Genomic DNA, 52,457 nt, shown 5'->3' on the forward strand with positions numbered 1-52,457 from the left:
AAACGATTGCATTTATTCGAGTAGAAAAGTATCCCGTGTATAGTCTAGACCAGTGGTTCTCAGGCGAAATTTTACCGTGGCCGCACAGGTGATAATAGTGGTCCCATGGAAATGTCTGGTGGCCGCACCAAATTTAATCAAATAAATTGAAGTTACAAAAAAAGTGGATCAATTTATTCATAAAATAAAAGAAATTTTAACATTTTGGTATCTACTTATTTAATAATAATGCAAATGGAAATTGCTCAATACTCCTTTCTTCCAATGCAAGCCGCATTGCTGCTTCTAAGTTTGCGTCTGTCAGCTGGTTTCCAAATTTGTTTTTAATAAAGTGCATTACACTGAATGATCTTTCGCAATATATGGTAGTGGGAAAAATAGACAATATTAATAAAGCAATTGTTGCCAAATCTTTATATTGGTTTGTTTCATTGTCAACGTATATTTCCGAACAAAATTTTTGAACCGAAATATTATTAAAATGGTTATTAAGAGGGCTGGACAGCAGCACCTTGTCCATACAAACGTACTATACTTCTCCCTTCCTCAATTATGGCACTAGAGAAATTATTTTTTAATATGCTATGCATATCCACCATTGGGGTGCATCTATCGTTTTATTTTTTTGATTAATTATTTTTTATAGGAGCTAAGAGCCGCCAAACATCAATAAAATCGCCTCTTTTTTACACCCACGAAACGGGTCCAGCGTGCTTATTTAACGGTCGATTTAAAAAAAAAATACGTCGATAGATAAACAGAAAGTATCTTTCTCATACCGATTCTGAATTTTTTTTAAAAATTGGTCCAGTTTTGGAGGTGAAAATAGTAGAATACGAAACCTCGATTGTCAATTTAAAATACGTTTTATCTGGTCGAAGCGCAACTGTCGCATTCACTCAATATATATATATATATATATATATATATATATATATATATATATATATATATATTGATATATATTGTCGCATTCACTCAATATATACATACACTCAATATATATATCGAAGAAAGGAACGGTAACAAAATTAAGGTTTCGAGTGTACAGCCCTCTTAAGTACTTGATCATGACTAATTTCTAATAATGCATATTTTACGTTAGCCCAGTTAATTAATCTCGATACTGAAAATGATTATAATATATTTTGTAGTACTATGAAATTTTCATTTGTCATCATAATAAAAGGGGAAGATACAAAAGAAACAGTTTTAAAAAAATTCAATTCTTCGAACCTTTTATCAAGTTCCAGATTCAGAGATTTAAGACACTTTATTATTTTAAATTTAAATTTAAATTTTGAAGTTGTGTCTGTCATCTTATCTATCAAATCACTAACAGAAGATAAAATTGAAAAATTGTCATTTTCAACTTCTGTCACAAGGCTTTTCTCTATATTTTTTAGTTTGTCAATGATGAGCATGGTTCCTATTATTGTTAAGTTACTTTTTTGTAGTTTTTAAAATATATTTAATTTTTTCAAAATATTAGTAATATTTACTATTAAGTCGCTGGTGGCCGCAGTAAAATCCACTAGTGGCCGCACTTGAGAACCACTGGTCTAGACTCTAGAGTCTAGACAGATATTACTGTTTACTTTCAAATAAAATGTGACATACATATGTTACAGCAGCATATTTTTTAACCAACTACTTACGACATATGTATTTACATATATTGTTTACATTTCGATAGACATCTTGAGATTTCAATGGGATATACAATTCATTTTGGACAAACATACATACGTAAAACCTTTTATCTCTGAGATAAAAATACACTTGTTACTTCCGTACATAAAAAGTGTGTACCTGTGCATGCGAAATAAGTCACATTTTATCATTTTTTGTCATCTGTAATAATTAAAATGTAGAAAAAATAAGATAAGACAGATTAAATACGCAAACGTTTTGCTTGACAACCGCTGGGAAATTTTTTCCCGAAATAATAAAGCATCTACGCATGTCGATGAATATGCAAAATATTAACATCGTACATCTGTTTAATATATGTATGTAATAGAATCCCTTAATTCGTTAGTGATTATATCAGATCGCGAATTATCACAGATTTCATACGATAGGCACTCGTTTAGTTGGTTTATTTTCGAGAAGGACTGCTCAAAGGATGTTCGAGATCACCTCGAAGGAAGGGATAAAGTCGTATTATTTGATTAATTCTAGAAGGTGGTGGAACTTCAGATTGAGCCCCTCGCAAAAATGCTTCATAGGCTCTTTATATCAAAGGTATTCAAATTTTTATAAATGAAAATTATTCGTTTTTAGATCTTGGGAGCAAATACATACACCGATCTTATTACTAGTGAGCGGACTGAAAGCGTGCCGTTTATTGTTAATTGTTAGCGGTGCCTTGTTAAAGGTTCGTCGAACCTTTTTTTTGCACTCTAGCTTTGTAAATAGACCCAAAACGCCCTGATTCCTGGAAAAAGCACCCTCCCTATCCGCCTATTACTTATTACAAAACGAGTGTTGTGCCCGATGAAATATCATCGCATGGCTTAATTAATTTAAAAAAAACCATTAATTAAAAAATAAAAAATAAATGTGTCGGTCGTATTCGGTCGGTCGCAGTCCACACGCGTTCGTATTTTTTTCAAATACCTTAAAATATATTTAATTTAATGTTTATATTTAATTGTTTATTATGAAGAAAAAATGTTAAAAACTACCTACCTACCTACATATAAAAAATATAAAACACCAATGTTCTAAATGCTCTAAGACTATTGCCCTAGTGGAAACGTTGGTAACAAATATTATATATAGAAGTTTTTTCTTGATCTGTTATTATATTCGTACGTTTTATTGGCAGTTTTTTAGCTGTGACGTACATATCGAAACGATTATTATAATACGGCGAGCGACACACACACACACACACACACACACACACACACACACACACACACACACACACACACACACACACACACACACACACACACACACACACACACACACACACACACACACACACACACACACACACACACACACACACACACACACACACACACACACACACACACACACACACACACACACACACACACACACACACACACACACACACACACACACACACACACACACACACACACACACACACACACACACACACACACACACACACACACACACACACACACACACACACACACACACACACACACACACACACACACACACACACACACACACACACACACACACACACACACACACACACACACACACACACACACACACACACACACACACACACACACACACACACACACACACACACACACACACACACACACACACACACACACACACACACACACACACACACACACACACACACACACACACACACACACACACACACACACACACACACACACACACACACACACACACACACACACACACACACACACACAGATTACCGTCTTTATATATATGTATGATATAATATTATATATGATGATGGATGCGAGTTGTCTGCCGACAAATTGTACAAATAATCAATACATTGCTTATGAATGATACAATATTGTCTGAGCGACAAACTAGTAAGTAGCAGGACTTAAAGTAAAGTGCTACGTGTTAACGATTCGTATTCTTAGAGTTAATAAAATTAAACATTGAACACAACATTTAGATTTATTATGGTCGCGAAATATTTTGTCGGTATTTTTTTTAAATTTTTGTTTTGCTAGATGTTGATATTTTCGATCAATAACTGTAGGATTTATCGCTCCGACTTAATAGTTACGAAAAAAAAATTCTAAGAATGTCTACTTTTTTATCAGATGAGTTTTTATCAATTTTTTTTTTCAATTTTTCAGATTCAAATGTGGTTTTTTCCGTTTGTTTGAATATATAATATATATTTTTTAAAGATACATTTCGGAATTACGTCGCTAGGGACCCGAAGCGTTGCAAATTTCTGGGGACCCCTACATGCATACATACTACATACATATGTATGTATATCCAAATATACGGGTCTGATTTAAATCCACAATTTTCAACCGTCGTTCGTAAATTAAAAATTTTCCGTCGATTAGAAATGAAAGCCATGTTTAATACATTTTCGGAAATGCGTACGTGGGCACATAAACGCGTCTGCTATATTTTGAGAAAACAATAAAAGTTAAGACGCTATTTGCAAACCAATTTCAAAACGGGGCTGCTAAAATTACTTAAGTTCTGGCCAATAAGTAAAAAAGTCTTCTCGGAAATGTGATGCATTTAGTAAAATAACGAACGTTTTTTGTTCCTCAGAAAGTGATTCAAATTTCATGATTTCATATTGCATTGGTATAGAAAATCTATAATAATTCATCGATTACTTTTCAAAAATGCTAGGGCACCTTTAGGGACTCTGAGGCGAATACCTCAATCGCCTGTGCTGTAAATCCTCTCCTGAAAATACATATGAATGTAAATAAATCTTATGTATATTACACATGAATTACTAAAAGACTTTCTATTTTAACATACGTACATACATTCTTCAAGTATTATTAATTCATGAAGGTGTATTTTACTCAGTGGCGACTCGTCTTTAAGGGCAACCGGGGCACTGCCCCACACACATCTCTCCTAACCAAAAAAGAAATGTATATTGTTAATTTCTCGTCAAGAGACATCAAGTGTTTTATCCCGCCTTAATTTAAATTTAAATTTATCCCGCTCACCACACTGTGAGCAGAGCCAGTCCGCAATTCATTTCTGGGCAGTCGCTTGTTTGCTGTGGTCCCGTGGTCGCCAGCTTCAGCTTACATACCACTCTGGCACGTGCGAGTGGCACTGTGTAGAGTGTAGACAGTCAGAACAGGGAAACAGAGAAAAACATCAGTATTACCGCATACAGAAGGTCACTTTTAGTTGACTTCGTTAAGGTCTCTTTAGTTGATGGTTGATGGTTGATGGTATGCGAAAAAAAACAGTAATGACGGACATGCAGGAATGAATGATTTACAATCATAAATAGAAATATTTTTTATATTAATTAATAAACATTATCATAATTAATCATGGTCGACGTATCGATGAATTCAATAAATCAAATTAAATTTATTTTGTAAGGAGATTTAATCAAGAAAAGAAAATATATTATATGTACTTTGTAATTTTGTGTTTTACTAAAACCATTTATTAGTAATAAAAGTATGACGAAATAGTATATAAATATATTAAACTATAAATATACTAAGCATAATATAATTGTGACTCTGCAAATAGCTTTTTTCCACAAAATTTCATTAAATACAATAATTTTAGTATGGTGGTACAATTTAACGAAATGTTTCAACTATATTATAATTATTTTAAAATTGTCAATCACAATATGACAATTTTATCATTAAATTTTTAATTTGCTTTTTCAGAACACTAATGAACGAAGTTGATAATTTGTTAATAAAAGTCATTTTCTTTGCATAATATGTCACTAAAAATATATAAATTTCATTTTTTGGAAAAATGTAAATATGTAGGAGGAAGGAGGGGGGGGTTTAGCCTTCTCGTGCTCCACTTGTTTTTAAAATTACGAGCCGCCCCTGATTTTACTAATTATATTCGGCTGGTAATAAGTGAATGAATTATGCAGAAACTGTATTAGCGACATTTGTACAATTTGATAGTGACTTTTTTACGACATTGATAGAGACTTTTGTTAAAGTTTGAATCGTATGGTAAAACAAGCTGTCGTGAAATAAAACCAGTATACATATGTGCATAGAAGAAAAATAATAAACGGGAACCAAATTTTCTGTCAACGATCAACAGGGAAATTGACCAAAAAGAAACGACGGAAGACTCAAAGTCGCATTCTTTAGTCACATTATAGGGTTTGAAGTATCTGCGCATGCCTCAATGCACTTGGTACGTTTATACATATATACTATTTGTATATGTACATATATGAGGCAAAATGACCGCAACAGATTTCAGTATTGCGACAGTAGCCCTACTGGTTGGTCGTTGCTGAAAAATTTCGCATTGCGTCTAAATTACGTAAAAATATTAAAAAGAGTTCGTGAAATAGTAACTGGTATGTGCATAAATAATTTAAAATTTAAATAACAATAATACAATTACCATTTTTTCTGTGAAATATTGTGAAATTTCAAAAAAAAATGTATCGATGTGTTCTTAACTTAATAATCTTCAAAATAAATTAATTATAAAACATTGAATAGATTGAAATTTAAATATTTTAATTACTGAATACGATTTGCGGCAGCAAACAAATTTAACATTTACTTTTGTTGTCACCCCCCTCACTGTTCTCATTTCTTTTTTCATACAATTTCTTTGGTTTTTGTGTTAATTTCAACAAATTTTTACAAATAATTAAATAAATATAATATACATATGTATATATTTGACTTAAATATAAATTTTCCTATTTTTTAAGCATACAGCTTATTGTAAATACATATATGTATGAATGTATGTACCCAGGGCCACCGAGAGGAATCCCGCCCCCTGGGAAAAATTATTCCGGCCCCTATGACGAACTAAAAAAAAATATCTTTTATATACATTTCCGAATAATCTATCATAACTATTAGAAAAATACCTATATGTTGGTTGCAATTTTTTTTAAAATAATTGAATAAAGTATTATATAACAGGTATGATTTCTGACACGGGGCCCCTCGAATAGTCAGGGTTCTGGAACTTTACCCCCCCTCCCCCCCCTCTCGTCGGCCCTGTATCTACATACAGAAGCCTTATAAAAAATAGAAGCTTTTAATAATTTGACTATTAATAAAGTAACTGACTTTGGAGTTTTATATTTGGGGTGAAAAAGTAAGTCTCTAATACATATACATTTATTAAAGTATACATAGATACCTATACATACATATGTAAGCAAGGAAAACTGAATAATTTTAGATTCATATGAGCCGTTATATTTTTAAGTGGCAAAAGTCCAATTTTCAGTTCCAAAAACTCTGCTTGACTTAATTGATAAATTGTTAACACTTATTTTATTTCGATATATCCAGAATCCGGTAAAACAGAACAAGCCTATTACAGGCCACAAGTATTTTTAAATATTGTTAAACGTAAACATTTAATTTTTTGCGAAATATTTCTGGAAATGTAGAAAAGTGAACTTTTGCCACTTTCAAATATAACGGCTCATATGTACATATTAACGTAATGCTAAAATATTAATTAACTATATTGCAAGAAAAAGCAACTACATATCTATTTATATATTCATAATGACGCAATTTTATAGAGATTCATCGTACAATCAGGGCTGACCCAAAGGGTAGGTTGTATAGGCGCAGGGCCGGTCCTAGACATTTACATATTACATTTACATTTACATTTACATATATATATATATATATATATATATATATATATATATATATATATATATATACATATTTTTTTTTTAATCTTTCGCTTCTTTAAAGATTTCAGAGAAATTTCAGCGCAATCCCTTTTTAGTAAGTGTAAAATTATTATATTTATATTTCAAAAATGTGTTAAAAAATATTAAATACAATATGTTGCAATTTTAAACATTAATAAAAACTACCATTTCTGTGATGTTTTTAAATGAGTTTTGGGAGATTATATAAATTTTGCCATTAGACCAGCGGTTTACAAACTGGGAGGCGCGGACTATTGCCAGGGGAGTAATTTTCATACATAATATTTACAAATAAATAAAACTTCATATCGTAGCTATATTATTATATCTATTAAAATGTGTCTATGTATATTATTATATATACATATATATATATATATATATATATATATATATATATATATATATATATATATATATATATATATATATATATATATATATATATATATATATATATATATAAATATAATATATATATATATATATATATATATATATATATATATATATATATATATATATATATATATATATACATATATATATATATATATATATATATATATATATATATATATATATATATATATATATATATATATATATAATTTTAGGGAGGCGTAGTAGCATAAAGTTTGGAAATCGCTGCATTAGACTATTCAATTATACTGAATACTTTATCATCATTTGACAAATTATTTACATATGTAGGAAAATAGTAAGAATTCATAAAAATCTACCTATAATTAAAATTTTGCTTCCTAGTCTTTAAGTCCGCATAATCAATACATCAAGTCAATCATTTAGTCGATACATCAAGTTTTTGAGCTATTTCATTTTCAATTGATAATATAGCTTATGATTTTAAACACTCGTTCGATAAAGTTGACCTGAGATAGGTCTTAATAAGTTTAAGTTTGCTAAAATTACGTTCACATGACGCAACTGTTACCGGAAGGGTTAGTAAAATTCTTAAATATATCCATAAATTCGGTACAACATTTTGTAGCTGGTTAATTTTTATAACGTTATATAAGTATTTATACATCGTATATCAAAGTGTTAATTATTTTAAATTGTTCGTGCAAATCATTACCATTCATGTCGCAATTATCTCCATCTTTAAGAATTATTTCTAATTTTGTGCATTTTACTTCAAGGCTATTTATTTCGGGAATATTTTTTAAATCAAACAAGAAGCCCCAAGGTATTATTACGTTTTTATTTTGGTTATTGGCGCCCCGGGCGACTGCCTGTACAGCCTACCCCTCGGGCCAGCCCTGTATAGACGGTCGCTTGGGCCGCTAGACACAGGTGGCACTAAAAACCAAAATTAAAAGCGAAATAATTTCATTAAAAAATTTAATCAAGATGGCGTACATACGATTACAGACAGGACTTATTTATGTTTTAAACTGAAATACATTGGGTGTTGAAATATTGTATAATATATGAAAATAAAATGTTTCTTTTAAATATATTTAATTTAATATTTATATTTGATTTTTTAATATGAAATGTACCTATCTACATATAAACAATATAAAACACCAATAGAAAAATTAATTTATTAAATAAATTTTCAATCGATTATTAACTATTGAAAATTAGCCTAAAGGAAAAATTGGTAGCAAACAGTATACATATATAGAAGTTTTTTCTTTTGTTATTATATTCGTACGTTTTTTTGTCAGTGTTTTATCTGTGACGTACATTTTTTACTTTTACTTTCCTCTTCTCACTTTCACTTACGATTATTTATTTTTATATGTACATATATGATATTCGGATTACTACAATTACATACATATATACATACATGTATGTCATCATTTTTACTAGGCTTTTCTATGTTTCACTTCGCAAACGATTGAGCTAAAATTGCTACAGTTTTCCGATCGTTTTAAAACTTTGCCATTTTTGTCTATTCAATTGAAATTTATCATGAATTTAATATCATTACATATTGTATCTATGAAAATATATGTACATACATTACGTATGACGAATTCATTATCGTATGAACAGTAAATCTTATTTCTCACAGTGAACTTAATATTCACAATGTTTATTTGTCATAAAATTAAAATATAAATTTACGGTTTTTATTGTCATATGAAAAGTGTGCAAATAGACAGAATGATCTTTGTTAATAGTTGAGATACGAAGTAAAGTAAATATGACTTAATTTCATCATTAATTACTGTAATTAAGTAACATGAAATATAATTTCATATTACAACATTATATTACATGCAATTTTCTTTAGAAAATTTTTAAATAAAATAGGATAAAACTAAACTATTTTTATAAAAATATTTAATATCGTTGATTGAAAATTTTATCATTTATTCTTTTATATTTTTTGTTCTGGTTATGACTAGTCACCGGACCCAGAAGGTGCCGCGTATTGTTCAAAGGTTGTAAATGCATTGTTAAAGGTTTGCCGAACCTTTTTTACAAAGGATTTACAACAATGGAACAATGGATAGCACTATGACTATCCTACCTCTAGTAATGATACGTGGATATTGCACGATGTCAATTTTTTCAATACCTATACATATGTATATACCCAGTGGTGTAGTCGGGCCAGGTCGCCGCCCTGGTACTTATTTTGACCCAGGTCGCCGCCCTGGCACTTTTATTGATATAAACATTGTTTTTCGAGTACAATTAAAAAATATTTTGACTAAAATTTCATATAAAATGTTGTATTCCAAATATTGTGAGCAGACTCTCGTTCTAACACTCGATGACCACAATCGTATAGTAATCTGAGCACATTCAAAACTTAAAAGACGTTTAATGAAATTTATTGGCTTTTTTTATCTAAAACCACCCAAAACTTCGAAATAAAACATTATTTAAACTATTGTAACGTAGAGATTAGTGAGTGGCGTCCGTGGACCGATGGCTTACGAGCGCTAATCACCTGATCTCTCGTTCGCGCCAAAATGTCCTCGCCGAATGAATAAGCCGTATGTAACGGCCAATGGGATCGCCCCACTCATCGACCAATAGTTTACACGTGTATGTATGAATGTGTGTTGTGCTCAACGGGTATAAATATGGGTAGCTCTCAGCCTGGAAACCATTCCGACCTGGAGCGCCGACGAGAGCACACGAATAGATACCTTCTACAAGCCTCCTGCGTCTTTTTCTCCGATTCTGGAAGCCCCCTCTTCACGTCCACCCAACACTATTGACCATATGCACTTGGGGATAGATACAATGAGGGAACTCAGTATAAATGTATAGTCATCTCTAAATTCACATGCTAAAATTTGATAGTTTTTTGACATATGTATACATACAGAGAGATGTAATAAGAATAGAGGGGCCCTTACAAATGAATAATTGTTGTCAATTTTACGCGGTACGTCTCTATAAATACGCTATACAATCGGATCAATTTATTTATAAAAATGTATCCCATGTTGTTTATTGTGTGTTTTTGAATGCATTGTGCAATTTTTACCAATGCACTTGCCCATCTTGCGAGTAATATAAACAAACAGAAAAGTTTTTATCGGACATACGTCGAGCACCAAGCGTCAAATACGACTGATGCTAAAATTATTTAGATCTGTCCGTGGACAACTGTCACTCGACAACAATATAACACCTAAAGCCACTTCTATTAATATTACATTTCTCTGTATACATTGTTGCGTAGGGGTGGGTGGAGGTTCCAAGTAAAAGGCCAAAGTCGTGTCACAGCATTTATTGGTGATTAAGGAGATACACGCACTGGCAGTGCTCCGTCCAGAATGTCTTGATATCGCCTAAGTACCGTCTTATAAGGGCCAGGTCTCTCAGGACCTCCGGTTACTTCCCTATTGTTTAGGCATGTACCCGGATATGTATTCCCACGACACGTCCCACGGTATCGGTGTTACTTCTAAGAACTCCACGGGAATGCGACCGAGTACCGCTATCGCCGCTAAGTGCATTCGGGGGAGATAATACTCGAAACCAATTATAATGGTCACACAGTCTCTGGGATGCTACTCGGCCTAATCCGATTACTCGACCTAATCCGAGTGTACGTAACAATATGTATATAAATGGTTTTAGCATTGCTAAAAGCAAATGTTGGTGTTGACACACAAACACTGGTTTTGCAAAATCAAAGATGTTGAAAAGGGGGCATTATGGAAGTGTTTATAAAATATAAAAAAATACATTATAATTTCGTCGGGGTCGTAGAAATGAAACACCGACCTGGCTCTTTTTTTTATTTAGCACTACACCACTGCATATACCTATATTTACACTGTGCGTACATCTTTTGACAATGTCGGAAGTTCGTTGTTGATCTCTTGTTGTTCTGATTTGCGTTTTCTTAAACAATGGTTCTAAATCACATAATAAATAAGTAAGTTGGCAACTTGTTTTCACTGTTTATATCGATTTTCAATAAAAAATTTTCGTCAGAATTCAATAGCTTGGTAGAGGTTTATAAAATTTATTTATCTTAATGATTTTGTTAAACGATATTTGTGGTAAAACAAAGAAGTGACGTGACGTATCTTTAAAAATACGAGACGCCCCCCCCCAATGGCGTAAAAGTTTAATTTTTGTAATATACCTGGAAATCTTCCTTTTCCAAAAATATTTTTTCGCCAAACGCTTGTTCATTGGCACATTTAACCTATCATATACATATGTATATACATAATATCGCTATTCTGTGTGTCTGTATCTGTATGTGTGTATCTGTGTATCTGCGATAACACTCGCCGTACTATAATAGTCGTATAACAGCCAACAAACCGTACGAATGTAATAACTAAAGCCCGGACCCAGAGGGTGCCGCGTATTGTTCAATTGTTGTAAATGCATTGTTAAAGGTTCGCCGAACGTTTTTTTTTTTTGGACTCTAGCTTTGTAAATAGAGCTAAACGGTGTCTATCCGCAGTCTAGTAATAACAAAATGAAAACTTCTTTATATACTGAGTGCTACCAATGTTTCATCTAGGCAAATTAGTCTTTGAGCATTTAGCGCCATCTATTGAAAATTTATTTAATTAATTAATTTTTCTATTGATTAATAGAAAATAAGATAATTTTTACCATTTTCCTTCATATTAAACAATTAAATATAGATATTAAATTAAATATATTTAAAAGGTATTAGAAAAAAATTCGACCGCGTGCTGATCGAACACAGGACCGACACATTTCCTTTCATTTTTATTTTATACATATATAATAGCTTAATATGCGATGATATTTCATCGGGTACAACACTAGTTCTATTATATTATCCTATTCAAAGCACGATTCATTCAAATACAAAGCAAGGGTTGAAGTTGAAGTTAAAACTTTAGATTCGTTTAATTCAATTTTTGAAACGAAAAAACCCAATCCAAATCTTCATTAGCTACAAATAACAGTGATTAGTCTTTGAAAAGTATTGATCCTGTAATTAGTCCGTTTGCGACTCTTACGTGCACACAGTACCTATGTATGTACATACATACATACGTATGTTCATACAGGAAGGTCACAAAATGCGAAAATCGCGAAAAAATCAATATGCCGTACCATCGGCGATGACGTACCACTTGCTCATGGTAACCGACTCATACCATCGACATGAACAAGTCTTTAGGTTTACCCTTGAATTCCAAAATCGTAAAATTTAATTAGACGTGTTTTCCCTGCAAAACTTTTTTTCACGTAGTGAATTTGTTTTACATACATACTTTATCAATATATATCAGAAGATTGGCTTATCGTCACTTTCAGACACGTTATTTACATCAATATGGCGAAATTGTAATGAATGTGACGAAAATCCACATCATTAACATATGACTGGCATCTGTCCCATGTGCAAAAAGATATACATATATCTATGTATAAATAAGTAATAAATTGAAAGATAATTTTATTTAGTGCGATCCTTGTGATTGTGATCAAATGTTGTTAGTGACATACGGGGATCATCTCTTTCTACATACCTCCTTTACGTTTCACTTACGATTACAATTCAGGAAAAAGTTTGCCTCTTATCCGATCGTTTTCATACTTTGCAATGTTGCTCATTTGGTCATCAATATAAGTAAATGGATCCTCCGCTATTACGATGGTGCAAAAATATCGCGTAAGACGCGTTTGATATCTGCCCGGCGAGATAGTCGTTGACGTTTATCCATCGTTTGTTTATTAGTTTTAAACATAGATGGCGGTAGTAAAATAAAATTATTGTTTTTATTCAAATTAATTATTTTATTACATACCTCTTCTTATTACAACATCAAGACGGCTACGAACTTTTGAGAGGGGATGCATAGCTCGATTAAATCCAGATTTGACGAGATTAGGTGTAGGAAATGCAGTGAAATATAAACTTGCCTACTCCCAAAGCTGTGGAAACATGCTCGCTACTTCAGTGCTGATTCAAAAATGATCTTTATTCAGTTTGAATCTTATTTGTGCATTCATATTACTTTCCAGATCTATCAGATTTTCTTGAAAGTTGATATCAATATCAATTACATTCACACTAAATGGATCAATTACCCAATCTGGAATATTTAGATTTACAATATCATTAAATCTAACTTGCATATCCTCATGAAGCTGCTTCAAATGTTCAATATCGATCCGGTGCAAACGATCGACAAGCGCCAGACAGACTGAACCACAGATTAACGACACGTGTACCTTATGCGTGCGCACTACTCGCACTTTCACTAAGCGAAATCTACCCGAAGTCCCGAAATACCTACCCTGTATACGTTATGATAATTTAGTTCCAAATTTTGCCTTATTAAACTCGCCAGAAAGATCCAACTTAATTTTAATAATTACCATTTTAATAATTGCATCTGTGCACATCGAAAGGTTACTCGTCATCTGATATGCAATATATCATTCGAGAAGACGAGAATTGCGTTTAAAGCAGCCATCCAGTTAATCTGTGGTTCAGTCTGTCTGGCGCTTGTCGATCGTTTGCACCAAACCCGTTCAATATACATATGTATATGTAAAGATCATCATCTTGTATTAGAAATATTAGCCAATGATGGAAATTATGTTAAATCGCGTCGTTTAACATTAATTTTGAAAAGATTAATTTTGAAATGTAATTATTACTTTTCCAAGAAAAGCAATAATTACATTTTTACGCGTTGTGAGATTAAAACATTTTCCCTGTAATTGTTTGTTTAACAAATCAAATTTCTCAAATATGTCTGATAAATAAATGCATCGCATTTTGCACCAACCATCTCCCCAAATTGGTTGTCACTCATAAATGACACAATACTGTTCCAAAGTATAACAACACGATTAAGACAATTACCCTTCGATAATAACCAACGAACTGCTGGCGTTCAAAATCCTCCTAGTTTTCCTAACATATTATTCGAAAAAGGTGATCTCGAAGTGGGCTTGATTTAATGAAATTTATTTTTTTTAAGAGACCCATGTAAACGCCTTCATAGCCTTATTTAAAAAATATTTGGCACACATTTTTTCAGATATGTGATAAATCCTTGATATTTGCCAACCATTGAAGCAGCCCCATGGGTTGCACAAGCTAGTATATTTTCCGAAATGCAAATGTATATTCAGTTTGATGACATATAAAAAGTTTAAGCTCTTCTTTTCATTTAAGACATTATATAAATATAAAAATTTTATAGTTTCCATCAGACTGTACCTTAGAGCTCGTTATGCCCCCCAAAAAGTAGAATTTTGGTTTGTGTATCCCTTGAGAGGGTCTGGGCCTCCTAAAAGGGCCATGTGGACCCAGGTTGAGAAACACTGGTCTAGATAATAAATAAAGGTATCGTGAGATAGTATACCAAATTACTGGGTCATAATTAGAGGAAGCGTGCTTTTTCCAGGAAACAGGGCAAACTACAAAGCTAGAGAGCATAAAAAAAGGTTCATAATAAAAATGAACAGAGCACGACGAACAATGAACAATGAATGGCGCAAAGTTGGTGGAGTTTGTAGTGACACGTTATCGATCCGGGTATTTTTTCTCAAATTAAATAAACTGATTGAACGCGCGTGCACGTTATAAAAGTACGTTTTTCAAATTCCAAGATAATTCAAAAAGGTTAAAAAAAGATTTCAAGTACTTGGATAACTTTAAAAAACGAACCGAAGCTTTAGATATCCTTCTAAGCACTTTACTGCCCGCTTCGACGCGTGAATTGTTGTCACCTCAAGTCCGGAAATGCGCGTACACAAAGCGCATGCTAATTTTGTTCACGTAAATACGCGTGAGCGGACGTTTACGCAAAGTTTTTACTCACGCATATACGCGTGAGCGGATAGTAAGGTGTTAACAATTAAGCCAACGTCAACTTCTACTGAAAGAGTGTTCTCCACAGCAGGAATAATAAAAACAAAATTAAGGGCGAGGCTAAATTTTGAAACATTAAATTTATTTATTTAGTTATTTTTAAAATATGTATTTTTAAAATTAAAATAAAGTTTATGTATGACGATAAATTTCCTTTTTCTTTTTTATATATGTGACTCCACTCATTTTAATTATATTGAATTAATATTTCACACTGTTTTCTATTGTTCAAATCTATTCGAATTTTACTATTCGATATTCGAACAGTTGATGAAGTTGAATAATTGGAAACTGTAATTGGGATATCTGAATCCATTTTTATGGTGCTTTGCTAAATAAAATTAATTATAAGCAACCCATACGAATACTTTTCATGTGAATACAAATATCACAAAGAATCAATATATCCATAGCTATGTAGTATAAATTGAGTAAATTTGTCCGAGATTATTGTCAGAGTGAAATATACATACTAAAGATCTTTAAACTTGATGTTTTTATTTACTTAAATAAAGCTTAACCCATTAATTCTTACTTCCGAGTACAAAACCTTTCCTTAATGTGCCAGTTCATACTGCACTACTTATTTATAGATTACACTAATTTATTTCTAAATAATCGTTTATTTCAAGCTATAACACAAGCAATGACAATCTTGGAAATGCAAATTGTTGCTTTTGGCATTGCCATTTTAATTCTAGATACAATAGCACAGACGTACAACCATTATACAGAGAAAATTGAAATTTGTTTTTTTTTTTAAATCAAGGATTGTAAAAGCAAAAATGCGCAATGACGGCAATTTATTAAATATTTCAAACGAGTTTGGGAACTATCGACGTCGAAGTTCCACATTTAGCGGTCCAAATCTCAGAGGCAGTCTCACCAGCATCCATCTTCAAGAACTCAATTTGTAAGTTAGACTTATATGCACATGCTTGATAAAAATATTAACAATTTTCATGTGTATAAAATCTGTGTTCTTTGTTAAGACCAGTACATGAAAAGAAAGATAAAGAAGCAGAGGACCCAGTACCATATTATAAAATAGTAAGTCCGTCAATATACTTTAATTAATGTGGTTTAAATTATTTTATTTCAGTGATTATATCCGTTTCAGTTCCGCTTTGCAAAATGTACAGAACTGCTTGCAACATTTTTGGGTATATTCATGGCTATGGTGATGGGAGCTTGTATACCTATCGGTATAATCGGATACGGAGAGTTCACCACCTTGATGATGGACAGAGTAGCTCCAAAAGGCTCTTCAACTCCAACTGTTATACTACAAGCCTTCGGGGGCGGTCGAATTATGTAATTAATGCCGTATCATTTAACTATACTTTTATAAGCAGTTAAACGATTGGTAAATTGAAATAAACACTTTAATTAAAAAAAAAGTATTCGATAGTTAAAAAAATCAAATAGCATTATGTCCATAGATATAGAATACCATAGATGCGCCCTTACGCTCTAAGCCGATCACCCTGTTGGACCATGCACAAACAAAGTAGTGCATGGTCCAACTCTCAGTAGCTAGTTCGCTTCTAAGTAGGAAGGTCGATTGACATTTTTCGAAATTGCCAACGTATTCAGTGAAATTATGTTACAATTACTCAAGAAAACATAAAAAGGCGGATGGCATCACATATCATATGTAAGAATTAATATATAATGTCTGCAATTATAGTAGTATTTTAACATATAATGAAATATCGGCGCCATGTATGTAGTTTTGTATGCAGTGATTGAACAGCGGTCGACAACCTCTGCCACAGATGCCTCTAAATGCATTACGTCAAATACATATACATTAAGTTTAAAACTACAAACAATGAACTAAATATTAAAGTTTCAGCTTTAAAATTGACCCTTGTGGAAGTTACTAATATTTAAATATTGTAATAGTTAATGATGGTTTGCTCTGAACCCAAATTGGTGTTCTGGAATTATTCCTTCCTCCGTCAAAGCTATACAAAATCAGAGCGGGAGTGCCACAGGGATCAATTTTGGGACCAATATTATACACGATCTACACAGCAGACATCCCAACACCAAACAAAAATGTCACAGTAGCAACGTACGCCGATGACACAGCATTCCTAACAAGTAGTAGCGACCCCACGCTCGCATCGGAAGTGCTACAGGATCAATTAAATGGCTTCCAAGAGTGGATGAAAAAATGGCGAGTGAAGGCTAGCACTGGCAAATCTGTTCATGTCACATTCACACTTCGACGAGAGAACTGCCCAGTAGTCAGACTGAAAAACGATGAACTGACTGAAAGTACCGCAGCAAAATACCTGGGTTTCACCATTGACAGGAGACTGACATGGAAAGATCACATCAAAAATAAAAGACAGGAACTCACCCAGCGGCTACACAAAATGAACTGGTTGATAGGAAGAAAATCCAGTCTAACATTAGAGAATAAAATTTTGGTATACAAGTCAATCCTAAAGCCAGTCTGGACATATGGTATCCAACTATGGGGAACGAGTAGTAACTCTAACGTGGAAATCTTACAACGATTCCAAAATAAAGCCCTTAGAATAATAACAAATGCTCCATGGTTTGCGAGAAACACTGAAATTCATCAACATGTATATATACCAACAATTAAAACGGAAATAGAAAGTTATACAAAAAACTACAAGCTTAGACTCGAAACTCACTCAAACGAGCTGGCAAAAGCTCTTATAAAGTCTAGTGCAAAAGACACTAGACTAAAGCGCCGCAGAGTGCTCGAGTAATGGATAAAAAGCTGGCAATTAATGAATTGCCAAATCTTCTGATAAATAAATTGTTATAAAATCTGCTTATGACCGACGGGTCGATTGCAAATATCTTAAAAAAAAAAAGTTTATGATGGTTTTATTATAGTAACATAAATTTGTAGTTTAATATAGTGTGTATAGCTAAATATTTTTTTCTTAATATGGCTTTATTAGTTTGGTTTACTGTCACGCGGAGTGTCCAATAAAATAAAGTTATAAATAAAATAAAACTTCAGTGCATGTACATATACATAAACTGGTTGCTGACCACTGCCGACCGCCGCGTCCTTCCTTTTTTTCACCACTTCCCCGCTAGTTAACCATCCCTCCCCCCCACCTCTCAGTTGGTGGCGACAACATCTCCGACCAAAAATGTACGTAATGGATTATCTATGTATTATATATTCTATATCTATGATTATGTCACAAAGTAATTTAGCTGGTAAATATTTACTTTCCAATCAAAATGTTCATTTTCAAGGTACTAATCGTTTAAATCTGTCCACCCATACTTTCCACTATTAATTCAATATACTTTTGGTATGCTTATAGAACAAATGGAACTGCAGATGAGCTTCGGGATGCACTAATAGAGGATGCGGTTGCATTTGGTGTGAGTATGACTGCTGTGTCACTGCTGCAGCTGTTTGTTGGCATTCTTTGTATTGATTTGCTCAATTTTTCTGCAATCAGGCAGGTAATAGCAATAATGAACTGAATTTGATTTATGAAATAGATTTAACAATAATTAAAAGTGGTATAATTTTTTAGATAAGTCGAATAAGAAGACTTCTTTTACGTTCAATATTGTGTCAGGATATTACGTGGTACGATACAAATACTAGTATGAATTTTGCTACGAAAATATCAGAGTAAGTGCCAATACTCTTTTTATTTACTATGTACATATTTAAATAAATAATTTTATGTGACATTATGTATAGAGACATGGAAAAACTAAAAGAAGGAATCGGAGAAAAAATAGGAGTTTTTACATATTTGTTGACATCGTTTTTCTTTTCCATTCTCGTATCACTATTCTATGGATGGAAACTAACTTTGGTGGTTATGAGTTGTGCTCCGGTTATAATCTTAACAACTGCTCTCGTAGCTAGGGTAAATATTCGCAATTGTAATTATTGTGATTCACAAGCATATAAGTATTTGTATTTTACATTTTAAATACAGATACAAAGCACTTTAACAACGAGGGAACTAAAAGCTTACAATATGGCTGGAGTTATAGCTGAAGAAGTACTAAGTTCGATCAGAACGGTTGTGGCTTTTGGTGGTGAAAAAAAAGAAGTCGAAAGGTATGCCTAATTTAGAATGAATGAACTTAATGTGGCAAATAGTTCATTTAATATATTTTCCAAAGGTTTTCTAAGAATCTTAGACCGGCACAAATAACTGGAAGCAAAAAAGGTTTATACTCTGGCATCGCTTCAGGTGTTATGTGGCTCATCATTTATGTTAGTTATGCTGTAGGGTTTTACTACGGAGTCACATTAATCTTAGACGATAGAAATTTGGAAGTGAAAGAATACACTCCAGCTGTTTTTCTCATTGTAAGTTTCAAATTCATAAATACTACTGAAATTTTTATTGTAACATGGTTTATTTCAATAAATGTTTTTAGGTATTCTTCGGAGTATTAGCCGGAGCTCAAAATATGGGTTTAACTTCTCCGCACATGGAAGCCTTCTCTACGGCACGATCTTCAGCAGCTAGCATATACAAATTGATTGATAGAATTTCAAACATCGACAGTCTCAGTACAGCTGGCTTAAAGCCGAACACAATGAAAGGAGAAATAGTTTTTGAGGATGTTCACTTTCGATACCCGTCACGTCCAACGGTTAAAGTATGCAATATTTTCTTTTTTTTATAATAATTTAATATTCAGTACATGTCAGGTGTTACATTCAGACTTCACCGAATGATTAATGGTTGACGGTGGTTTTGGTCCACCGCTTCCCATTACTGACAGCTCAACTGGGGCTTCTTGTGGCTGGTTCCTTTGTGTCTCCAAACGGTGGAGATATCCATTACATGCGTCGTGTGTTGTATTAGGTTGATAAATAAGATGCATTAAGATGCAAGAACATTTATTTACGGAAAGAATGTTACACGTGTAGGCAAAGCGGCCATTTCTCGCGCGTCGGAGGTGTCAACCGTCCGTCGGCAACGGCGCTTCAAGGCCAACCAATTCTCAATGTACGACCACATAAAATTTATCACTTCGCTATATTTGATGACTGGCAATTTATTCACCTGTCACGTGTAAATCTAATAAATACATCGAAGTGACCCATTCAAAACGGAACATCGGGTATAATAAGTTTGCACTATTTGTAGATTTTGCAAGGATTCTCTCTGAAGATAGAGCCGGGACAGATTGTGGCATTAGTAGGCCCTTCCGGGTGCGGAAAATCTACATGCTTACAATTAATTCAACGGTTATACGATCCAATAAACGGTAGTGTCGGCATTGATGGACAAAATATCAAAAATTTAAATGTCAAATGGTTGAGGAGTCACATCGGAGTGGTTAATCAGGAACCAGTATTATTTTCAACAACTATAAAAGAAAATATCAGGTTTGATTTATTTCAATTTTAATAAATAACTTATTATTTATATAGTGAAACGTTGTAAGTGTAAATTCTAATGATAAATTGTAGATATGGCAGGCCAGGAAGTACTCAGGTGGATGTAGAATATGCAGCAAAGTCTGCAAACTGTCATGATTTCATTATGAAGTTACCAAACGTAAGGCAACCTAATAAATACATACATAAAGCGGAATGTATATTAAAGATTTTGATTGATTCTTGAGTTATTTTAGGGTTACGATACAATGGTCGGAGAAAGGGGGACCCAGTTGTCCGGAGGTCAAAAGCAAAGGATAGCAATAGCACGTGCCTTGATTAGAGATCCTAAAATTTTACTTTTGGATGAAGCTACAAGTGCCTTAGATTTACAATCCGAAGCTAAAGTGCAAAAAGCTTTAGACACGGCAAGTCAAGGGCGCACTACAATAATCGTAGCACACAGGTTATATTAATAACAACAGTAATGCAAATTCTAACTGTTTAATGTGTGCTGATATTGAATTCGTGTTTTAGACTGTCGACAATAGCCAACGCTGATATTATAGTCTATATGGACAAAGGAATCGTCGTAGAAATGGGCTCTCATGCTGAACTGATGAAACTGAAAGGCAGCTATTACAACCTCGTTGTGGCTAACGTGGAGCCAAAACCAAGTATGACGGCAAGAAATTCTGTATTGAAATTAATCATATATATAATATCGCTATTCTGTATGCGATAACGCTCGCCGTACTATAATAGTCGCATCGATTCGACATATGGACATATAAACCAGCAGAATAAACTAGTGGTTAGCATATAATGCTTTGAACAGAGTGGTCACGAGTTAAAATCCCACTGGTTTCTGCTGGCCAGACCTTGGATTTGTAACTCCAGGCCGATCATTTCCTATCAGAGTTTGCCAATTTATCTGATTTTCATTGAAACGGTACCAACAAATTGGCAACCTTACCCATTTTTTCTTGCCAAATCTCGAGTTTTCAGTAATCTCGAATTTCGCTGAATTGTATAAAATGCTGCAAATTTAATTTGACCATAAAGGTCTGACGCGTAGTGTGTTATATCTCATACAATTTCATACAAACAGTATTTGGCCGCACGCTGCCGTTCATGTCGCAGTCGCATAGTGCGGTCAGAGCCTAAATGTCTCTGTTAATATTAATTAATATGTATCTATGTATGTACTTTGTATAACACTAATAATATTTGAATCAAATGTACAATGTTTCTGGTCAGGAAGGAGCATTGGGGTTACCTGTTAGTTCTTCTTGGTATAAATTAAAGATAAAAATAAAATATGTATGTCACACTTAAAACACTGCCAACAAAACGTACGAATATATGTAATACGAATACAATAACAGATCAAGAAAAAAATTCTATATATAATATTTGCTATCAATGTTTCCTCTAGGGCAATAGTCTCATAGCATTTAGCGCCATCTATTGAAAATATATTTAATTAATTAATTAATTTTTCTATTGGTGTTTTATATTGTATATGTGTAGGTAGGTAGGTAGTTTTTACCATTATTTTCATATTAGAAAATTAAATATAAATATATTTAAAAGGTATTTGAAAAAAATACGACCGCGTGTGGATCGAACAAAGGACTGACACATTTCTTTTAATTTTTTTTTTATTTAATAACTTTGTAAGGCAGGGAAGGTATGTTGACCGTATCCCGGCCTAACGAAACACATGTTGTGTAGTTTGGAAGAGGATCGTTTATTTTTGTTCAATTATTACAATAGTTATTGTATGGACGAAGAAGTTAAGATTCGGAGAAGTGAGCTGGTTGAACTCCAGAGGTTCACTCTGGTGTTGGGAGCTGGTGCGTCGCTATATATGTTCTGGCTTGAAGCGTGCCGCGTACAGATGCTTTGTCTTCGTTTCCAGGACACGTGTTGACCTGTTTTCGAGGCACGTGTCTTCGGTACACGTGTGGTTTATAGCTATGGGGTCAGCGTGCCAGGACGTCGTTCTTTTGAGAATGGGGTCGTGTGCAACGCGTAAACGAGTTTTCAGGACATGTGTCGCGGTTGTCTGATGACATCACTGTTGGGTTTTGTTCGTTTTACGATCGAGCGATGAACTCTTTCTTCTGAAATGGTCGAAGGGGACGTTTCCCTTGAGTTATGCATGTTTGTACAGGATCGATGATGAGATCACTGGTTTTGATTCGTAATAGCACAAGTTGTGCTAGATTCCTACAACTTAATATGCCATAACCCATGCGATGATATTTCATCGGACACAACACTAGTAAATTATATTGACAATTTTCAGATGAAGACGGTCAGAAATCTGCATTGAACAATAACGAGGAGCCTAGTATTAAATCATCACAAGCGTCAATTTGTTCGACCCCGTCCCTGTCGACGGAGACAATAAGCTCGGTGGAAGAGAACGGCGAGATCGAATCGATGGATATTGAATCCGGCACTTCATTTTGGAGACTGATGAAGTTGAATATGCCCGAGTGGCCTTTTATCGTCTTGGGTTGTTTAGCGTCATTGGTTTTAGGTGGCACGTTGCCAGCATTCGCAATTTTGTTCGGAAACGTTTATGCAGTAAGTTCACCACAAGACATATTAAATTATACATTAAAAATATGCAAGTGTCCTGTTCAAATGATGTTTTCAATTGTAGGTGTTATCTATGGACGACATTGATGAAATTATGAGAGAGACATATCTATATTGTGTGTACTTTTTGATACTGGGGGTCGTGACCGGATTGGGAATTTTCACACAGATCTATGTGTTCAGTGTGTCCGGAGCTAAATTAACTTCTAGACTCAGGTAATGAATATCATCATCATATAAGCTGTATTCTCTATTCTATTTTCCATCTAGTATATCCGTTTTCCTTACTTCGTTCACTCATATTTGTAGTCTTTTTACAAGTTTCTTGAATATATCGTTTGTCCATCTTTAATCTATTCTTCTTGCCATATTATAAATGAAATTATTATTTTTTCACAGGTCAATGAGCTTTGAAGCACTGTTGAAACAAGAAATGGGATGGTACGACGATACGAATAATTCCATAGGTGCACTTGGAGTACGGCTATCTAGCGATTGTGGAGCAATTCAAGGGGTAAAATTGGATTTGTATATCTTAAAAATATTATCACGCACATAATTCTCAATTTATTTATTTATTTATGTTATTTTTTACAATTACAGGCCACCGGTTCAAGGATAGGATCTATGATTCAAGCGATTTCAACTCTGGCTGTAGGTGTAGTTCTTTCATTTTTTTATTCATGGAAAATGACACTGGTGTCTCTGGTGACAGTGCCGATAATTTTGGCTACCGTTTTTCTGGAAGCTCGCATTATGGGAAACCAAGGAACGAAGGAGAAGCTTGCTATGGAGAGTTCAACAAAGATTGCAACTGAAGCGATATCCAATATTAGAACCGTTATAAGTTTATGTAAGAATTAATCTTCTAATTTAAACAATGTATGTGCTCCATGGATATAGAATATACATAGATAAGCCATTATGTACATTTTTGGTGGGAGATGTAGTCACCACCAACTGAGAGGTGGGGGGGGGGGGTTTAACTAGCGGGGAAGTGGTGAAAAAAAAGGTCGAAGCAGTGGTCAGCAACCAGTTTATGTACATATGTACATGCACTGAAGTTTTATTTTATTTATAACTTTATTTTATTGGACACTCCGCGTGACAGTAAACCAAACTAATAAAGCCATATATTAAGAAAAAAATATTTAGCTATACACACTATATTAAACTACAAATGTATGTAACTATAATAAAACCATCATTAACTATTACAATATTTAAATATTAGTAACTTCCACAAGGGTCAATTTTAAAGCTGACACTTTAATATTTAGTTCATTGTTTGTAGTTTTAAACATAATGTCGATTTCTGAATTTCCTTCAGTGCCAACAAGATATGCGTGTGCATTTAGAGACATCTGTGGCAGAGGTTGTCGACCGCTTTTCAATCACTGCATATATCACTATATACATACATCGCGCCGATATTTCATTATATGTTAAAATACTACTATAATTGAAGACATTATATATTAATTCTTACATAAGATATGTGATGCCATCCGCCTTTTTATGCTTTCTTGAGTAATTGTAACACAATTTCACTGAACACGTTGGCATTTTCGAAAAATGTCAATCGACCTTCCTACTTAGAAGCTAACTAGCTACTGAGAGTTAGACCATGCACTACTTTGTTTGTGCATGGTCCAACAGGGTGATCGGCTTAGAGCGTAAGGGCGCATCTATGGTATTCTATATCTATGATGTACTCATATTATAATATATTTATTATATATACTTATCGTACATAGGTCAAGAAGAAGGTTTTATAGACCGTTACATCAAAGAAGCGAAACTAGTTTCAAAAGCAGCCAGAGTTAAAACTAGACTGAGAGGTGTTGTATTTTCCTTGGGTCAGAGTTCTCCGTACTTTGGCTACGCTCTGGCGTTGTATTATGGAGGTGTTCTAGTTGCCAATAAAGAGATTGAATTCCAGAATGTTATTATGTATGTAAATTTAATCATTTTACGCTAAAATATCCAATGGAAAAAAACTATAAGACATACATATGTAATTACAGAGTGTCGGAAGCTCTTATATTCGGATCGTGGATGATCGGACAAGCTTTGGCGTTTGCACCCAACGTCAACAATGCAAAGATATCGTCGAAAAGAATATTTGCACTGTTGGATCGCATACCTAATATCCTCTCAAATTCAAACATCAAAGAAGACGTGCCTTGGGTATGTTGAATTCAATTCGAATCGAACACGTACATATGTATATTCATATAAGAAATAATGTTAATATAGAAATCTGAAGGGGATATACAATATACAAAGGTGGAATTTCACTATCCGACCAGGCCTCAGATAGAAATCCTTCAGGGTTTGTCATTGAGCATACAAAAGGGACAAACGGTAGCTTTGGTCGGGCACAGCGGATGCGGTAAATCAACGTGCATTCAAATGTTGCAGAGATTGTACGATCCGCATCTAGGAAGTGTGGTATGCTTAAGATTAAACTGTTACGTATCATATAATGTAATGACTATAACTCATGATGGGTCATATCGGTTCCAGCGGCTCGATAATAAAAACATAATCGAAGACTTGACGCTGCCGAAGTTGAGGTCTCAACTGGGAATTGTATCTCAAGAGCCTGTTCTCTTCGACAGAACCATCGCTGAAAATATAGCCTACGGGGATAATTCTCGGGAAGTGCCTATGGACGAGATCATCGAGGCGGCTAAGAATGCAAACATTCATGGATTCATACGAGCACTTCCGGCAGTATGTTTTTTAAAATGCCGTGTTTATTTTACAACTCACCATTCACCGTTGGATGAAAACCTTTCCAGCACGCTTTTGATCTTCTCTGTTTGGAGCAACATTCATCCATTTAAATCCACATGTATTCTTCACTTTGTCCATCCATCTCAAAAGTGATCTTAACCGTTTGCCGTGTTCTTAACCGTGACTTAACAAGTGATCTTAACCGTGATCTATATATATATTAAAAACACATTACTAAGTAAGCAAAAGTTTATTTTTAACCGTTTGCCCGCGACCGTCTTCTATGGAAGCTTTGGGCGACAAGTCTGTAGCGCGGCTGTCTTCCATAGAATTTCTGAACTTTGCACGGGATTTTGAGCCTTATATGCGCCTATTTCAACTGTTTTAAGGTTCAAAATTGGTTGAATATATTACTAAGAGTTGAATGCCATCTATTCAATTTGCTTAAAATGAATATAAACTAGTCAAAATTAGTTCTTTGTGGAACCATACTCATATTATGTGACGTCACGTCTGTTGAACAATGGCGACGATACGTCTCAATTGTATGAAGAATGATTATTTGACAATTAAGCCAAAACTACGACATATATTATGTATTTTATTGTTTAAAATAATACTTTATGTATTAATTAACATATCTGGTTACTTGAGTAAATATTAAAATCTGTATTTTAGGTCGAAAACTCGATTGCCAAATTCGCGAAAAAGGTGCCGCATACAAGGCTTGTTCGCTATATTTATTGCCGCGGGCAAAGGGTTAAATACAATTACAGAACTTCTCTTGTTCACATTTCAATATCTTCAATCACGCTAATGTCAGCTTTTCTAATCATACCCAAATGTTTCATCAATCTTTCCTTGTTATTGAACTTCATAGAGTAAATTGGAATTCAAAGCCCAAGTTTCATATTCATAAATAATCTTAAAATCAATCCTATCGTCACAGGGGTATAATACCGGTTTGGGATCTAAAGGCATGCAACTGTCTGGTGGTCAAAAGCAAAGGATAGCTATTGCTCGAGCGTTAATAAGAAATCCAAGAATCCTACTCCTTGACGAAGCAACATCGGCACTAGACGCTCAAAGCGAAAAGGTACGTTTTCTACAAATGAAACTAAATCGAAACGTCAATTCATCCGTTATAGCTTATATTGAATATATTCAGATCGTCCAAGAGTCGTTGGATAAAGCGAGCAGAGGCCGGACGTGTATCGTGATCGCTCACCGTCTGGCGACGATCAGAAAGGCAGACATGATATGTGTCCTGGACAAAGGACAAGTGGCCGAGACCGGAACGCATGATCAATTGGTGGAACTCAATGGATTGTACGCTCAATTGCACGCACTTCAAACCCTCTCAATAGACGATTGAAACCCACACAGTATACAAATAAAAATGTGATAAAAATCAACGCTTATTATCAGAGCAAACCAAAAGTACAAAATTTGCTCACGATAATAAATTAGCGCCATAATATACATACGTATGTATTATATAATAATTAATTAGTGTGTAGAATATAATATTTATAAAATAATATATGTTTTTGTTAAGCTTTGTATATTTTTAAATTATGTAAAATTTATTATATCTGTTGTAGAGCTTTATTTTAGTAAAAATTTTGAAACAAATAATAATAAAAAATTATATTTATTCATAATGAAACACTGTATTTTTCAGATCTGTTAAGTTAAATAAAAAATAAATAGAAATAATAATTTTATGATACATATGACAAATATGACACATCTTTGATACTATGCCTAATTCTATTGCATCGCATACGCATAAAAATATATATTTAATATATATTGAATATGCATGTATTTTTTCTATATAAAGTGCATTTTTAATGCTTAATTTTGTGCTACAATTACAAATTTCAATTATAATTCGTCAGTAAAATAATACTATGATATTTTATATGCAAAAAAAAATCGTCTAAATATATATGTACAGGTATGTTCATAACATTTTGATCTTATTAATTCGCTTGAGCAATGTTAGTGTGCTTGAATGGGTTGATCGGCAAGGTGCTTCGAATATTCGGCTCGGCACACGATGAGTAAACATCGGCTGATATTTCCGATAGAGGGATTTCAGGATCCGATCTTGATTTTTTCGTAGCCTCGTCGACTTCTTTTTTCACTTGAATTTCAACTTCCTGCAAATCAAAACAAACAAATGTATTACACGTAAAAAATACAGTAACTTCGATAACAATCTAAATCTCTCATAATAACGTGCATTACTGAAATAAATATGTACCGTACAATAAAACATGTAAATTATACATATACATAAAGTCACAATAAAACATTGACTAAATTTAGTACATACATACATAAATGCGATAAGGCAATCAATGACAAACGTTAAATACGTATAATATAATCCTTGCAATGTTATTTTGTTAGAAAAATGAAACATTTTATCTAAATGTTATACAAATTACACTGAGCAACAAAAAAAGTTAACGGCGCGGAGACTAATCAATATTTACTAAGCTGAACCTACTAAATTGAAATACGACAATGATTTCAGTTGGTTTTCTTTCGTTTATGAGATATGAACGTTTAAAAAATGAGCAATTTTTTTACAAATTTTTGGCTTTTGCAGTCTTCAACTAAAAAACTAGCATTGCTGTGCCAAAAGTGAGTATTGGAATCAATAGTCAGATGTTCTTACTATTACTTAAAAATACTATAACGTGGGAACATGGGACTGTCTAAGTGAATTTGTGGGTGAACAATAGTGACCCCAGATTAGTAAGTGCCTGAACAAAGGATACGCTGGGGTTCTCACAGAAGGGGGCGAGTGCGGGTAGACCTACGTGCCCAGTTAATAGACACGCCAACGGATCGGGGATGCTATGCTGGGCAACATGTCCTTTATAAGGAGGTAGACACAGTAGATCAAGTATTCTGGAGTGAGCAGTGGTTACGAGTGGACCTCTTGAATCGTTGAATAAATGCTGTGACGCAACTTTGGCCTTTCATTTGGATCCTGAACCTACCCTTAAGCAATAATACCTATAATTAATTATCTAGCGAATTTTTTTAAGTCAAAAATATGCTATTTTTACAAACCTCTTTTTTTACACATTTGTTTCTGGAGCTATTCCTTATCAATTGGGCCAGTTTTATATTTCAACTGAGAAGAATTGTAAATAGGTTTTTGAGCTCTTTTTCCTATTATGCTGTACATATTAACATTATAATAATATAATACTATGATTACTAACAAAATTAAATTAAAATTGTAAAATAGAAAATGATCAGTAGATCAGTAGCTATTCAAATAGATATAAGATGTATTGTGAACATTATTTAGTAATAATAAAAAGCATTTAAAAATCAAATATTTCAACTGACATATTTATATTTGAAATATAAAAGTGACCCAATGGATACATAACAGCTTGAGAAAAAAATGTGTAAAAAAAACATCTTTTTGACTTTTAAAAATTCATTAAATATTTAATTATACGTATTTCAAAGCAATAAAAATCACAATCAATAGAAAAAACATCTGACTATTGATTCCGATACTTACTTTTGTCACAGCAATACTATATTTTGAGATAAAGACTGCAAAAGCCAAAAATCTGTAAAAATTGCGCCAAAAAGAGGACACCAACTAAAATCATTGTCATATTCAAATTCAGTGGATCAAACTTATTAACGATTGATTAGCCTCCGCTCCAGTAAGTAAAAAACGTGATTTTTTTGTTGCTCAGTGTTATTAGTAAAAATACAAGCACATTACAACTTATACAAAAAACAAAACGCTCACTTTCAACTATGTTAGTAACACATAGTATTTAATTTATGAACTTACTCAGTTGTAGATTATATATTTAGGCAATTTTGTTTCAATTTAGAATATATTAGAATACAATATTATTCCACAAGAAAGCGTCGAAAGCCAATTAGGGTACAAAAAAAAGGTGGAAAGCCAATAAAAAAAAATTTTTTTGATAATAAAAAATAATAATAACTTATATAGCGAATTTTATCCAAATTTACATATTACAATGCGTATACCAATTATATTAGAAAAAGTGTAACATATCCGAATGTATGCTTAATGGTCTGTTCAAATGTAAAGAGAAATCTATAAATTTCGGGGTTTGGATTGATTGACGTGTTTCAACGGATTATTAGGGAGTACGTGTCTGATAAGAGGTTCGTAGCATTTCGAGTAAACGTCGGTGGACAATTCGGGCAAATCGATCTCTTTTTCGACCTTCGCCGCTTTCGTCGCATCATCGACGGTCTGTTTAGCATCCGAATCTATTTTCTGCAAAATAAATAAATCATTTACACCCTAGCTCGGCACACACCAACAGTCACATCCATCATCGGATGAAAATCTGATTTTCTATCTCATCGCAATACGTTTTGGCTACTCTTGAGCAGGGCAGGGCATTAAGAATTATCCCCCCCGCCTAAAGTGCAGTCGGGGGCTAACAATGGAGACCCCCGAATTGACCTAGCGGGACTTTCAGTGGTCGGTAACGGATTTCAGTCACTTCCCGCTAGAGTTCTCAGAACTGAGAGCGTGAAAGCGTGATACTGCGTGTCTGAGGTACCGTGAGTGCCTAAAAAATGGAGAAGTAAACGGACGTAGAAGATGCAGTGAGCGACCTGCCCATTATAAGCAGGTACTTGGCCATATCAGGGCATTCTGGAAGGAGCACTGGCTGCGCGTGGACCTCCTTAATCACCCAATAAATGCTGTGAAGCGACTTTGGCCTTTCATTTGGATCCTCCACCCACCCCTGTGCAACGATATTATAATTTGCGAAGAACGCAGGAAGTTGACTGTCAAATATCAACGACTCACGAATAAAACTTGTAAAACAGCAAACTGTCGTCAGTACAAATGGTAATTTAGAATTGTATTTTATATAAAATACCGCTGAAACATATATCTGTATATATAAATATATATCAGGGATGGATTTGCTTCACGAACTTAAATAACTTAACCAATCATATTCGAAAGAAGAAATGTCACTCTATAAGATTCTTCAACTCATTGTTGAATATAAATTAATGTCTTCAATACCGAATTTATTCATAATTATCCGTATTTTATTCATTTTTATACATAAAAAGTGCCTATTTTGAATTAACATTTTTAATTTATTTCTTTGTTTCTGTCTTAATATATTTTTCTTCAACATAAAATTTCATGAAATTTATTGTTTAAAAATTTAAGGGGGGGGGGGGAGGCCGAGACTGCTCCTGAGGCAACATTTATAATAATTATATACACAAACACTATTGAATATATAACCTGACGGTTATATGTATGGAGTTCAAAAAGTATTCTCAAGCAGAACTACATCGGTAGAGACCATCGATTTCAGTTTCTGAAGGTAACCTCAATGCTCTGGAGACTATAGAGAAAAGTGATAGTTGAATAACAGCTCAGATTTATATCTTGAAGATGAGCAGAGATCATTCTAAAAGAGTCCTTGAAAAAGTTTTGTAGTGTAGTGGCTAAAATCAAAGCATACTAAATGGAACACAATTCGAAAAGTAACAAAGCTTTACATTTTCCATGAACTGTTTGAAAACCTCCCGTACAAAAGTTCATCTCAAGCATTTTATCATAAAATTCGAAGCAAAGCTGTATGTAAATCATAATCAGCCGAAATTTCCGAAACCACTCAATATATACCTTAATATCATCGGTGGTGGCCAATCCGGCGTTTATCATTTTTTCCTTGAACGACGTGATGGGATCTCGCGTCTGTCTGACTTCTTGGATTTCGTCACGGGTCCTGTAGCTGGTACCGGGATCGGACATGGAGTGCCCCGAATACCTGTACGTGACCATCTCCATCACGATCGGGCCTGTTGAATTTGAGACTAATGAAAATCTACCGCAATATATACATAACAGATATACATATTACCATTGATAATACCTTTGCCCGACGTGCAATGGTCGATGGCGAACCTTGTGGCCTCTCGGGAAGCGATCACATCCATACCATCGACCCAGATTCCGGGAACGTAATCACCCCTGGTGTAATATGAGGTGGAAGCAGACGCTCGCTCGGCGCTGGTACCCATACCTGAAATACAATCGCAATTTCATTCAGTTCTATAGAAATGTTCATACATATTATTAGCCTATCAATAACAACACCTACCGTATCCATTATTCTCGCATACAAATATGCACGGCAGATCCCACAACTTGGCCATATTGTACACTTCGAAGATTTGACCCTGATTGGCGGCTCCGTCACCGTACAGCGCCATACACACACCACCGTTTTTCAAATATTTAGCTGCAAACGCGACTCCGACACCCAAAGGAACCTAAAAGCAACTCAAATAATTAACATAAATACTATTCAACTATCCAAACAACATATTATAAATCAGTGTTCCGCAATCAGTGGTTCGCGGACCTCTAGGGGTCTGTAGGTTTTGTTTCGGGGGTCTGCGAGTTGCCTCGCCTCATCGAAATATACAAATATAGATAAAAGTAGAAGTTAAAACGTTTTTAAAAGAGAATAAATCAACTTTGGATGATTTTTTTGAGAATGCTGATTGGGTAGCGAATCTCACTTATCTCGGTGATGTATGTATTTATTTTACTAGCCTCTTATTATTTCCATTCTGAATCGTTTGAATCTTTCTCTACAAGGTCCACGAAGTAGCGTATTTGTAATGGGTCTACGTGACGAGCCAGAATGTTAAATTACAGAAAACACAAATATCGGAAGGCAATGATCGAAAATCGAAAGATCAAAAAAAAGGGTGCGTGGTAAACGGTACATACTCACTTAATTTGCGCAAGCAGGGTACAACAGGAACACGAGGAACAGGCTTTTCCTCCCGTATTCTGCGCGCGCACATTAATACGGGAGGAAAAACCTGTTCCTCTTGTTCCTGTTGTATCCTGCTCGCGCAAATTAAGTGAGTGTGTACCATTTACCATGCTCCCTTTTTTTTTGATCTTTCGACTTAAGATCTTTCGATTTTCGATCTTTGCCTTTCGATATTTGCGTTTTCTGTAATTTAACATTCTGGCTCGTCACGGAGACCGATTTGAAATGAATGCTTTTAAGAATAAAATCAGGGCTTGAGCTGAAAGGATTAATAAAGGCATTTACGAAATGTTTCCAAATTACAATGAATTGATAAAGGATAAAAGTATAATTTTTGATAAAAAGAAGACAGATTGTTTAATTTTTTAATATGTTTAAATCCCTATGCTAAGTTGCTACACAAATTCCAATGCACTCAAAGAAGTATAGAACGTTAAATGCTTGGCATAACGAGGAAAGACAGGAAACGGGATACGTGGGTTAGAAGTATGACAAGGATATAGTGGATAGAGAAGAGATTGAAATGGCAATGGGCGGGTCACTTGGCTAGAAGAATAAACGAAAGATGGACAAAAGAAGTGCTAGAATTGTACCTGAGAGAAAATGGTAAAAGGAAGACCGCAGGGAAGATGGGTAGACGAAATTAGGAAAATGAGTGGAGTGAGATGAATGAGAGTTGCGCAAAACAGAGACTAGTGGAAGCGTGTTGGAGAGGCTTTCATCCAGCAGTGGATGGCGAATAGCTGTAGATGATGATGCTATTGTTACGTACACCGCCGAGTAAGTGCAATCGGATTAGGCCGAGTAGCATCGCAGAAACTGTGTGACCGTTATAATTGGTTTCAAGGATTATCTCCAGACTAAGTGCAAGTAGGCTAAACAATGGCCACCGAATTGGCCGCTATTGGTCCCTTCTCAGAAGTAACCGATAGCGTGGGACTGAGTGTCGTGGGAATACATATCCGGGTACATGCCTAAACAATAGGGAAGTAGCCGGACGTCGAAGACCTATCCATTATAAGGCGGTACTTCGGCGATATCAAGACATTCTGGACGGCGCACTGCCAGTGCGTGTATCTCCTGAATCAACAATGAATGCTGTGAAACGACTTTGGCCTTTTACTTGGATCCGCAATACCAAACGGGTTGCGAAACACTGTTATATATCATTAAATTTCATACCTGAGCGCCGACGATTCCATTTCCACCGTAGAAGTTGGGAGCGTACATGTGCATGGAGCCTCCTTTACCGCGGGCGCAACCAGAGCGACGACCCGTCAGCTCGGAGAGTACTCCGAGGGGCGATACCCCCATGAGATATGTCCATCCGTGTACTCGATAGGCCGATATGATTGAATCTTGGGGTCTCATCACCGAGCGCATACCCACGGCTACGGCTTCTTGACCTTGAGAATGTATTACGGTTAATTTAATCTTCGAACAATCACATCGGATCAGATTCGAGTGTTTAAACTATAATAATACCTGAATATAAGTGGCAAAATCCTCTGATGATTTTCTCTTGATATAAATTTCCGGCGGCCGTTTCGATCCTTCTGATCGTGACCATCTGTTTGTAAAGTTCCAATGCTTCACTTTTGGTCACTTTTGCACTCGTGGCCGGGCCGGAATCTAACTTGTGCAAGCGGTATGGCTGAAAGTGTTTATAAAATAGATTCTAATTATTAAATTAAACATATGTATACATACAAAGTATTGCACTTGAATATATAGAAATTCACTTGGCGGCTATCAGTTGAAGATTTATTTTGTTTTTTATATAGATAATACTATTGAAACTTACATATAATACGATAATAATAAATGATGTACTCAATGTTAAAAATCGTAGTATGTTTAGTAAAAATATATAATCTTATTATGTTTGCATTTGCAAGTTATTGTGTATCCTATCAAGTTATTATATCTTCATACTGCTAAGTTGAATAAATTGAACTGTGTTATGATAATAAAGCTAAATTTGTACATACAAATATATACACATATATTTATTGAACAATATTCATGAAATCAATTACCGATTGTGTAGACGAGATTTATACCATACAATGATAGATTTGTTATTGAACTCGAATAACGGCAAGTGGTCAATTGATTGGCGCCAATTGAACGAGCCGATGGCGATGAATGAAAAAAACAACATTATATAACGATGGAAAGAAATTGAATTGCAAACAGACACGTTAGTGAGATATGGAAGTGATACCTTGGTCTCGAAGGTGGCTTCTTGAGAGCCGGAGCCGGAGAAGAATCGTCGAGTGGCGACGGCACATGTGGCCGCACCTGCATTGGAGGTGGCTCCGATGCCAGCTATGGATGCAGAAGAAGATGCAGATGGGGCTGTGGCTGTGGCTGCAGCCTGCAAAAATCACACGTCAACTTATCGAACGTTGCACTGATGGATGTTGGTGTAGGTGTGGAGTGGAGTGAGGGGTTCAGTGAAGGTTACCTGCAGGGCTCGCGAAGCCACCGACAGCGGGAGAAGAAGCCGACTCATGACCGGTTCGGGTTCGGACGTTTAAATCACAGAGACTGTTTACACGTGCACTTGAACGTGCACTGATTCGATATTCACTGACGTTTAACGTCTGACAGCCGAAAGGACAGACAAGGTCGTCGCTCTAGCGATAATACCGCTCAGCTGTTACGACACACTTCACACCTAACCACTCTTTAAACGGCCATTAAACTATTTTATACTCATTTTCTGATATTCGTTTTGTTTTACATCTTATGTATGGAATTAGACTGTAAACGATGTGACGAATGACGATAATGAGATTTAACAAGCGCGCATGTGTATATTCGACCTTTTACGACAAGCATGAAGAAAAAAGTAAAGCCCGCGTTATGAAGAAATAGCATCTATTCTAATCTTTCTTTTTGTCGTACAGCCTTATTTAAAATGTGCGCGAGCAAGATACAAGAGGAACAAGCTGTTCCTCTTGTATAGAATTTCACCGCACGATACTGCCATAATGAATAGTTTCGACATCAAAAATAAGAAATCTGTGGGAATCTCGTCACATTCATCAAAACATTTACTGCGACGCAGAATACATACCCAAACAACACCAGTCGACCCACAGCAGCAAGCGCCGACACACAGCAGCAGAGAGTCGACATTCAGCTCCTGACCTGCCACCACTACACTACGCGGACTTGGAAGATCAACCAGCCGAACGAGCCAGCAACACACTGCCGCATCCAGAGACCTTCTGAACATAGCCGAACAACGAGCCAGCAACACACTGCCGCATCCAGAGACCTTCTGAACATAGCTGAATGCCGAGCCAGCGACACTCTGCCATATCCAGAGACTGCTGAACGACATACTTTTGCCCAAATATAATACCTTTGACAACCATAGACAAACAATAAAACTTTATTAAAACAAGCACAACAGTGTTTCGTTAGGCTGGGATACGGTCAACACACAGTACCCCGCCTACAAATCTATGACAAACTTTTGGTAAAAGTAAAAACCCTCGACAGGGTGGAGACCGCAGGTCGGAAGGGAGGCTCGGTCGACCCGCTCCATCCTGTGATTGGCTACTCTTGGCGATGCCAATAGTATTGCCGTGCCCTGAATTAGCTCGACTTTTACCTAATGAAATACTCAGACATATATTGCTTGGTTCACATATAATTTCGGACGGTTGGGCAGCGTACGGAAATATTACACATGCTTCTCTCGCCGTCCATATTAAAGATGAAGACGATGGCATAATCATCGCTCTTTTACAAACATGCAGAATGAATCTCTGGCAACGTCCCATTTGACTATTCCAGAAGAAAGAATTTATCGCTCCGAAGCTGAGAAACGAAAACAAGCTTCTTTGTACATATAATTACTATTGTAACAAGTGAACATAAATAAAGGATTCTCTTACTAACACAATCAGTGTTTTCATAGACCTTCCCACGGTACATTTACCGCCGCGGTGAATTAAGATTTGTGATTTGACATTCAAACTGTCAAAGTGAAATGAATGCAAAAGCGATTGCCAACCATCTCGGCATCTCGACGCTCTCTAGAGGTTAGAGAGCGTCAGATGAGCTGACTCTGATGAGATGCCCGCGAACTCCTCGTGAAGACCACAAACAACGGCCACGAGGGCCTTTGGCTCGAACATGTCTAGTCGATAATAAAAAAAATTTCGTAAATAAAAAGTATTTGCGAATATTTTTGTTTGTGTGACCAATTTTAAATTTTTGGGTGTGACCAGTTTTAGCGTGTGACCAGTTTTAGCGAGACGGATGATCACGAGTGACCGATCTACAGCGACCAGTTGTCCTGTGATAGGTTCACATTTGACTAGTACTCCGTTTACCAACCAAAATAATGTCCCTTCTTGTTTAAAAAACAATTTTAATTTTATAAATTATAATAATTCCCTGAAAAATATAAAGCAATTGCCCAGTTCAGCCTCAGAAGTCACAATTTTTTCAACCGTGTTACATATAATAACTATCCGCTCTCTACCAATGACTATATAGTGTTTTATTTAAAATTGACGAATGCAATAATAGATACTGGTAGAAATGCCACGGCTTGTGTACAAACACAACTGTCACTTTGACATTTAAGGTTAAATCGACTATCGACGCGATGGAGGAGACGTCAACATGCAGCGACGATTCCCAATCGGTTCCCGTCAAATTCAAACCCACAAAGAAAAAGGCACTGCGGAGAAGGCGTCAGTCATCATCAGACAGCGACGAGCCCGAAAATGAAGTCGAAACTCTTTCAAAACTCGAAGAAACCAAAGAGATACAAAGACTTCGCAAGAGGCCGAACGGAGTCAACGTTTACGGCCTCGCGATGGGAGCAAAGATATCACTGGCCGAGGAACTCACGTGCAAAGACCCCTACAAGATCAAAAGCGGAGGAATGGTCAACATGAAAGCGCTGAAGAGCGGCAAAGTGAAGCAAGTAGACGACGCATACGACACCGGCATCGGCACCCAATTCTCAGCAGAGACGAACAAACGCGACGAAGACGAGGAGATGATGAAATACATCGACGAACAACTGGCCAAAAGGAAGGGAGACAGCGACGTCAGCAAAGACACGACCGACCCCAACAAATACCTATCACCGGAGGAAGCAGCCTTGCAAGCGCTACCGGAACATCTACGACAGTCTTCCGCCAGCAAATCCGAAGAGATGTTATCCAACCAAATGCTCAGTGGTATACCGGAGGTGGATTTGGGCATTGACGCGAAGATTAAAAACATCGAGGCGACCGAGGACGCTAAACTTCGACTGTTGTGGGAGCGTAGAAACAAGCAAGAGGGACCGTCCCAATTCGTACCGACGAATATGGCCGTCAACTTTGTACAGCACAATCGATTCAACATCGACACCGATCCACCTAAAAGAAAGAGAGTGGTTAACGAGGAGAAAGCCGAAGCTAAGCCCGTCATTTCAAACGTCGAACAGTCGAATAAGAATAAAAAAGATAAAGGAGAAAGGGCCACGGACGACTACCATTATGAAAAGTTTAAAAAGCAATTCAGACGATACTAGTATAGATACTTTTCATGTCTCATAAAATATATTTAAGATTAATAATAATAATGTATCATATTTATTATAGTTGAATATATTTCATAAAAAAATAAAACAAAACACTTTAAAAATTTCATTTATTTATACAAATTTTCTCTTATATATATATATATATATACAGTATACAATGACACATTTTCAAACAACAAACAACATTTCTCATTTAACAAATTATTACACATACGTACATATAAAACTTTTGGCAAGAAATTTTGTGCGAAAACGCCAAATTTCATGATACTTTCCCTTATAACTTGTTTTCCCGCAGGGTTCAGTGATCATTGGTCACAAAGCGCTCGCCCAAAAGTCACTAAAATCTCGATAACGGAACACCAGGCAGCCGAAAAGTCCATCATACTAACGAGAACTCCAGTGCCAAATATTTTATATTCGCGATTTTCATGACAAAAATTGTCTTTTGGGCGATCGCAATGTGACTAATAATCCAATTAATATAATAGCCATATCTGTTTTATAAGCGAGGGGACTATAAACATATAAAAATGTGGGATTTAGGTTTCTAGTCTAGAAGAATACGTGTATGAATAATTAGGTTGGCATGCATGAGTTGAAGAACGGTTAAGTTGTTGTCCTGTACATGCGACGCGCGAACGATCAATCTGTTGCGGCGCTCCGCCTAGTAAACGACGACTCCAGGCAACCAGATCCTACATACAAATGTTATTAAAAAAACAACGAAAATTAAAATTAAAATTATGCATGCACGAAAAAATGGCTAGAATGTATCTCGCAAAATTCAAACCAATATATAGAAAATATTACAGTTGAACTTTTGAAAGTTGCGTTTGTTACATTATTTAAAATTCGATAGTCCAACCAAAATTTCAACAGAAAATTAATTAAAACTATATATATATATACATTTTTTGTTTGATTAAATATGATTTTTTTATACAGAAGATTTAACCATTTTATTCTCTAGTATTACAATTTTTAACCCTTTGAGCGCTGACGTCTTTTCTGTTGAAAGACCGCCAACATTTCCAACTAGAATTATTTAGAAAACCAATAGAAAGCAGGTATAAAAATTGTAGCTAATCCAAACAAACCCTAGATTACTACCGCCAAGGATTTCAGGTTTTGTAAAGGTGTGTTTAGACTCTCTAATATATCTTGCAAAAATATAAAATAAACAAAAATGCCTATTAATGAATGTATTTTACTAAAACTAGTTCCATCTTCTTCATTGTTGTTAAAATGTAATGCTCACAATCTTAATGCCAAGCCACAATCTAAAATACTCAGCAGTTAGGGATTTTTATTGGGTAATGCTGCTATGGTTATAAATTCAGAAATACCGGTGTAAACCAGTCTTTATAAACGTTGACAAATGAATGACACGGATAACACGACCCATGTTCAATGCTACCTGGAAAGGCTTAGCGGGTAGTATTCTTATTTACTTTGTAGATGCTCAAAATACAACACCTATCGGCGTTTGTCAGGCCCATGGACTTCTTGGTCAGCATTCAAAGGGTTAAACAGATTTCATCATAAAAATAATAAGTAAAGTTTTCATAGTAATTGGCTATGAATTAATAATAAAAATGAGCTTTGTCTATATTCTTGTGTATTCTAACTTTAAAAAAAGTAATTATTATGAGAATTACAAATTAATTTATCGTATTTACAATTTTTGTATGTAAAAATATTAAACTAAAATACAGTGCTATAAATAGTACATGTATATAAAGCTTGAGATCAATTTTAAACTATTACAATATCAAAAATCATCAACAGTGAATACAACATCCATACACATGTATGTATTATGTACATATTTAAAAATTACAATCTACATATCGTCAATGTTAAATTTTAGATCGGATTTCTTCCTATCAACACCAGACATGTTGCAGTAAGACTCGTCGTTCAGATTGATGGAGCCTTGAAAAGCTGAGCTTTTGATCATCGGCCTTTTGCCGGAGGTTTGGCTGATTTTCACTGAATCGGACGGTCCCGCTTTCTCCAACACTTCATACATTTTACTCCGCTCGTGATTGACGAATATTGCGAAATTCGATATGTTGCCCTCGACGCCATAGTACTGATTTGAAGGTGACGATTTTGCCGTGACGACGCTGCTCTTATTCAACTGTTTGATTTCCGACATGAAAAATTCATCGAAGTTAAACGATGATCATTTGTCCCACAGGCCGACTTCTTTCATCCGGGTTTGAAAATACTTCTCCAACGCATTCGCACACCTGAAACGATCAAAAGCGCATTGAAACACAAATCCAACGTCAAACGAGTACTTCCATTGGAAATAAATTCTCACTTATAGTATTCAGTTTCGGGAGAGTTGTACGTCCTACAGTTGGTGAAAATTCTCGTCATATCGGCGATGAATAGTCTTCTCGCTACATAATACCTCGCTTTTAAACGTTCGCCAATTGTGCGCAGATCTAAAAACAATAACAATAAATTAGTATTTTATAATACAGCTCATTTTGAGTCACCTTCGGTTCGCAGACGATATAGTTCTAATAGCTCGTGATCCAGCTGACCTACTTAACAGACCAACACAGCTGGACAGGGAAAGTAGGATTAAAAATGAACGTAGATAAGACCAAACTAATGTTCAATAGTTATTGCATGCCTGATAGCATCTCATTAGATGCTAGACCAGCAGAAGTAGAAAACAATTATGTATATTTAGGTCAAATAATTGATATGTCCGGTAGTAAATATGAAGAGATAAAGATACGTATCAAATTAGGATGGAGTGCATTTTGACGAATGAATGTTGTTTTTAAATCAAAAATGCCACTCCGCCTGAAGAGAAAGATCTTCGATCAATGCGTTTTACCAGTGATGACGTATGGATGTGAAACTTGGACACTGAACGCCAAGATGCTACACACACAAAGTCCAATGCACTCAAATAAGTATGGAACGCTGTATGCTGTCGGCATAACGAGGAAAGACAGGAAGCGGAACACGTGGGTGAGAAGTATTACAAGGGTAGTGGACATAATGGATAGAGTAAAGAGATTGAAATGGCAATAGGCGGGCCACGTGGCTAGAAGAATGGACGAAAGGTGGACAAAAGAAGTGCTTGAATGGTACCCGAGAGAATGCAAAAGGGTAAAAGGAAGACCGCAGGGAAGATGGGTAGACGAAATTAGGAAAATGTGTGGAGTGAGTTGCGCAAAACAGAGTCGAGTGGAAGCGTGTTGGAGAAGCCTTAATTCAGCAGTGGATGTTGAATGGCTGTAGATGATGATGATGATGATGAATACAACTCAAAAACGACAGACAAACTGAGCATACCCATGGGATATTTTATGTGATCGTAATAATCAGGTACTTCATTTTTATCAACCGGTTTGAGGAACGGCCAAGCAGCACTGTGGTTCTTCACCTATATAATAACAAGCACAAAATTATCATAACATAAAGTAATATTTCATATATTTTTCAAATATTTGATTATTTTTAGCGTACAGCATTGAGAGTAGAACGAAGTGCCGTCCCTAGAGTATCAGGATCTGTCGTCTCTTCGGCTAATCTTGCAACCCTCGTTTGACGAGCGGCTGCTCGCCATCCTGCCTCTCTCAAACCAGGAATAGATTCGACCGGAATACCCCGCACCTAAACAAAAAAACAAAATTTCAATCGACGACTTAACAAAAAACTAAAATTGTTAACCAAGGACGTGTTACTTACACCTTCCCGGAAACAAGTAAGACCTGGATGCTTCTTTCGCGCGTCCTTCATTCTCATATCGATCAACTTTTTAATAATCTAAAACAGAATACGACATTCAAACAATCTGTAAAATGAGTAGAATATAAAAAAAAAAACACGTGTAATATTTATGTACTTCTTTCTGTTTTCGGATTACTGCGTTGAATTGGGTGTATATTATCTTTGGGTTGAGTTCGCAATGCATCAACGTGGCCGCTTCATAGTCTTTAATGTAACCTTGATACATGGCCTGCGGCAGTTTGATCTCCTTTGAGAAACCTTGCTTTTTAAAGTAGCCGATGGCGAACTCGTCGGCGAACGTCAGAAAATGAAGAATGTTATTTCTGATGTGGTAGTCCTTTAAGTGGTTCATCAAATGCGTTCCGTAACCTTTGACCTGCTCGTTAGACGTCACCGCGCAAAATACAATCTCGCTAAAACCCTGTTGATAAAATATAAAGAAAAATAAATTACAACATCAAATATTTTAAATGATGAAATAAAATTAAGCATTTAAGCATACCTGTGTATGAAAGTTGCGGAAACAAATACCACCGATAGGTCTACCTTCTTTGATCAGTGCTAAAGTTTTGTGTTTTCTGTAAAGATTATTGAAATCAAATGAGTATATGTTCACCACCTAACGATATTGCGGAATTTTCCAACAAAGAAAAGGTCAATTTGATATCGAAGAATACTTACGGATCAAAAACTAATTGTGAAATATATTCTTTGGTCATTTCCGGCAGCTGGTGTGAAAATACATTATGAAGACCTGCAAAAAAATTCACATTATTCACACAATTACATATACGTATGTTACAGTCGAAGTGTATTTTCAGTTGTAATATACATATTCCAATTAGCGTTGTAAGTCATTCATATTCGAATACAATTCAACTAGTAAATTATATATCTAAAAAGCGCAAATATACTATCAACAATGTGCGCCAGTTGTAATATATCAGTTGAGTTTCAACAGCTCTGATGTTTTTACGAATGCTTTAGAATTCAATAACGCGTTAATATTTGCTAGGTATTACGAATAAAGTAAATGAGTATCGTATAACGATAGCTTTAAGAATGTGTTCAAAACAAAAATGTGACTTTCCAACTCAATTTACCAGTTAAAATGACATTTTCACGAAAACCTCTCTATCTTACCCGGTACCAACCGGTACAGTTGAAGTGTATTTTCAGTTTGTAGGAATATAGCACAACTTGTGCTATTCCGAATCTAAGCCAGTGATCTCATATATTTCACAACAATACACAATGGCACCTTCATCGCACCTGTACAAACATGCAGAGCTAATCTCGCCTGGAATTATCTTCGCTACTCAAGAGCAACGACCCATTCGATGAAAGAAAGATTTCAACACTCGATCGTAAAACGAACAACGTTCAGATCCTGATGTCATTATACAGAGGCAACACGTGACCTGAAGACAAAGACATCTGCACACGGCACGCATCGAACTACAATATATATAAACCGACGCAGCAGCTCCAAATGAGAGAGCGAACCGCCAGCTCACTTCTCCGAAGCTGAGCAACTAGCTCCTTCATACATACAATCAACTGAACCTAAATAAACGATCCTCTTACAAACACAATAGTGTTAGTGGTCAACACACCTCCCCGCGTCCTACAAGTTGTAATATATTTAGACCAGTAAGAATGTAATTCGCCATATGAATCAACTTACGTGGGTTAGACGGAATATATTCCAACTGAAAGATACACTTCAACTGTAACATATACATTTAATACATCATTGCTAAACACACCTATAAGCCAGAGCATCGTTTGCTTATCCACCGGTCCAGTCAAACTGTTTCCGATGACGTGGAATTCGATCAACTTCTTCGACTCCTCAACTTTCGCCGCCTCGTCTCTCGGAGCGGTGACTTGAAATAGAGCCTGCGAAGAATCAAATACGTAAATACAATCTAGTATTAAATTACATCAACTACGTCATATACGCACATCTGGTCCAGCCATGTAATTAGGATCGCTGATTGTAGCTACGATTTCAGCGACGGTATCGTCAGTCAAGTCTTCGAGAGACTCGCCAAGATCGGCGAACCGTTTGCGTTTAGCGGCACTGCTCGGCATACCGCTGCTCTCGTGAGCGACTGAAGTCGGTAAAGCGGGCCGTTTCCCGTCGTGTAATTTACCCAAACCTAAATACAAACAAGACAAATACATCAATATATAATAAAAATCAATAAATAAACACAATCTAACAAAGCACACCTACATAAAATATCGAATATATTATTACAAGTAGTCAATTTAAATGTTTACAACATAAATCAAAATAGAGATTATGTAATTTTAGTCTAGGTGTATCATTTTCAACGATTCTATCCATCATACAAAGCAGTGGCGACTCGTTGTTATGCGTCGAAGAGCTACGGCACTTCCAAGCAATTGATAATATACATACGTACCAGAATTTGTTAGTTTAAAAATGAAAAAGTGCTCGGTGATGTGTTAATTTGAGTGTGGGGGGTTCAGTTAATAGATAAGATAAATAAATACGCCCGATCGTAATGGACCGAGCTATCATATAAAAGCAAAATAAAAACCTTGGCTGAGAATTATGGTAGTGTATCCGTCCTTACTGTCTACGGGTGCAATATTAACTTTTTGAAACTCTTCAGACTTCATTCTAGAACCTAAACATGTAAAACACACAAGTTTTGTACAAAACGCTCGTTGGCATAGGAAGCCGTCTATACAATAAAGTTGTCTGTTTTTTTTTAAAGTAACAATGGCAAATAATCATGAAGAACATACAGACATGCTAACAAAGAGAATTTAGTAAATAATGAGTGATGAATTCATTCACATTTTATTAATTGAAAACGTTTAAAAATACCTTTATTGTCCAATATGGCTTGGAGATGATTCGGAGGCACCGGTTTGTAATCGGGATCCCAAATAGGAGAAGTCGAACTGAAAATCTCTTCCTCCAATAGCCCCAAGAATCGAGGAAAGTGTGTCAATACAAGTACCTGTACAAAAACAGTAACAGTTGAAAAACAGCTGATGAAAATTTGAATAAAAAAATCATATAAAATCTTCAATTACTCTCTTCTCGGGAGGCATCTTATCCTTCTCTAAATTGCACTTATCCATCAGCTGCCGGCACACCGACTTGAACACGGCCCTCAACAAGGTTCGGCCGAATACGAGCGTCGTCTCAAAGTGGGGCAAAGAATCGCAAAAGGCCGGCACGTGGCAGAATACTAACCATCTATCGACAACAAACACATTAATCTCGAGTCGCGTCTATCGTACAAATCGTACAATCGATATAACGTACCTAGTATAATTGATTTGATATGCCGAAATGTCTTCCGGATTACACACCTGTAGTCAATCGAAAACATATATTAATAGATATATATATATATATTAATCGGTGTAATATTTTGGATACCTTTGATACGTACGTTGACATTTTTTCTGGCGCTGGGCGTTTCGAAATTCCAATGATTGAAGCAGTGCAAAAACATCTTGGCCAAATCGTACATCGTCTGCCACTCTCGTTGGGCCAATTGATTGAATTTGAACAGGACAAAGTTGGTGATCGCTTTCGCTATCGACGGCCTTTCGAAAGGCGGCTGACCCAGCGGTCCTTCGATGTGTGGTTTTTCTTTAGTCAGGATGCATTTACGCAACAGCTGAAATGAAACGTTCGCACACGTTAAAGAGGAAAAATCGACGCAATCATATCGATTGTTCGATTTACGCACCTTAAAGAGGTAGTAGTACACTCTCTTAGTGTCCTGATCGTCTTCACGATGCATGCTCATGAAGATATTCTCAACGTCGACGACCATTCCGAGCAGTCTGTTCAGCTCTTGGGGTGTGCACGGCGACAAGTGAGACACGTGCCATTCTATCGATACACAACGGACGTTATTTATAATTAATAGTCTCACCTTGAATTTGCCTCAATTATCTGGTCACCTTTTTATTTATCCCATATTAATTGTATTGAGAAAGTTCAACTTAAATTTATTAAATCCTTACGCTACCTTTTTCCTACCTACATATGTATACCCATTCTACTGTTTCCAACATTTTAAAAATCCTTTCTTTTAACAATCTTTCTGTCAGGCGACGACATACTGATGCTATATTCTTCTTTAAGCTCATAAATGGTTTCCTTGATTGTTCTGATTTACTGAATAAGGTTAATTTCAGAATCCCAGTTCGATACTCTAGACGCGTTGCACTCTTTTCACTTGATCCTTTCAATACTAATTCCCAAAAATATTTTTATCTGCAGCGCGTTTATCGTATGTTTAACGGAGAGCTGAATGAGGTTGATCTGTTTGGTATTTCCCTACATCAATTCAGGTCTAACATCAAGAGAATCTTGACCGATTGATTCATTTTTTCTCCTATTCTATTTTTCCAATATTTCCATTATTTTTATACTTTAGTTTAGTTATGTAATGTGCTATTTAATCATATTATAGCTTTCATTCTTTTTCTTTTCATTTGTTTATTTTGTATTTACCTTTTTCATTTGTTTTATATTTGTAAATTTCAATTTCTTCTTATATTCTATCTTATAACCTTTTCCAAATATTTTAATACTATAGTTTAATTATGAAATGTACTACATATTTTGTCATGCCTTTATTCTTTACTTTTTAATTTGTTTTCCTTATATTTATCTTTTTCATTTTTGTAAAAATCTATTATATGTTACATATATTATTTATTTACTTTTTGTTTTTTTTTATACCTATCTCTGTACATCCTGTCTGTTGATTTTTCAATTAATAAAATAAAAAAATAAAAATAAAATAGTAAAAAAAATGAATATTTTTCTCCATTATATTGAACGTACTCATACTCGAAGTAATAATTTGTTATTCAATACCCAAGTTCCCATATGTAATTACCGATATTGATCTAAAGCATTCTTTGCATCCAAATTAGAACACAAGGCTCGTGTCCTAATTTGGACGCAGTTTCAGACGAGGCAGCAATTTAAATTAAAGTTCACTCCGTTCCAAATTTGATTCGTCTGTCGATATATAATGCAATACCTAAGTTGTGTTTGCAGTTGCGGCACGGATCCGCAAAGCTGGCCAAAGGTTGAGAGCCGTCAGCCCTCTGGTTGTTCTTGTTGGGGGCGACTGGGGTTTTCCAGCCGTTGCAATTACACTCGGGGGTCTAAAACAGACAAAACGGGGATATAATACAAGTACAGTACAGTACAGTACAGTACAGTACAGTATGTAGAAGAGAAGAGTGAAAAGGTAAGTAAGTACCTGGCAAGCGGAGTAGATGGCGAGCTTCAGAAGCTTCTTGTTGTGCGGCCAATTGTAGACCTGCTGCTTGCGCTGTTGGATCCTCTGGACGTTGGATTGGCGGGAGGCCTGGTCGCCGGCGCTGCCCGCTCCTCCGCTGCTCACCACGCCCGCCACTCCCACTCCCACTCCCACTCCCACTCCCACTCCCACTCCGACCACGCCAGCCACTTCCTCGCCGTTGCCGCTTCCGTTTCCGTTTCCGTTCATGTCTGAAAGTCAAATGAATGCAATACTAACTGTGTGGTGTGTGGAGTGTGGTGTGTGGAGTGTGTTGTGGTGTTGCAAGTGTGATACTGACTGTGGATGGCGTCCGCTTCTGAGCCGGAACCAGACCCGGAGTTGGTGGTAGAGTGGGAGTGTGGGTGGGGGTGGGGGTGGGGGTGGGGCAGAGCCCCCGGCGAATTGCTCCCACAGACACTCATCGCGAGACCACAACCGTGACCGACACGACCGCCGCACTTCGCGTCAAACGCGAGACTGGCCAGTGGCGCTACGAGCGCTTGTCAAACTGATGTCGTAACACACCCGACTCTGGCCTTGGTCCCTCTCAAAAACGAAATAGAGAAAAACGGTAAACGGACTACTAGCATAGGCGGATCCAAGGGGGGTGCCATGGGTGTGTAAGACAGGGAAGGTATGTTGACCGTATCCCGGTCTAACGAAACACATGTTGTGTAGTTTGAAAGAGGATCGTTTATTTTTGTTCAATTGGTACAATGGTTATTGTATTGTGGCAACCCCAAAGGCTGGCCGTAAACGGAGTTGTTTTCGCCCCGAAGGCGGTCAGCGCGTCACGGGAAGCTATCTCTTCCCTTCGGACCTCGCAACCGACAACACCTCTCTCGTCTCCCACACTCGCTGTACCTGAACCAATAAACATTGTTTCCCGAAGCCGAACACCGCGTTTCAATCAATCGCCTGCTCTCCATAGTATGTACGAAGAGGTTTCTTCGGAGATGTGATCTAGTTGAACTCTAGAGGCTCACTCTGCCGGTGGAGGTTGCTGCGTTGCTTTATAAACGTTTTGGGTTGAAGTGTGTCGTGTGCACATCTTTTGTTCTTGGTACTCGCGCTGCCCTAGTTATGCTGCGAGCGTGGTTTAATGGGTTCATACGCCTGGACGTAGTTCGTGGTTTTTATGGGTTCAGTGTGTTCTTCCTTTGTTTCCCAGATACGTGTATAGAAACACGTGTCGACCTTTTGACGAGGCGAGCGTGTGCCATGCGTTAATGACTTTCCTGGATATGTGTCGCAGTGACCTGATGAGATCATTTCAGTTGTACTATATGCCTACAGGTGCCATAGCCCCCCCCCCCCCCCCTTAGGATGAATTTAATTTCATATATATTGTAAATTTTTCATATTTAAATATATATTGTAACGCGACGTTCTCCCGAGTGTCCCTTCAGTTGGTAGTGGTAATAATCTTTAGGGTGGCACCAGTGACTTTACCGCGCCAACAACATACCCCTCTCGAGAAGTATCGAGAGCGACTCTCTCTACAGCCAGACGTCAGCCGGGAAGCACCTTCCTATCCAGCATCTCCGCCGAGCGTCTTCAGAGACGCCCAGAGATCGCCATCTTGTGTCCACACGAGGCAGTACGGAGTTTGTCTCCTGCCTCCACCTCCCGCTGCTGTGACCTGACCAGCAGTGCTTCAACGAGAAGACGACCACAGAGCCAGCTTCCCGAACACGAGAAAGCTGTTATCAACGAAGACGACTTGCAGTCAGGAACCTCCCCGACTATATACATATATATCACTATCCCAAGGTTAGTCCACGTTTCTACATAACCCGACCCTTGGAAGAACGACGTAAACGCCCTCTGCACTCCCACCGCGAGATCAGATAAGCGCGCGTAAATCCGTTCGTTACAATATATTATTTGTAACGGATTTATATTTTTAAAAATATTAAGTTCCATTTAATTTAAACCTACACTGCACAAGTTTTCTATCTACATGCAAGGGTCCGAAGATGAAAGTGACCGTCCGTGCTGTTATAGCAGCAAATCCCCAAATGGCCCCCTCCATGACCATTGTCTGGATCCGCCTATGACTACTAGTCATATGTGAACTAGTCACAGGACAACCGGTCGCTCTAGATCGGTCACACGTGATCACCCGTCACACTAAAACTGGTCACACCCTAAAATCGGTCAACCAGTTTTCTCGTGATTACATTGTTTCTCACTACACACACGATACTACTAACGATATTTCCATATCCAGTTCCCATATTGCAACCTATGGTTGCTATTTAAGAGCTGAATATGGAAAATATTGTAAATATCGTTAGTAGATATCGTGTGTGTGGATGACGCCTATAACAATACCATCGTTTTACTCCAACCGCTCCCATAATTTTAATATATATATATATATATATATATATATATATATATATATATATATATATATATATATATATATATATATATATATATATATATATATATATATATATATATATATATATATATATATATATACATATTGTTCAAGAAAATTCAAAAGTGTAATAATACAAAAAATACGATTTTAATTTTCTTCAAAAATATATTTACAATGCTGAACAACGCCAATCGGTGTTTTGCCGATAAATCCATGGACCTGCAGAGCGCCTATTGAACATGTATAAAATAAACAGGAATACTAGTTGCTAAACCTTTCCAGGTAGCATTGAAAAAAATACATTGAATATGAGTCGTGTAAGCCGTTCAATTGCTTTGTCTACGTTTATAAAGTTTGGTTTACAGCAAAATTTCTGAATGTATAACCATAGCAGAATTACCCGATGGAAATTCCTAACTGCTGAATATTTTAGATTATGGCTTGGTCTTTTGTTACACGTGGGAACGATTAGATTGAACTGAATAGGTAAATATGTAAGGTGAAAGAAGCATCACTTATTTAATATACCGGTATTTTCCAATACATGTCACGCGATCGATTTTTATTAATTTCAACAACAATAAAGAAGATGGAACTAGTTTTGGAAAAATACTGTAGGTCGAGAGGTTATGTTGTGACCGAAACCCGGCCTACGGAAACTCGTTGTAGTTAACAGAGTATATTTATTTTCTCCAGAATACAATTTATGGTAAGTACAGAAAATTTCACGGGGAAGTGGGCTAGTTGCCTGCTTCAGGGAAAAGTCTGGACTGGACTGCTGCTGCGTCTGCTGTGCGGGTTTATATATGGAAGTTCTAAGCGTGGCGTGTGCAAAAGATCTCTTTGTTCTCCAGGGCACGTGTTCTCAGGGCGAGAGTTTTATAGTGTAGGCGGGGTACGATGTGTTGACCGTATCCCGGCCTAACGAAACACTGTTGTGTGGTTCAAAGATGGGGTCACCAATGTAGGCGGGGTAGCGATGTGTTGACAGCGCTGTTGGATGATCAGAAGGTTGCGTAGATCACGTCGGATTAGTACCAATGTAGGCGGGTTACATGTGTGTTGACCGTATCCCGGCCTAACGAAACACTGTTGTGCTAGTTTTATAAAGTTTTATTGTTTGCCTATGGTTGTACAAAGGTATGGTATTTGTGGGCAAAAGTATGTCGTTCAGCGGTCTCTGGATATGGTAGAGTGTCGCTGGCTCAGCATTCAGCTATGTACGGAAGGTCTCTGGATACGGCAGTGTGTTGCTGGCTCGTCCGGCTGGTTGATCTTCCAAGTCCGCGTAGTGTAGTGGTGGCTGGTCAGGAGCTGTATGTTGACTGGTCTGCTGCTGTGTGTCGACGCTTGCTGCTCTGGGTCGACTGGCGTTGTTTGGGTTGTACCTCCTTTTATAGTGTTTTTGGAATGCTTGGTGGAAGTGGTTATTGACGCGTACGAGAGGAATTTTGTTTTCGTCGAGGCGTCGAATTTTCTGGAATGCTTGATGGAAGTGGTTATTGACGCGTACGAGAGGAATTTTGTTTTCGTCGAGGCGTCGAATTTTCTGGAATGCTTGATGGAAGTGGTCGTACGAGCATTTAGTTTATTGATGCGTACGAAAGGAATTTTGTTTTCGTCGAGGCGTCGAATTTTCTGGAATGCTTGATGGAAGTGGTTATTGACGCGTACGAGAGGAATTTTGTTTTCGTCGAGGCGTCGAATTTTCTGGAATGCTTGATGGTGTTCCGCTCGATGTATTTTGTTGTTGCGGAATATTCTCGAAGGTTTCGATGACGATGACGACGACGAGATTCCTACATGGCTCTCCGGTGAGTGTTAGCGATGTGTGTGATTTTGTGGGAATCTTGATGTGTTGGAGTCTATTGACTCGATGGCGTCGTTGTTTGTCCGGTTGTGCTGGAGAAAGTTGTCTCAACAGCGGGTCTTGTGTTGCATGCCGGTCCAAGTCTTGTTCTCTACCAGGTTGCTTATTTTGGGCGAGCTGCGTTGGTAGTGAAGGTTTGTGATGGCTTGGATGGTGCTGTTGTGCAGGCTGCTGTGTTCTGCGTGGAGTCATTCGCGTGACT

The 52,457-nt window shown here is 36.2% G+C and overlaps 4 protein-coding genes across 6 annotated transcripts; 2 read left to right on the forward strand and 2 right to left on the reverse strand.

Moving 5' to 3' along the window:
- Positions 1 to 5,968: 5,968 nt before the first annotated feature.
- LOC143918398 (multidrug resistance protein homolog 49-like) lies at positions 5,969 to 27,943 on the forward strand. Its single transcript, XM_077440303.1, has 24 exons — positions 5,969 to 6,070; positions 16,522 to 16,665; positions 16,745 to 16,802; positions 16,873 to 17,066; positions 19,082 to 19,226; positions 19,301 to 19,401; positions 19,474 to 19,645; positions 19,718 to 19,842; positions 19,908 to 20,097; positions 20,169 to 20,393; positions 20,888 to 21,129; positions 21,214 to 21,301; positions 21,378 to 21,586; positions 21,658 to 21,797; positions 23,435 to 23,718; positions 23,798 to 23,949; positions 24,133 to 24,247; positions 24,337 to 24,586; positions 25,491 to 25,686; positions 25,761 to 25,923; positions 25,993 to 26,187; positions 26,263 to 26,472; positions 27,425 to 27,571; positions 27,644 to 27,943. The coding sequence occupies exons 2-24, from the start codon at positions 16,538 to 16,540 to the stop codon at positions 27,848 to 27,850; spliced, it is 3,936 nt and encodes a 1,311-aa protein (XP_077296429.1). The 5' UTR covers positions 5,969 to 6,070; positions 16,522 to 16,537; the 3' UTR covers positions 27,851 to 27,943.
- Positions 27,944 to 28,305: 362 nt separating this feature from the next.
- LOC143917969 (pyruvate dehydrogenase E1 component subunit alpha type II, mitochondrial-like) lies at positions 28,306 to 36,031 on the reverse strand. 2 transcript variants are annotated; one of them, XR_013261092.1, is made up of 9 exons: positions 35,806 to 36,020; positions 35,563 to 35,715; positions 34,821 to 34,989; positions 34,518 to 34,741; positions 32,649 to 32,820; positions 32,421 to 32,570; positions 32,171 to 32,346; positions 30,320 to 30,781; positions 28,306 to 28,643 (listed from the first exon to the last, which is right to left on the reverse strand). XR_013261092.1 is itself a non-coding variant. In XM_077439608.1 (8 exons), the coding sequence occupies exons 1-8, from the start codon at positions 35,851 to 35,853 to the stop codon at positions 28,464 to 28,466; spliced, it is 1,272 nt and encodes a 423-aa protein (XP_077295734.1). In that variant the 5' UTR covers positions 35,854 to 36,031; the 3' UTR covers positions 28,306 to 28,463. The 2 variants fall into 2 exon arrangements, 1 of the variants encoding a protein (XP_077295734.1); XM_077439608.1 differs by lacking the exon at positions 30,320 to 30,781 and having other exon boundaries at positions 35,806 to 36,031.
- Positions 36,032 to 37,947: 1,916 nt separating this feature from the next.
- LOC143917970 (splicing factor C9orf78) lies at positions 37,948 to 38,889 on the forward strand. Its single transcript, XM_077439609.1, has one exon. The coding sequence runs from the start codon at positions 37,969 to 37,971 to the stop codon at positions 38,887 to 38,889; it is 921 nt and encodes a 306-aa protein (XP_077295735.1). The 5' UTR covers positions 37,948 to 37,968.
- A 1,619-nt stretch (positions 38,890 to 40,508) lies between these two features.
- Positions 40,509 to 48,463, reverse strand: Gcn5 (Gcn5 acetyltransferase). 2 transcript variants are annotated; one of them, XM_077439392.1, is made up of 19 exons: positions 48,289 to 48,463; positions 47,949 to 48,199; positions 47,724 to 47,850; positions 46,413 to 46,558; positions 46,110 to 46,340; positions 45,980 to 46,026; positions 45,745 to 45,910; positions 45,533 to 45,668; positions 45,240 to 45,329; positions 44,635 to 44,831; positions 44,436 to 44,568; positions 43,348 to 43,420; positions 43,169 to 43,244; positions 42,782 to 43,087; positions 42,625 to 42,702; positions 42,403 to 42,549; positions 42,229 to 42,319; positions 41,234 to 41,360; positions 40,509 to 41,159 (listed from the first exon to the last, which is right to left on the reverse strand). In XM_077439392.1, the coding sequence occupies exons 1-19, from the start codon at positions 48,410 to 48,412 to the stop codon at positions 41,093 to 41,095; spliced, it is 2,613 nt and encodes an 870-aa protein (XP_077295518.1). In that variant the 5' UTR covers positions 48,413 to 48,463; the 3' UTR covers positions 40,509 to 41,092. The 2 variants fall into 2 exon arrangements, with proteins under 2 accessions (XP_077295518.1, XP_077295519.1); XM_077439393.1 differs by lacking the exon at positions 45,240 to 45,329 and having other exon boundaries at positions 48,289 to 48,451.
- Positions 48,464 to 52,457: the final 3,994 nt, after the last annotated feature.

The sequence above is a fragment of the Arctopsyche grandis genome, chromosome 10 (genome assembly GCF_051622035.1).
Source record: "Arctopsyche grandis isolate Sample6627 chromosome 10, ASM5162203v2, whole genome shotgun sequence".
In the NCBI taxonomy this organism is placed as follows: Eukaryota; Metazoa; Arthropoda; class Insecta; order Trichoptera; family Hydropsychidae; genus Arctopsyche; species Arctopsyche grandis.

Coding starts and splice junctions, on each gene's coding strand:
- LOC143918398 (XM_077440303.1), top strand. CDS start 16,538: ATGCGCAATGACGGCAATTTATTAAATATTTCAAACGAGTTTGGGAAC. Junction 19,843..19,907: donor GAAAAAAAAGAAGTCGAAAG/GTATGCCTAATT, acceptor TATTTTCCAAAG/GTTTTCTAAGAATCTTAGAC. Junction 26,473..27,424: donor TCATACGAGCACTTCCGGCA/GTATGTTTTTTA, acceptor CTATCGTCACAG/GGGTATAATACCGGTTTGGG.
- LOC143917969 (XM_077439608.1), bottom strand. CDS start 35,853: ATGAGTCGGCTTCTTCTCCCGCTGTCGGTGGCTTCGCGAGCCCTGCAG. Junction 34,742..34,820: donor ATTTTGCCACTTATATTCAG/GTATTATTATAG, acceptor TACATTCTCAAG/GTCAAGAAGCCGTAGCCGTG. Junction 32,571..32,648: donor ATGCGAGAATAATGGATACG/GTAGGTGTTGTT, acceptor ATTGTATTTCAG/GTATGGGTACCAGCGCCGAG.
- LOC143917970 (XM_077439609.1), top strand. CDS start 37,969: ATGGAGGAGACGTCAACATGCAGCGACGATTCCCAATCGGTTCCCGTC.
- Gcn5 (XM_077439392.1), bottom strand. CDS start 48,412: ATGAGTGTCTGTGGGAGCAATTCGCCGGGGGCTCTGCCCCACCCCCAC. Junction 42,703..42,781: donor TAATCCGAAAACAGAAAGAA/GTACATAAATAT, acceptor ATTCTGTTTTAG/ATTATTAAAAAGTTGATCGA. Junction 41,361..42,228: donor TCACATAAAATATCCCATGG/GTATGCTCAGTT, acceptor TATTGTTTTTAG/ATCTGCGCACAATTGGCGAA.